Raw genomic sequence first — 52,817 nt, forward strand, 5'->3', positions numbered from 1 at the left:
CAAAAGGGAAAGAAAATGAGAAAGAAAACAAAACTTAAGCAAACAAAAACAAAAAGAAGTGAAAATGCTATATTGTGGTCCATACTCAGTTCCCACAGTCCTCTCTCTGGGATAGATGGCTCTCTTCATCAAGAGATCATTGAAACTGGCCTCAATTATCTCATTGTTGGAAAGAGTCACAACCATCAGAATTGATCATCATATAATATTGATGTTGCTGTGTACCATGAAGTGATTTTTTAAAAGAGGAAATGGACCCACATGTACACAAATATTTACAGCACTTCTTTTTGTGATGGCAAAAAATGGGAAATTGAGAGGATACCTATCAATTGGAAATATCAGTCATAGCTGATAATCCTTTAATATTGCTGTTACTATATACAATGTTCTCCTGGTTCTGCTCATTTCACTCAGCATCAGTTCATGTAAGTCTTTCAGGTCTCTCTGAAATCATTCTGCTGATCGTTTCTTATAGAACAATGGTATTCCATAACATTCATATACCAGGATTTCATAATTATTTATAATATTTTGTAGGTTCCATTTAGAAGTGTCATTTGTACTTAGATGAATCTTCAGAAGCGGCTAATTGTCATCCATTTCAGCATCTCTTCGATACGTGCCCCAGTAAGACAAGAGAATTCTTGATTTCAGAGTTGGACCTCCTTGGTAGTTTAGATTCACTATCAGCATGTAATGAGACACACATAGGTCAACAAGATAAAAATGACATAAAGAATGGAGTATTCAGTATGATTAGGCCCTTATCCCTTCTATAGGGACATATACTGAACCAATGAGCATCTTTAGATTTAGAAAATTACCAAGTTTGAAGAGCCCCAACATGGTCTTGCCTTTTTATACCCTATGTGAACAGCAAACTATAAAAATAAGATCTGATGTCACTAGGAAGCTTCATCACCAACATTGTTTTTGAGCCTGAAACACCTCCTTGCCCCCTCATCCTCACCCCAGTACTAAGTATTCCATCCTTTTTGTCATTTTTAATTGTAGATACAATTGTAAAACCTTTTTCTTCCTTTTCTCTTCTGTGTAATATTCTTGCTATTATTATAGTAAAAAAAAAAATAGGGACAAATTATGTTCAATCCTACTTAAGAAAGGTATACTACACAAAGGAGAATAGAAATTTAGAACTATTTGTGAAACTGTTATTTTCTATTATACATAACTTGATATATATATGTATATATGTATGTGTATATATACATATACACATATACACACATACGTAAAAATCAGCATGCTTCTTTTCTTTTTTTCTTTTTTTCTTTTTTTCCTGAGGCTGGGGTTAAGTGACTTGCCCAGGGTCACATAGTTAGGAACTGTTAAGTGTCGGAGTCCAAATTTGAACTCAGGTCCCCCTGAATTCAGGGACTGACTTCATGCTGTATCCACAGCATGTTATTTTCAAAGCTGTCCCGTTTGTTTGTTTCCTTCTGAATTTTTTTCTCTCTTTTAATTAAGACCAAATCATTTTGAGAATTATTGCTTTGGAAATATGAGTAGTACTGCCATATCACTTTTTTTTCATTATTTCTCTCCCTCTATATAAATTGTTATTAGGTTTCCTAACTCTCTAATGTAATCCTTTGGTAGCTTGGTCGATATACTGAAAAAGTAAATTAACTTGTGTACCTGTTGTCATTTTATTATTATTTTTTTTACTGATATTTTAATTATGTTTGCTTTGTGTAACTAAGAACAATTAATATACTTCTAATCATTTAGGTATATTTATGTTTATTTATTATTTATTTAGTTTATTATTTAGGTATGTTTATTCCCATCAAATGGTTTTATAATTGTATTTGTATAGTTCTTATGTGTGTCTTAGCTGATAGTCTCTTGAGTATTTTAACATTTTGCAGTTATTTTGAATAAAATTTTTTTCTCTGTCTCTTCCTGTTGAGATCAGCCCTGTTTCTAGCCTTCAACATCTGTTTCTCTTTGCTCCAGAGTCTTCTCCCAAGCTTGGGACAGAGGTTATTCTCTGATCAGAATCATCTCTAATTGCTAGCTCCAGTCCATCTCTCTTCCAGGTTATATATTTTCTCCTGCTCTCATCTGTTTATTTGAGGTCTTCTGAACCTCATAGGACATGATGCCATCACCTGCCACAAAGCTGCCCCTTGAGGGGGGGCCTTGAGCAACCTAAATCATTTTCTCCTTCTTTGAACTTTTCCCTAATTATTGATAATCAATAAAGACTCATGCTCCTTCCTGATGACTCGGTACTCTGGCCACCTTTTCCAGGTACTGGTTGCACATTTACTCATTTCCCAGAATTTCACTGGTCATGGGGCTCAGCATTGCCCCCTCCAGATTTCCCTCTACTATTATCAGTCCATAACTTCTCTTCCTTTAACTCATTCCACCCAAATTTATCAATCAATAATCTGTTCTCTATCCGGGATATTCTCCAACTTTATCAGTGAAAATACTCCTCCATTTCACTTCCCTAATTCTCCTTTCAATATTCATCCCAAATCTCACCTTCTATAAGAGGTTTTACCTGGCTCCTCTTAGCCTAGTGTCTTTCCTTCGAGATTACTATTCTTTTACACTATATGACATCATGTATATCACAGTTATATGCATGCCTTTTTTTTTTTTTTTTTTTTTTTTTTTTTTTTTTTGCTTTGGAATGTAAAGCTCCTTTTCTTTTCTTTTCTTTTTTTTTTTTGGTTGAGGCAATTGGGGTTAAGTGACTTGCCCAGGGTCACATAGCCAAGGAAGTGTTAAGTGTCTGAGATCAGATTTGAACTCAGATCCTACTGACTTCAAGGCTGGTGCTCTAACCACTGCACCATCTAGCTGCCCCTCCTTTTCAATAATGAGGTAATTCAAGGTAATTCCAACAGACTTGTGAAATTGTGAAGGAAAGTGCCATTCATATCCAGAGAGAGAACTAAGAAGACTGAATGTGGATCAAAGTACAGTATTTTCACCCTTTGTTGTTTGTTTGCTTGTTGTTTGTTCTTTTTGTTTTTTTTTTCCCTTTCTCATCTTTTTTTCCCCTTTTGATCTGATTAGTGTGGGTGATTAGTGTGCAGCATGATGAATATGGAAACATGTTTAGAAGAACTGCATATGTTTAACCTATATTGCTCTCTTGGGAAGGGGGGAGGATAGGGAGGAAATTTTGTAATACAAAATCTTGAAAAAAATAATTGCGTTTATATGGAAAAATAAAATGCTATTAGAATAAAATTTCAAATAAAGAAATATAAATCAATGAAAAAATAGAAACAGTAGAAGTAACAGCAATAAATTCTATAATGCAATGTTTGAAAAAACCTGAAAACATCAATTACTTGAGGTCAGAAGTCCCTATTTGATAGTAAGTAATGGGGAAAATTAAAAGCAATCTGTCAATAATATGTGGTTAGATCAGTATCTTATAAGAGCACAATAAATTATAAAGTTTAAGTTAAAATTTTTGAATAACGTCACAATATTATAAAAAGAAAAAAAAAAGAATGTGAATTCTCTGAGAGCAGGGATCATTCTTTACCTTTGTTTGATCACTTAATACAATGCCTGGAACGTAGTAAGCAGTAAAAAAAAAAAAAAATTGGTTTTGTAACTCTTAGGTTGTATGTCCAATGCACTGATCTGTCCTTTTTCTTGTTCACGGACCAAAATGTTTATGGATATAAATTTCTTCCTCAAGAATGCCTTTTCTGCACTACCCCAAATTAGAATATGTTTTTCATTATCATTTTCTTTAATGTAACTATTGTTGGTACAATTAGTTCATTAGCAGAAGAACTTAGGTGAAGGTAGAAGCCTCTCTTTAACGACATTATTTTTAAAAAGTCTTTTCTTGATATTTATTTACATCAATTCAGTTTCTTTCTTTTATTCCTTCTTTTTCTTCCCAAAGAGTCATCCCTTATATCAAAGAATTAACAAGATTAGTCTTGAGAGGTATTCTGGAGCAACTAATTGCCTATTTTTCTTATAATAAGTTCCTTTTATTCAATAATTCATAAAGTATCTCATTTGAACCACACAAGAAGTTTATGAGGTAGGCAAAGATATTATCATTCTGTTTTGTAGATGAAATAACTAAGGCCCATAAAAAGCAGTGTTTATATGCTAGAACCAACTGTACTGGCTCAAGCTGATTGTCAAATTTTCATTGTGAGCCCTTACACCTGAGAAATGTGTAAACACTAAGAACCAGGATTTGATGTATTGTTGTGATTTGCCTAGACTTAAATATTACATGTTTAACCTATATTGGATTTCTTGCTGTCTAGGGAAGGGGAGTAGGAGGGAGGGAGAAAAATTTGGAGCACAAGGTTTTGTAGGGGTGAATGATGAAAACTATCTTTGCATGTATTTTGAAAATAAAAAGGTATTATTTTAAAAAACAAGTTTAAAAATGCTAATAATTCAGATTTCTTTATAAATATGTCTTGTGGGAGGTAGCTAGGTGGCAAAGTGGATAGAGCACCAGCCCTGAAGTTAGGAGGACCTGAATTCAAATGTGATCTCAGACACTAATACTTAGCTGTGTGACCCTGGGCAAGTCACTTGACCCCAACCACCTCAGCAAAAAGCAAAAAGCAAAAAAATAAATAAATAAAAAATTAAAATTAAAATAAATAAATTAAAGCTCTTGGGTACTTTTCTTTCCAAGAGAATGTCAGTTGTCAACACATCCCAAGCACATCCTCATCAAATTTCCATTTGAAATAAAATGTTCCCCATGTATGACCTAATGTCCAGTTTTCTTGGGATGTGTTTTCCTTGGTTGGGTTTAAATATAGCGTTAGATACATATTAGTTGTGTGTTTTTGAACAATTATAATCATTCTGATCTGCAGGGTTTTTTTTTAACTTGTAAATTGGGATGAATAATCATACCTACTTCAAAGGCAACCCACCAGTTTTTGAGTGTGAAGAAAGCTCAAAAAGAAAAAGGCTTTGGGAAGTGGTTCCCCAAGACAAACTGTGTCTTCACGTTCTGCTGAGACTTGGTCCATAGGGCAATCCCAAACTTTGGAATAATGCTCTCAACTTTTCTTCTCTTGGGTCCTTTAGTGAGAGTGTTCCGTGTAGTACAGAAATCTTGAGAACATCAGCTTAGATGTTATTTTTATCTAAATCCTTTCTCTTCCCTGCCTTCTTCATCAAGTTTCCATTTGAAATAAAGTTTTCCACATATATGACCTAATATCCAATTTTCCCCAGGGCTACAAACAGGAATTTTGTACTTTAAAAAACTTCAGAAAAAGTTACTGAACACATAAAAATAGAAGAATTGAGTTCTCGTCCATAAAGAGGGCAATGTCCCAGGGAGGTGAAGGTCCTGCATTTCTCCTATCCCACACTGGATGGTAGGGAACATTTTTTTGTTACATGAAAACTGCCCAATATGGTCACGGAATGTCAGAGTTGGAGGGCATCTGGTTCAAGTCCTTGAAGTGAAGGGAACAGAAGCCCAGAGAGGTGATGACTGCCAGAGTTATAGAATGGTCCCCATCTCCCAAACGGGCATTCTTATCAAGCTGATTTTTTTTTTCATCTGATGGAAAAATTCAAGAGAACTTATATTGACAACCATGTCTATCATACAACTAGATGCAGAGAGAGAATTTTAATTGAAAAAGGAAAATAATCATTTCCTGGAGGAAGGAAACACAAACTAGTTTTGAAGGCAAAGATGGGATACTCTGAAATAGTGATAACAGTACTGGCTAGGAATTAAGACCTAGAGTGAACCAATGATAAAAAGGTTTTTCTCCTCTCAAGATGCAATTCTCACTGGGGCACATCTCCTCTTTAAGAAAAGGAAAGAAATCCTAAGAACTAACATAGGGGTAAAAAGAAAAAGTGAAATAAGAGTTGGAAGGTTTGCATATTTTTCTGCCCATACCTCTTTTACAAAACTGTCTTTAAAAATTAGTTGAAATTAGCAGGATGATTTTAGAGAGGCCTGGAGAGATTTACATGAACTGATGCTAAATGAAATGAGCAGAACCAGATCATTTTACACGGCAACAGCAAGACTACACGATGATCAATTCTGATGGACATGGCTCTCTTCAACATTGAGATGATTCAGGCCAGTTCCAATGATCTTGTGATGGAGAGAGCCATCTTTACCCAGAGAGAGGATTGTGGGAACTGAGTGTGGACCACAGCATAATATTCTCATTCTTTCTGTTGCTCTTCACTTGCATTTTGTTTTCTTATTCATTTCCTTTCCTTTTTGATCTGATTTCTTTTGCACAGCAAGAGAATTGCATAAATATGTTTACACATATTGGATTTAACATATATTTTAACATGTCTAACATATATCGGATTACTGCCATCTAGGGGAGGGGGTGGGAGGAAGGAGGGGAAAATTTGGAACACAAGGCTATGCAAGGGTCAATGTTGAAAAATTATTCATGCATGTGTTTTGAAAATAAAAAGCTCTAATATGAGAAAGAAAGAAAGAAAGAAAGAAAGAAAGGAAGGAAGGAAGGAAGGAAGGAAGGAAGGAAGGAAGGAAGGAAGGAAGGAAGGAAGGAAGGAAGGAAGGAAGGAAGGAAGGAAGGAAGGAAGGAAGGAAGGAAGGAAGTTGAAATGTCAAGGTGTAATGAAGAGACAGCTAGTTCTGCTGTCTGGCTAAGTAACTTGATATTTCTGAAATTCAGCATCATTATGTAAAAGAAGGGTTTGGAAAGGAGAATAGCCCAACCATATAGCAAGTGAAGGGTTTGCAAAGCATTTGTGTTGTGTACATATCTAAATATATGTATATATATACGTGTTTCTATATTCATAAAAATACATGCGTGTAGTATATACATACAGATATATATGTGTATGTGTGTATAATTATATGCGCACATATATTGTTGTTGTCATTTTAGATATGAACAACTCTTTGTGACCTCTTTTTGGGGGAGTTTTCTTGGCAAAGATAATGCGGTAGTTTGCCATTTCCTTCTCCAGCTCATTTCACAGATGAGAAAATTGAGGTAAACAGGGTTAAGTGATTTGCCTAGGTCATCCAGTTAGTGAGCATCTGAAGCTGGATTTGAACCTGATTCTAGGCCTGGTATTCTATCCACTGTGCCACCTAGCTGTACACACAAATATACATAGATACATATATTATAGATCAGGGTGGGGAACATCTGACCCTGCAGGCTGTATAAGGCCCCCCAAATTATTTGCTAAGGCAACTGTCAGCAATGATGAGCTGAAAGGTAATTACAACAACCCCCTACTGCTTGAGTTCTCTAAGTTGATAATTTTGTATGACCCACAAATTATGTTATAAATTTCCAAATACAGATTGATTTAGATTATTTAGATTATTGTAGAGTTGGATGATAAGGAAAGCTGAACATTGCATAATCAATGCCTTCAGATTGTGGTGTTGGATAATTTTGAGAGCCTCTTGGATAGCAAGGAGATCTAATTAGTCAATGCCTAAAGAAATTAATTCAAAATATTCTTTGAAAGGACAAATGCCAAAGCTGAAGCTTAAATACATTAACCACATAATAATGAGAAAATGAGAATTATTGGAAAAGACCTTGATGTTGGTAAAGATTGAAGGCAAAAGAAGGAAGGGACAGCAGAGAATGAGATGGATAGATGGTTTCATGGAAGCAACAAACATGAGACTAAGAAATAGTGGAAAGACTAAGAGATAGTGAAGGATAGAAGGGTCTGTCATGCTGTGGTCCATGGGATTATGATGTGACTGAATGACTGGACAACAACAATAATGTGTACATTTGCATGTTAAATGTGCCCCAAATATCACAAAATAGAACTAGAGACATGATAGGAGAGGTGTCACACCGTACTTGAATTGCCCAGAGCAACCCCACTGTAAAGATACACTAAGTTATAAAAGAGTCAACGGAAAATTCACTAGACATAGTGTCAAAAAATCCTGAGTTCAAATCCATCATCATCATCACTAGCATTTTTATCATGTCTACTGTGGGTCAGGCATTTTAAGCCCTTTACAAATATCTTGTTTGATTCTCACAGCTCAGAGAGTTAGATGCTATCATTATTTCTATTTTCCATTGAGGAAAGTAAAACAAAAAGAATTTAACTTGTCCAAGTTCACAATACTAGTGTCTAAGATGGATTTGAACTCAGTTCTTCTCCTCTGACCTTTATTACCCATATGACCTTGACCAGTCAAATAACTTTTCTGAATTTCAGTATCCTTGGGGATAAGACATACAATAACTAGTCTGCCAGCTTTGAATCACTGTGCAAATGTGAATATTTGCTATTTTAGGCATCGGGATTTGTGGGTTTAAGATGACTACCTCTGAGGGGCAGCTAAGTGATGCACTAGATAGAGCACTGGCCCTGGAATCAGGAGGACCAGATTCAAAACTGGCCAGACACTTGCTAGCTGGGTGGCCCTGGGCAAGTCACAGCCCCAATTCCCTCAAAAAAAATTATTTCTTCTGTCATTAACAAGTAGCATAACCAGGAAAAAGCCCCAAACTGGACCCCAAACTCTTCATCTAAAAAATGTAAGTAATTAGCCTCTATGATCTCTAAGTTCTCTTCCATCCACATCCTTTAGGAGACTGAATTAGTGCTCAGCACTCAGTACTCTGGCACAGAGTAGGCACTTACTAAATGCTTGTTCTCTCATGCTGGCTTCCATTCCTGGAGCTGCTCCATGTCCAAGCTAAGGCCCTCCTAGGTCCACAACAGTGTAGCCAGCTACAATTTCATCTGCAAAAGGGATTTCAAATCTCACTGGGCATAGATGCAGACTAAGATAAGCTTCTGAGTTCAGAATGTTGCCAGAATGACATTAAGCCTGAATGTCTTCAAGAACCTTCCTTGGTCCCTCCAGTCCAGCCCCTTGCTTTCTCCTCTAATTTCATTGGATGCAATCTGGGGGTGATTGCAGATCAATGGTGATCTCTATTTACCAGCAAGAAATAATCACGTTGTTCAGATCTCAAACCAACGTCCTGAAATGGTCCTTACTGAGTACCGCTGGCTACCTACCCAGGAATCTGTCTATGGAGCAGAAAACAACCTGCTTGGTCGTCGCTCCTACAAACTGAAGCTTGACTGGTATTCTTTATAGTAAGTTAATTCTTTGTTCATCACTATTTCAGAGCAGAGGTCAAACCCTCACTTTACAAAAGAGAAAACCAGGGCTCAGAGTGATTCCATTCAAGGGTCCAGAACAAAATTGAGGTAAGAGCCTGGTTACTTGGCTCCCAGGGCACTTCCATGAAATATTTTGAGTTCTGTTCTCAGTAGGGGAACAAACCTCTTGTGGGTTGGGTTCAATCAAATAACTAGATAGTCTTAGGCTTTTTTGTGTTTATTAACCATTCTTACAGCATCCAGTATTTCCCTTTTTGCTCTAGTAATTCGTCTTCTTAACTCTGAGAGTCAGATAACTCTTTGAGATCAATTTAGTAGTCTAGAGAAAGTTTGGGATCTGTTTGGAGCTCCAACAATGAAACTATAAATACTTGATGTGCCTGATTATTAATTTAATTTCTCACCTTTAATTTCCAAACAGAACTGTTGCTTTTTTTTGCTACTTTCCTTATTCAGTTCACACTCTAGATCTATTTACTTTGGGGTACATGAGTCATCTTCTTGAGAAAATATTATTTCTCATAAAAACTTAATATTTTAGAATTGTACATTTGGGGTATGGGGAAGGTTAAATCCCAAATAACTATCAGGTAAATATTAGTGTATCGATTGTAATGTCAATTACAATTTTTAAGATCATAATAAAATTTGTTTAAAAAAAAAGAAAACTTATTATTAGACTCTTATTGAATTGACAGTGCTGAGCCCATAGTAGATACTAAGTGATCTAATTGATTGATCAATGACAATGGGTATTTATACCTACCAATGGAAGGTCTGCAAGGTCCATAGCATATAAAGAATGATTAAAAATTCATTAATAATCTTTGGTGTTTACTTCTATTATCAAAATGTTTTATTTTCCAAATCCTTTTTCTGCCTTACCCTAAGGAATTATGATCTTAAAATATTTATAAGATCTTGAAGATGGTCTAAACTCCTTACACACTTAAAACTGAGAAATAATTTTATTAAAGTTTTTTTTTTAACAACAGAGCTCAATGTGTTTTGAGCTTCCTGGTATCATATGAAGTTCAAATATATGTGTATAAGATGCAAAATGTGTACATATCCATATATATTCACAGATACATGTGAAAATGTAAACAATTTCATTTACTAATGTCTTGAATTTTAAAAGTATTAGCAATTTCCTAATAACATTGGTTTTGATGGCTAATATGAAAATAGGTTTTGCATGATTTTCTATGTACAATTAATATTTTATTATTTGCTTTCTCAGTGAGTGGGGGAGAGATTAGAGGAAGGGAGAGCATGTGGAACTCAAAAAAATATATAGTGTTGGGTAAGACAATTTTTCTGGTCCTCAGTTTCTCATTTGTAAAATCAGAATCATATTAGCACCCCATGTCAGGCAGTTTGTAAGGATCAAATGAGATAATATGTGCAAATTGTAAGGTGCTCTATAAATCAGAATTATTAAAAATTTTTACAAACATGCTATCTTTGAGTTAAGGACCCAATTATTAGACAATGTTCAGAGCTGGCAAATACAGTAAGTGAACTGCTTGTATAATTAGTAGAAATTAAAAGATGTCTTTGCCCTGAAAGAAATTACGACCTAATTGGAGGTGATAACATAGGTAGAAAGTGATAGAATTAAAAGAAATAGCTAGACAAAGTGGTATTTTAAAAAAACCAGAGGATCTTCAAGGCTTCACTTGGATATTATGTCTTTCCTGAAGCCTGAAGATTTTCAGCAACCAGAGGTCTGACAGGACTTTGATTAAGGCGTGGGGAACAGTTTACATCATTGTTTAGAGGGAGAAAGTACAGGAGGAGATCCAAAATCAGTGAGTAATCCAGTTTTTCTAGAACAGTTTCCGAAAAGAATTGCTCTAAGATAAAGTCATCTGGAGACAGATGGTATAGGGCCACCCTAAGTAAGGAACTTTGCTCAGACCCCATCTGTACTAAGTTTTGTTTCCAGTTCTGTAGGCCACAGTCTTGTAAATTTATTATTTATGTTAACATCCTTTTTTACATTTTGAGTTCCAAATTCTCTCCCTCCATCCCGTCCCTTCTCCCACTTACTGCAAAGGCAAACAATATGATATCAATTATACTTGTGAAATCATGTAAAACTTATTTCTGTATTAGCCATATTTTTAAAAAAATAAAAAGAAAATGAGAAAATTATACTTCAATTTGCAGTCACAGTTCATCAGTTTTCTCTCTGGAGAGGAACAGCACTTTTTCCCCATGAGTCCTTTGGAATTCTCTTGGATTACTTTGTTGATGAGAATAGCCAAGTTTTTCACAGCTGACCATCACCACAATATTGCTGTAACTATGTACAATGATCCAGTTCAACTCACTTCACTTTGTATTAGTTCATATAGGTTTTGCCTATATTTTTCAGAAACCACACCTTCTAGTGACTATATGAGAGTACTCCAGCATAATCATAGGGCACAACTTGTTCAGCCATTCCCCAGTTGATGACCATCTCCTCGATTTCCAATGACCACATAAAGCTTTATTACCACACATAGCTCTTTTTCCTTTTTCTTTGATCTCTTTGGAATAAAGAGTATTTGGTATTGCTGGGTAAAATGATATTCATAGTTTTGTAGCCCTTTGCTATAATTGTTTCCCAGAACAGTTAGATCAGCTCACAATTCTACCAACAATTCTTTCAAGTACCAATTTTTCTATCATACTTTCTAGCATTTGTCATTTCTTATAGCTGTGAAATAGTACCTCAGAGTTGTTTTAATTTCCATTTCTCTAATCAATCATGATTTAAAGCATTTTATATGATTATCAATAGCTTTGATTTCTTCCGAAAATTGCCTATTCCTATCCTTTAACTGTTTATCAACTGGAGGATGGCTCTCATTTTTATAAATTTGACACAGTCCCCTAAAATTTGTGAAATGGTCTTTATCAGATAAAGTTGTTATTAAATATTTGATATTACTTTATTGTCTATGATATCTTTAAGCAAAATGTAGTTTCCCTGATTATCTCCTTTGATCAGGTCTCTTTTTGCTTTTATTTTGTCTGACATCATGATTGCTATCCCTACTTTACATAGTTTTAAAAGGTCATAAATAATCTGAAGCATGTTCAGAAGAACACAGAACAATGAAAGATATTGATTCCATATGACATAAAGACCAGCTAAAGAAATGGGGCACGTTTCTCTTAAAGAAGAGACGCCTCAGATGCATTTTAAGTATCTGAAGGATTGTCATGTGAAGGAAAGATTGGAATTGTTCTGTTCAGTCTCAGAACTGAACCCCCCAAAACTGAGTAGAGATTATGCAAAGGCAAATTTAGGCATAATGTCAGAAAAAAACCCTCAAAAAGCAGAGCTGTCCAAAAGTGGGACAGAATTCCTCTTCCTCAGCGGTTTTCATTCATAGTCAGATTTAGGTAGGTCCTAGTGGGGATTCCTAGGTTAGTGAGCCACTAAGGTCTCTTATAATTCTAAAAATCGGATTCAGCAGGGAATCATCATTTGTACAGCTCTTGCCCTATGCCAGGCGCTACACTGAGTGCTTTTTATAAATGTTATTCCATTTGGTCCTCACAACAAACCAGTAAGGTAGGTGCTATTAGGATCCCCATTTCTGGAGGCAAACAGGGCTAAGTGACTTGCACAGCTGCATCTGATGTCAGAGCTCCCTCCAGTGCACTACCAGCTGCCTCAATCTCTAATCAGTAAATGATCCTATAAACTAAAGGGAGACGCTGGAAGTTTTGGAGCAGGAATGATCTAAGGAGCAACACAAGCTGGATTTACAATGAGAAAAACCTGTGTTCAATTTCCGACTTTCCCAGTTACTGTGCATCCTTAAGCATCTCACTCCTGTTTCCTCACTGGTAAAAAAAAAATAATAATAATAATAATGAATCCTACGTGCAGGGGAAGCCTGTTAGGAAGAAGGAAGCAAGAGCCGTGGGAAGGACGGATTATAGGCCGGGAGATCGGGGATGGGGCCTGAACTAGGAAGGTGAAAGGGTGGAAATAAAGGAACAGATGGGAGAGATTCAATAGGCTTCGACAACTGACTGGGTGAGAGGAGGAGGAGCAAAAATAAGGAAAGGCTCAAAGGGCTTTGGTTCTTTTTAAAATAAAGATGCCCCTGAGGTCATAGCAATCATACTTCTGGATGATTTGCTACATCAGCTGCTTCCTTCTGACAGGAAAGGCTCCAGCTGCTGAGAATCAGGTAGCTGGCAGGAGAAAGAAGACAAAGGGATGAGTGAAGGGCTCCCTAGGTTCTCCCAAACTCTACTGTTCTTTGTAACAGTCTCAAATCCTCACACATAGGTAAGAGCATCCCAGGTAGGAAGGAGATCCTGAAGACACCAGATTAGAACGTTCCATTTTTATTTAACTCATTCCTTTTCATCCCATCTCTCATTTTGTTTCTACTTAGAAATAAAGTTTTCCACAAGCCTAATCTAAAATCCCTTTTCCCTAGAGCTCCATACAGGAATTTGGTTCTAAGAAAAACACAGAAATAATTATTGGCACCTAAAAGTGGAAATCATTGAAGAAAGGCATGTCTAGTTGAGGTCGAGTCCATCTGCAAATGAAGGAATGCTTCCAAATGTCCCAAATCCTCAGGGCTCTGCCTTTCTTCTAAATCCACACTCAATGTTGGAGAGAAAAAGGGTTGGTTTTTTTTTTTTTGGTCATCTGAAAACTATCCAACTTTGAGCTGTATACAATTGAAAGGAAACAGATCTTCTAGTTTAACTCTCTCATTTTCTTGCTAAAGAAACTCAGAAAGGTAAATAACAGTAACTTGGTGACTGAGACAGGACAAGTTTCTCTCCTAGTCTAGCACCCTTCAAAGAAATTTTAGTAATATGTTTGCAATCATATCTAGATGTAGCTTTAGTGTCATATCACAGTGACATGTCATCACAGCAATATGAGAAATCACAGAATTAAAACTGCAAAGGAGAATAACATTTTTATAGAGAGAAAAGATCATCAGCAATTAGATATCCAGTGATAGTGTACTGTAAAGAAGTTATTGGCTGGGTATTAAGGGCGTGATGCACAAAAGGCTCTTCTCCAGTTCAATTCCCCCTGAGGCATTTCTCTTTTTCAAGGAGGAGAGAAATCCTGGTGGTAGTGAGGATGGAAAGATGAGACGCTTTGGGAGTACAGCTGCCTTGCTAAAACAGAACAAAAGATCAATTGACATGTGCTGTAGTGAAAAGAAATGTTTTATGTGAATGAACATATGTAACCTACATCAATTTTCTTACTGTCTTTGAGCAAGAGGGAGAGAAAAAATGAAGGGAAAAATTGGAACTCAAAAAAATTTTAAACGAATGTTAAAAATTATCATTCCATATATGTTTAGAAGAATTGTACATGTCTAACCTATATCAAATTGCTTGCTGTCTTGAGGAGGAGGGAAGGGAGGAGGGAGAAAGATTTGGAACATAAGGTTTTGTAAAGGTGAATGTTGAAAACTATCTTTGCATGTATTTGGAAAAATAAAATACTATTTAAAAAAACTGTCTTTCCATGTAATTAGAAAAAATATTATTTTAAAAGAATTTCAATACAACTCTTTCTAACTAGAGGACTAATATTAATCTACATTATATAAATAATCCCTAAAGTCCCTTCAGACTCTAAATCCCATTAATCTTTTTTCTTTCTTTCAAAAATTGAATAGCTTCTATACATACCATTTTCCATCTCTGCTGGCAGGTTTAAGGAAAAGAATTGATGAATTTTAGATAATGGAGAAGCCTCCAACTATTGCCAGTTTTCCAGAGTCTACATCAGATGCCCATATCCAGGTGAATGAGTCCTTCTTGAAATCACCATCAACAGAAGATGTTTCAGTCTATGTTTCTCTGCTTATCTCCATACTGGGAACAACTGGCAATGGACTTGTCATCTGGTATCTCATCTTCTACTTCAAGAAGAACTCTTTTAGTGTCTACATCCTCCACCTCTCAATGGCTGACTTAACTTTCCTTCTCTGTACTTCTACCAATATTATAGTTCACATGATTTGTTCCAAGCATCACTCAAGCAGGCTACAATTATTTGACTTCATCTTCTGTGGGTTGATTCTGTTTGGCTACAACACTGGTCTCTATCTCCTGACAGCCATCAGCGTGGAGAGATGTCTGTCGGTTCTTTACCCCATTTGGTACCAATGCCAGCGCCCAGAGCACCAATCTGCAGTGGTCTGCACCTTGCTGTGGGCACTCTCCATTTTTGTGACCTGGTTAGAAAGCTTTTTCTGTTTTCAGGATACATTTCCCAGATTCCCTTTTAGACCCTGTGCTGTTGTGGAAGTATTTTTGCTTATCTTGAACTTCCTGGTGTTCGCCCCTCTCATGGTCTTCTCAAGCTTGACCCTCTTCATCAAGGTCTTCTGCAACCTGAAGCATCGCCAGCCGACCAAGCTTTACATCATCATCATCACCACAGTCATTCTGTTTCTTATCTTTGCCATGCCTTTGAGAGTCTTGCTGATGTTATTTGATTTCCAGGATGAAAACTATGAATTCCTATCACGATTATTTACATATTTGATTCTGTTATCTTGTATTAATAGTACCATCAACCCAATTGTCTATTTGGTGGTTGGTAGGTTTAGGGGGCAAAAATCCAAGAAGTCCTTGAGAGATACACTGCAAAGGGTGTTTGAGGATAAGCTCTGTTCCTCTGAGAGAGAGAAGGCGGCACTCCAATTTCAGTGCCATTCAATGGGGACAGCCTTAAAGGAGAAAGCAGTATTAAATGGATTAATGTCTACCTAGGTCAGAAAATACTTACATAGGTGATTTGCCTTAAGCACGTGACCACGTCACTCCAATGGTTCTGTTGCATCTATGCTCATAAAAACACAAATGCCACTGTTTTGCTTTTAAAACTCTTTCCAAATTTATTACACAGTATCTTCTTTCTATATGTGTATAGAGTGCCAGGCCAGCAGTCAGGAAGGAGTTATGAGTTCAAATGCAGCCTCAGACTCTTACAAGTTATGTGACCTTGGGCAGGTCACTTAACCCTGTTTGCCTCAGTTTCTCATCTATAAAATGAGTGGGAGAATGAAAGGCAAACCCTCTAGTATCTTTTTCAAGGAAATCTCAAATAGGATCACAGAGGCATACATGACTCAGAGGACTGAAGAATTCCCTGCATTTTGTGATCCAACTTAAATTTGTTCCTCACATTGGACCTTTTGCATCAGTCAGTCCCTATTTCTGAAATGTATTCCTTGTCACCTTTGCCTCATAGAATCCCTTTCTTCCTTCAAAACCCAGCTCGATCACATTTTCTCCATGAAGTCTTTTCTGATTCCACTCCCTATTCCTCAGCTGTTAGTACCCTTCCTCCCAATATATCTTGTAACTACTTTGCATTTTTTGTGTTCATTCTCTTTATGTTTTTTTCTGAATAGAGGATGGGGATAAGGAGGATGGGTACTGGACCTGTGATGTCTTTGATATAAGGAATTCTTAGACAGAAAATTCCTTCTATCAATGCAAGCTAGCATTTTTTTCTGAAACAATCTTAGAAAGTTCCCAGCACCTTAAGAGATAAAGCATGAGTCCTATAGCCAGGAGGTGACAGAGGCTGAGCTTGAACATGCATATTCTTGGCTTTCAAGGCTGTTGTTGCTGTCCACCATACTATATTGCCTCTCTCTTTATTCGGAAAACACTTAACATAGGTCAGGGTTGTCTACCCTGTTGGAATGCAAGGTCTCTGAAAGTCAGCATCGTTTCTCTCACTTTATCTGTCTCCACACACCTAGCACAGAGTCGGGCACATTTGTCCTAATTCATTTGTTTCAGTCACCTCCGACTCTTCATGAGACCCTTTGGGGTTTTCCTGGCAAAGATTCTTGAGTGATTTACCATTTCGTTCTTGGGGTGTGGCATATAAAAAGGCACTTAATGTTGGGAGGATAAAAAATAAGATCATATTTGAAAAGTGTTTTATAAACTTAAAAGCACAGTATGAATACTAGCTATGACCACTATTACTACTATGTAGAATACATTACATATATATATACAATTTTGGAAAGAAAAAAACTTTGAAAGACTTAAAAAAGCTGACCAAAGCAGGACCCATGATGAAGCATGTTACCCACTTCTGATGGACACAAAAATTTAGACACCAACACAATAAAGATTTGTTTTGCTTGACTGTGTATATTTGTCACAAAGGTTTTTTTTTGTTAGTTTCTTTTCTTGTACTTGGTTACCTGGGGAGAAAGAAGTATGGTAGGATAGGAAGAAATGACAATAGTGAGGCTAAAGGAAAGATAACCCTTATTATGAATTTGTTTCATGCATAGAAGAGACCAGAAGAAAGTTTAAAAGGAAATATAAACAAGCAAAGCTTGTTTTATTAATTTGAAATTAATACATAGAATTTTATTAAACTTTTTTTTAAACAGGCAGAGTGAAAAAGAAAATTTCATAAAGGATCCTTTTTCTGTGTTTGGTTTTATGTATGGAGATATTCTTTTCCCTTGATATATAGATTTAGAATTTTTAAAATAGTGTTTAAAAAAGACATCAAAGGTCCATTAAAAAAGGAGTCTGGCTCTTTCTTCTAGGTGGTTCAGGCTTCTCTAGAAATGAACTACTCTGCACTACCTATCTGGGCCCAATGAGAGTGTTACCTTAGAGAGAAATCCTGTACTTATTATATGTATATATATATGTATACCCACAAGCATGTGGGCCATCGACACATAGGCACCCATGCATGTACAGATATAAGGTACTGCTGTCTTTAATACATGAGCAGGTTGGTTGCCAAAAGGAGCAGATAAATAAGAAGGATTAAATCACTCTGTAAAGAATGTAAGGTGATATTACAAGAAAATCAGAAGAAATAAGCATAACATAGTCTTACATATATGTGTATATATATTTATGTATATGTGTGTGTTTTATATTAAAAAAAAGTAAAAAGTGCACAGCAGAGAACAAAAGAAACCCAACAAGGAAGCAAAGTAAAGCTGGGTTGTTTTGAAAACAATGTGTATTATTTATTATAGATAAAATAAATTTTTCCCTTTTACTTTTTTTTTGGCGAGGAAATTGGGGTTAAGTGACTTGCCCAGGGTCACACAGCTAGGAAATGTTAACTATCTGAGGTCACATTTGAGCTCAGGTCCTCCTGACTTCAGGGATGGTGCTCTATCCACAGCACTACCTGGGGCCCCTCTCCAGCTCATTTTTACAGATAAGAAAACTGAAGCAAACAGGGTTAAGTGAGTTGTTTTGGGTAACACAGCTAGTAAAGAGGTTGAGGCTGGATTGGAACTCAGTTCTTCCTGGCCCCTGAACCAGTGCTCTCTCTACTCCACTACCCAGCTGTATTTCTAGCTATCTGTCTTCATTTTAGTCCTATTCAAAATCAAAGGAGAACAACCAAACATAAAATGTCTTAACTGGCTTTTTAAAAATTTTCACTTAAATTTAGCCATCCAAAAATTTCAGAACTAATTTTTCCAGGCAATCATTCTGTGTCCTGCCTACATTTTTTGAAGGAGTAGCTGTGCCCCATAGGGTAAGGGTGAGGGACTCTTGGAGAGGAAGAAGCAAAATGATTCCAGCTTCAACCATATGAGAGGCTGCCTCCAATCCAAGGCCCTCCAATGTCCAGAACAACACATAGAGTTTCAGCTGAAAAGAGATTTCAAATCCCACAGGACGCAGACACTGGGATTGTTGCCAGATTTGATATTAGCCCAGAAAGGCTTCAAAAACCTTCTTGAGTCATCCCATTTAAACATCTTGCTTCCAGAGAGAACAAAAAGATCCCGTTTGTTCCATCAGGTGCTCTTTGGGGTGATAGTCTGAAGAGTGAATGAGCCCTTGTGCAGTTCCCAGTTAAAAAAACACCTGTCTAAACGGACAATTACTCAGTTACACTGGCATTGCCGCCCTCCCAAGAAGCTGTCTGCAGAGAGAAAAGCAAGTGGTTGGAGGAAGACTCAGGACTGGGCAGGATTCTTGACAGTAAGTTCACATTCAATTCATCCCTATTTCACAGCAGAAAGGGACCCAAGATTTCCCTCTAAATTTACTCAAAGAAGTGAACTGAGGCTAAGGGAAAAGAGGCAGGGGATGAGAGGTCTGTAGGAGAAGCGTTCGACCCACCCAATGTGGAGGCCAGAGTTAGACAAAAGCCTGGTGTCCAGGTTCTCATCCTAAGGTTCCCACTTCTCTCCCATGGGAAGAACTCTCTGACCTAGCTCTGACCCTAAAGGAGCCTCTAGCTCTGGCAATGATGCACCCATTGGCATCTTGGACTTATTTATGTATATCAACTTATTCTTCCTGAGATATTGGTATTGTATCAATTTATCTTCCTCTTCCCATCTATAATTTCATTTCTTCAGTGCTCTGAGTTTCAGCCAATTCTGTAAAGCTTAGGTACTAAGTTAGAAAAGTTAGAGCTTCATTTAGGATTTCATAGCATTTCCTTGATGGGTTGGCATGTTAATTTAACTTTTCATCAATTTTCATTAATTTTCATTTTCCTCACTAACTGTATTGTTGCCCTTATAGGTTCCTCTTCCTTAACAGGCAGTATCAGTCATGTACATTGGGGTACATAAGCAACTTTCCCAGTTAGTCAATAAAGCATTTATTAAGTGCCTATTAGGTATCAGCATTGTGCTAAATTCTGGGAATGCAAAGAAATACAAAAGACAGTTCCTGTCCTCAAAGAGTTCACAATTCTCAAGGAAATATTATTTCCCATAAAACTTTTGTATTTTAAAAATATCTATTTGGGATTTGTATTCCAAGTAAATACAGTAAATTGTATTCCAAGTAAATACAATAATTTGTCATAGCAGACAAATATCAACATGCTGATTTCAATGTCAAAACTTAGAAAATGTGTTACTGTTAGATTCCCACTACATTAACAACACTTGGCATGTAATAAGTACTTAATGAATTGTCTCTTGTCATTGGATAGTTACCAATAGAGATGTGTTAAGGTATCTAGAAGGAGATTTTAAAAATTATAAATTCTTTGTGCTCCACATCTCTGCTTACTGAAATCCTTCTCTGCCTTCAAGACATTGGTTTTTCCAATTTATTGTACTTTCATCTTCTCTTCTATTAAGTTTCTTTCAAAATCCTCTTATGTGCCTTGACTTAAGATATTACCTGATGATATTTATGGAATCATGGAAAGTAAACCTGGAAGGGACCTTAACTATTGTTTACTTCAATTCCCTAATTTCATAAACTTGGAAATGGAAACCTAGGAAAATAAAGAAAATTTCCCCAATTCAAAATTGTCCCAGATCCTTTCAGACTCCTTGGTTAGAACTAGAGATAATTGCCATGTTGGCAATAATACTTATTTCATTTCTTATTTTTTAGCTTCCTAACTATATTGTTGTTCTATGAGTCTCCTCTTTCTTATTCAACACATGCTCTCAGTTTATTTTATTTGGGGTAAGTCATGAGCAACCTTCTTAAGAATATTTAATTCTCACAAACCCTTCTCATTTTAAAATATTCATTGGGGGAAGGGGAATACTTATCATATTAAACATGTTGAACACAATGTCAAAATGTATACAATTATAAGAAGATGTGTTATAATTAGATTCCCCACTGCATTAACTTTTTTAAGTGTTTAAAACTAGATAGAAAGGTCTTCATAAGATTCATAGAAGAAAAAACAATGAAAAAGTATTAATTATGCTTCTGTGTTCATTTTTTTTTTTATCAAAACTTCCCCCCCTTTTCTCATTGTTTTTTTTTTTTTGTTCCGAGTTCCAAATTCTATCCCCCTCTCCCTCCTTTCACCAATCCAAGGCAGTAAATAATCTGATATAGGTTATGCATATGCAATCATGTAAAATTTTTCTATATTAGTCATTTTATTATTTTCCCCAATTACCCCAAACAGCAATTTTTAACATTCTTTTTTTTTTTTTTTTTTTTTTTAAGTTCCAAATTCTACTTTTCCTTCCTATACTTCATTTAGATACCACTTGAAAATACTTAGAGGATCATGGGAATTAGGATAGAAAAATCCATGCATAGCATCTAATTCAATTCTCTAATTTTATAAATTCAGACATTTAGATGAAGGGAGATAAAGTTACTTGCCTATAGAGCTCAGTTAAGATAGTTTAAAAATAGGAGGTCTTTTTCTTAAGAAGGCTGCTTGAGTCTTGCCCCAAATAAAATAGAACTAGCATATACTAAATAAAAGGAGACTTCACAAAGCAAAAATAGTACAAAATGAGCCTGTTGAAATTCACACATGCTAGTGGAAGTATATTTTCTTTTACAAAGGGTCTTTCTAAAGGCAGAGACCATTCTTTTACAACCTTAGTTTTAAGTGTTTCAAACTAATTGAGGGGTTGCTTTTTCTGCTTAAACGGTAATAATGACTTCTCCAGGCCTCAATTTCCTCATTAGTCAAATAAAGAGGCTGAAATGAATTGGAAGGCCTCTGAGGTCTCTAATGTACCGATCCTGTAATGATAGTTGTATGGAACTAGAAAAGCATTGTTCCAGAGGAAAAATATTTTCCTTCCTCAGGGTTTTCCTGGGCAGCCCACAAAGGCCTGTTCAATATAAAAAATATTTGAACTTGAAACCTAATGAACAAAATTCTAATAGAAAAATAAATTCTAGGGGCAGATAAGTGCTGCTCAGTGGGTAGAGCACTAGCCCTGAAGTTGGGAGGACCTGAGTTCAAATCTAGCCTCAGACATTTACCACTTCTTGGCTGTGTGACCCTGAGCAAGTCGCTTAACCCCAGCCTCAGCAAAAAATAAAAATATAATTAAAAAAAGTAAAAATTGATCCTATTAGGGGCAGCTAGGTGGTACAGTGAATAGAGCACCAGCCCTGAATTCAGGAGGACCCGGGCTCAAATCTGGTCTCAGACACTTAACACTTCCTAGCTGTGTGACCCTGGGCAAGTCACTTAATCCCAGCCTCAGAAAAATAAATAAATAAATTCTGAATGCCAGCTTTGGATCCTGGGAATAGATTTTCTTCCCCATTCCATCACCCCTCTGCTATCCTAGTAGAAGAATCAGATTATTTATTCCTCACCCCTTTCCCTTTGAAGAGAAGGAATGGAATCTCACTCACCTCCCAACTTCTTGTCCCAGAGAGATGGAAGAGGGGCAGCTAGGTGGCGCAGTGGATAGAGCACCAGCCCCTGAATTCAGGAGGACCCGAGTTCAAATCTGGTTTCAGACACTTAACACTTCCTAGCTGTGTGACCCTGAGCAAGTCACTTAACTCTAATTGCCTGACCCAAAATAAATAAATACATAAATAATCTAAAAAAAGAAAGAAAAAAGAACCAAGACAGATGGAATGGGGATAGGTGAGGAATGGAGATTACAAGTGGGAGCAGAGCTACAGGTGCTGGAAGAGCCAGCAGTAAAACAAAAAGGGGTATTTCTGACTAGTTGTTATTTTCTTGTAAGCTAAGGCTGATTTTTTTTGTATTTTAATCCTCACTTTTTTTTCTTTTGATCTCATCCATTTCCATAGGCTCCATTATCATATAGCAGCAGAAGATTCTCAAATTTATATATCTAGCCTTTATCTTTCTTCTGACTTCAATCCTAATCCTCTTCCTTTCTCACTTCTCTTAACATGGCCATCTTTTTTTTCTTTTCTTTTCTTTTCTTTCTTTTTTTTTTTTTTTTTTTACAAAGTTCCAGGAGTCCTTCAATCTCCTTTCCTTTCCATCCTTACCAGCCAGGCCTTCTATTTAGTGTCCCTCTTCTTTACTGCAGAATGGAAACATAAATCCAATTCATTTATTAGATTAAATGCAAATTTCTTCTAATACCTTAAGAAAGATGTAAAGATGAAATCAGGCACTGACCCTGCCCTCAAAGAACTTACAATCTTAGGGGACTATAGCCTATGCTTTGGTTCCTATTTCTGTCAAGACTTTTAAATAATTTTACTGATGTTATCTGAGTTTCAGAATGAAAACTGAGTTTTTTTCAATATTGTTTATATTTTAAAATTTATTATCTTGTATTAATAATACCATCACCTGATTGTCTATTTGGTGCTTGGATAGTTCAGGGAACAGAGAGTCAGGAAGGCCTTGAAAGATATGTTACAAAAGGTCTCTGAGAATATAACCATGTCCGAGTGACATAAAAATACCTGGGCACTCCAAAAACAGTGCCCTCCTAAGAGGCACTTGTAGATTCTCAGATGGAGAAAGAAAAGATTACTGGCTATCCTTACAATTTTTAAAAATTCTTTTTGTACCTCTTAAGGACAGGACAGGCTTACAAAAGTATTGTAAACATATGTCCTGGTGGGGTTATCCTTACTGCTCCTAGTCCAATCCATTTACCACCTTCTAATCTTCTTCTATAATAGATGCTGGAAAATAGTTTTATTTATTTTCAAAAAGTCTTAAATTTATTACCAATGTTACCTACTATGCAGCATTGTCTCATAAATAACTAAGTCCTTGGCTAATGCCTCCCATATAGTAAGTACTTTAAAATGACAGATGATTGGTCATCATCATCATCAGGCTGATCTTTAAAGTCCCTCATAGCACTAAAATCAATTAATGTATGATTTAATAAATAAATGGCATTAAATATCACCTACATATATACTATTTTTTTATTTCTGCTAACAGGTGTAATGAGGAGAATGGATGGTTTCTAGATAATGGTACACTCCTCAACGGCAGACTTACTATGGAGTTCATACCAGATGCCCTGAGCCCTATGAATGGGTCTTTTTCAAATTCACAATCAGCTGAAATTATCTCAACTTATGTCTCTGTGCTCATTACCCTATTGGGTACAGCTGGCAATGGATTTGTCATCTGGTTTCTCATCTTCCACTTCAACAAGAACCCTTTCATTGTTTATATCCTTCACCTCTCAATTGCTGACTTGACTTTCCTTCTTTGTACATTTATTATTGATACAGGAAAAATAATTTGCTACTATTTAAATATTCGATCATTTGAGCTGCAGTTATTTCGGACCATTTTTTATATTTTGATTTTGTTTGGCTACAACACTGGCTTTTACCTCCTGACAGCCATCAGTGTAGAAAGGTGTCTGTCAGTCCTTTACCCAATTTGGTACAAATTCCGACGTCTGAAGCACCAATCTGCAACTGTTTGTACCTTGCTGTGGATACTCTCTGTTTTTGTGAGCAACTTAGAATGTTTTGTGTGTATTTGGTCAGAAAGGTCCAGATTGCCTTTTAGAGTTTGCACTGTTGTGGAAATATATTTGCTTATCTTGAACTTCCTCATGTTTGCCCCTCTCATGGTCTTCTCAAACTTGATCCTCTTCATCAAGGTCTTCTGCAACCTGAAACGCCACCAACCAGCCAAGCTTTATATCATCATCATCACCACAGTTATTCTATTCCTTCTCTTTGCTATGCCTTTAAGAGTCTTGGTGATGATGTATAACTTTGAAGAAGAAAACTATGAAACTCTAGGATTTTTATATCCATATTTGAATATATTATCTGTTATCAGTAGTACTGTCAACCCAATTGTCTACTTGGTGGTTGGTGGACTGGGGAGACAGAAGACTAAGAAGTCTCTGAAAGACACACTGCGAAAGGTATTTGAGGATAAACCGCATCCAAGAGTGGGATCATAGATCAAAGATTCACTCCAAATTTAGTGCCCCTTGCTGGAAACAAATCCTATTCCGTATCAAATTAAGATTACCTAGAAAGTATATTCTGATCAGGGTAAGAAAATATTGCTGCCTATTTGAATAGACAACTTTTAAAATTTCCTTTGCATTATCTACACATACATATATACTCCTCTAATCTGAGTCTCCATCCTAGACAATGGAAAATAGTTTTGATTATTTTCAAAAGATTTGCCCTGGAAACCCTCTTCTATCTTTTATTTCTGATAGTTGTTATTTCCTTGTAGGCTAAGACTGACTTTTTTGTATTTTAATCCTCACTTTTTTTTCTTTTGATCTCATCCATTTCTATAGGCTCCATTATCATATAGCAGCAGAAGATTCTCAAATTTATATAACTAGCCTTTATCTTTCTTCTGACTTCAAGTCCCATGTCACCAATTGTCACCTAGACATCTCAAATTTAACACTGCCAACACAGAACTCACTGTCTTTCCTTTTAGATTCACTAGATTTTTTTTTGCCTCTCAATTTCTGTGGATATCAACCTTTAAATCACCCAGATTCAAGTCACCTATCCTTGAAGAGAGCCTTCCTTCAGCCCTCTTCCAGCTTCTTTCTCCTCCTCTCATAAAAAGCAATGTGATATACCTGATAGGCTACTGGACTTGCACTTAGGAGGCAATGGGTTCAAATTTCACCTGGACATTTAAAAAATCCTGGGCAAGTCACTTAACTTGTCTGTCTGTATATACAAAAATGCAGCATTGGACTTAATGGCCCATAAGGACCCTTAAGTCTAAACCTATGATCCTATGACTTTAACTCTTCATTCTTCTCTTGTCCTCAAGTTGAATATGATCACCCCTTTAATCATCTTCCTAGCCACTGAGATGCCAAATATTATCAATTTTATTCCTACACTGTCTCTTTTATGCATCCTGTTCTTTCTACCCATATATTCCCAACACAATTCAGATCTTCTTACCTGGACTATACAGTAGCTTCCTAACTGCTCTTCCTGCTTTTAATCTGTCCAATTTGTCCTTCACACCGGTGGCCAATTGATGGTGCTAAAGTACAGATCTGATTATGTTACTCAAGATACTATGGTGGTTTCCTGTTGTCTCTAAGAAAATAAATCCTCCTCCTTGACATTCTAAAACTCCTTAAAAGTGTTTCCAGTCTTTCCAAATTAATTTCAAAATGCACTCCCCTTCTCTACACATCTTTATTTTCCAGGCAATTTAGTCTATTTGCCATTTCCCATATAAAATATTTCATCTTCCATCTTAATGCCTTTGCATATGCTTTTCTTATAGAATCTCCCCTCTCTCTCATGAAGCCCCAAACCTCCTTCCAGGTTTAGCTTAATTGCTGCCTCTGGTATGAAACCTATTCTGAAACCCCTTCACCTAAGTTATTAGTATTTTCATTCTGTTCATAAAAGTGACTTTGTATATATTGTACATTTCATTATCTGTGTTCATGATGATTTCGTCTTTTTATCCCATATAATTTATCATAGTAGCTGGCAAGAATTGGTGTCTTTTGATAAATGTCTTATGAAAGAAAATTACTAAATTATTTTTTGCTGCAAAGATTTCCAAAACACATTTTTTCTTTTAATTTTTTTTGTTTTTACATTGCCTATACATTCTTCAAAATCTTTTCTCCAAAAATCAACTTTATGAGGATTTTTAAAAATTAAAGCTTTTTATTTTCAAAACATATTCACGGCTAATTCTTCAACATTAACTTTTGCAAAACTTTGTGCTCTAATTTTTCATGAGGGTTGTTTTTAAAAGAAAAAAGAGGAAATTAGCAAAACCAATCAATACATCAAAAAAAAAATCTAAATGACATGTGCCACATTCATGAGCCCTCACTTCTGCAAAATGTAGAGGGAGGTGTCTTCTCCCATCTCTTCTTTGGAATCAAAAGTGTTCTTTAGAATTTCACAGTGTTCACTTTGTTATGTAGTGGTAGTTTTCCAAATAATTTATTAATATTCTTCAACACAGTAAAAGTAAGCTCAAGGTTTTTAACCACAGCCTAAGGAAGAAAAAAAAAAAAAAACCCCAGCAATCCTAAAGAATCTATTAAAACTAAGGATGAGGGAAGTTGGGATGGCCTTGATTTTTTCTGGAAATCACCTCCTCCCCAGATTAGGATTTGGAAGTATGTTAAATCCTCTGAAAGCAAGTAGGTGACATAGTGGATAGAATACCCAGCCTGGAGTCTGGAGGACCTGAATTCAAATCTGACCTTAGGCATTTAGTAGCTGTGTGACCCTGAGCAAATCACTTAACCCTATTTGCCTTAATTTCTTCGTCTGTAAAATGAGCTAGAAAAGGAAACAGCCAACCATTCCAGTATCTTTGCCAAGAAAACTCCAAAAGAGGTCATGAGGAGTCAGACACTACTAAAATGACTGAACAAAAATGACAACAAAATTAATTCTTTGAGCAGTCAGAACCTCCCACAGAATTGATGTTCACTGTCAGCTCATAAATACTATGTATCTACTTTTTGTTCTTTACAAACTATACCATGTCTTCACCTTTTGCTCATTATTATTTTAAAATGTGATTTGGAAATTTGATTAGTAGAGAAAATTATTGTCCATAATCTCTATTCCTATAATTACTTATAAAAACTAATAAATTAACCTTTAAGTAATTTACCTAAAATTCAGAGTGAAGTCTCTTTCTTCCACTAAGCATAATGAACATTGACATTTCTTAGAAAATATAACTATAAAGGGCAGCTAGATGGCACAGTGGATAGAAACTATCCTTGCAGTCAGGAGGATCCGAATTCAACTCTGGTCTCAGACACTTAACTCTTCCTAGCTGTGTGACCCTGGGCAAGTCACTTAACCCCAATTGTCTCAGGAAAAAAAAAAAGAAAATATAACCACAAGAACAAAGCAATTTGTGACCCAAGAAAACTAGAATACATTAGGGAATGCAAAGTGGATAATTTTGATTATATTAAGTTTAAAAGTTTTTATATTAAAAAAAATCAATACAGACAAGATTAGAAGGGAAGCAGTAAACTGGGAAAAAATTTTACATCCAAGGGTTCTGATAAAGGCCTCATTTCTAAAATATATATAGAATTGACTCAGATTTATAGGAATTCAAGTCATTCTCCAATTGATAAATGGTCAAAGGATATGAACAATTTTCAAATGAAGAAATTTATCATTTCTAGTCATATGAAAAAATGCTATAAATCACTGCTGGTCAGAGAAGTGCAAATTAAGACAACTCTGAGATACCACTATACACCTCTTAGAAATTGTCTAAGTTGACAGGAAAAGATAATGACGAATGTTGGAGGGGATGTGGAAAGACTGGGACACTAATACATCATTGGTGAAGTTGTGAACTGATCCAACAAACAAAGAAAACATTGTACACGGCAACAAGATTAATTCTGATGGACATGGCTCTTTTCAGCAATGAGATAATTCAGACCAATTTCAATAGACTTGTGATGGAGAGAGCCATCTGCATCCAGAGAAAGAACTGAATGTGAATCACAACAAAGTATTTTCATCTTTTTTGTGTGGTGTTGTTTGTTTGCTTGTTTTTTCCTCTCTTGTCTTTTCCCCTTTTGATTTGCCTTTTTTTTTCTCAGCATGATAAATTTGGAAATATGTTTAGAAGAACTGCACACCTTTAATACTGGACTGCTTACTATCTTGGGGAGGAGGGAAGAGGAAGGAGAGGGAGAAAAATTTGAAACACAAGGTTTTGCAAAAGTGAATGTTGAAAACTATCTTTGTATTTGGAAAAATATCATTAAAAAAAAAAAGAAAGGAAGGAAATATAACCACAGGAAAACAGAGAAAAGGTCTCAGAACCTTCCAATAAGGAAGAGAAGGGACAGGAAAATTCTAGTCACTCAGCTCTTCAACGTATTTCTTCAGCAACATTGGAAAGTATTGTGTTACTAAACTGCAAAAAGAATATTATAACAAGTTAAAAGGCTCTCTGCAAAACACAAAATCAAAATATGTCTTTTATTTTTACCTCATAATAGCAACAAAAGAATTTCATGCTGAAACTATTGAAATTTTATTTTCTCATTTGTTTGTCAAGCAATCCATTTTGTCAAAGATTTAACTTTTTACTTTAGAGGTCCAATATTTTACCTTCAAAATTGATCTCAATAATCTTGTGTTAAATCAACTTGGGAAAAGCAAATTAATTGAGAAAAGACTACATATTTATTCTACATACAGTACAGTAGGTCCAGAGTCAGGAAGACCTGAATTCAAATGCAGCTTCAGATACTTTCTAGCTGTATGCTTGTCAAGTCACTTAACTTCTGTTTAACCTCAGTTTCCTCATCTGTAAAATGAAGATAATAGCAACACTTACCTCAGAGGGCTGTTATGAGGATGAAATGACATAATATTTATACAGCACTTAGCACAATGCCTGGCATGTAGTAGGTGCTATATAAATGTTTATTCCTTTTTTTTCCCTTTCCCTTTTTTCCTTCCCCTTGACAGGAAAACTGAAAATCAGTTTGTTAAAAATTGGTTTAGGGCAGCATCTTATAGCACATACTAAAAGTTCCAAATAGAAATTTTACTTAAACAAAAAAGGACATGTCATTTTTTTTTCATGGAGAAAAAGAGATAAATGTCTTTTTCATACTTCTGGCTAGAGGAAGATATCACCTTAAAAAAATGTAATCTTTATTTTTCTCAATTACATGGAAACCAAAATTGTTAAAATTCATTTTTTAAAAATTTTGAAGTCAAAATTCTTTTTCTTTCCTTCCTCAATCACCTCCTTAAAGAGGCAAGAAATTTAATATGGATGCTACATATAAAATCATGCAGAACATTTTCACATTAGCCACATTGCAAAAGAAAACAGACCAAAAAAATCTCCCCAAAATAGTGAAACTTTTTCCCCTGAGGCAATTGGGGTTACATGACTTGCCCAGGGTCACAGTGCTAGGAAGTGTTAAGTGTCTGAGGCTAGATTTCAACTCAGGTCCTCCTGACTTCAGGGCTGGTAATAGTGAAACTTAAAAAAAAAAAAAAAAAAAAAGGCTTTTAATCTTTATTCAGATGCTAACAGTTCCTTCTCTAAAAATAGATAGTATTTTTTTTTTATCACAAGTACTTTGGAATTGTTTTTTATTGATGCATTATTAAGAATAGATGAGCCTATGCTCAAAAAGTTATCAAACTGTGCATACCCTTTGACCAGCAGTATTACTACTGGGCTTATCTCCCAAAGATATCTTGAAGAAGGGAAAGGGACCTGTATGTGCAAGAATGTTTGTGGCAGCCCTCTTTGTAGTGGCCAGAAACTGGAAACTGAGTAGATGCCCATCAACTGGAGAATGGCTGAATAAATTGTGGTATATGAATGTTATGGAATATTATTGTTCTGTAAGAAATGACCAGCAGTATGATTTCAGAAAGGCCTGGAGAGACTTACATGAACTGATTCTGAGTGAAATGAGCAGAACCAGGAGATTGTTGTATATTTCAACAACAATACTAAATGATTATCAATTCTGATGGATGAGGCCCTCTTCAACAATGAGATGAAACAAATCAGTTCCAGTAGAGCAGTAATGAACTGAACCAGCTACACCCAGTGAAAGAACTCTGGGAGATAACTATGAACCACTACATAGAATTCACAATCCCTCTATTTTTGTCTGCCTGCATTTTTTATTTCCTTCACAGGCTAATTGTACACTATTTCAAAGTCCGATTCTTTTTGTACAGCAAAACAACTGTTTGGACATGTATACATATATTGTATTTAATTTATACTTTAACATATTTAACATGTATTGGTCAACCTGCCATCTGGGGGGGGGAGTTAAGGGACGAATTGGGGAGTAGGGTTTGGCAATTGTCAGTGTTGTGAAATTACCCATGCATATATCTGGTAAATAAAAATTAAAAAAAAAAAAAAGAATAGATGAGTCATTCACAATTGATATTGTTGTGACTGTATACAATGGTCTCCTGGTTCTGCTCACTTCACTTTGCATCAGTTCATGCAAGCCTTTCCAGGTTTTTCTGAAATCAGCCTAGTAGTTATTTCCTATAACACAGGAGTATTTTGTTACAAACTTGGTCACATGCCACAACTTGGTCAGATATTCCCTAACTAATAGGGATCCCCTCAATTTTCAATTCTTTGCCACCTCAAAGAGAGCTACTATAGAAACTAGGCATTGATCCACACCTAAAACCAAATACCAAGATAAGGTTGAAATGGGTTCATGACCTAGACATAAAGGATGATATTGTAAATAAATTAGAAGAACATAGGATAGTTTACCTCTCATATTTGTGGAGGAGGAAGGCATTTATGATCAAAGAAGAACTAGAGATCATTATTGATCACAAAATAGATAATGTTGGTTATATTAAGTTAAAAAGTTTTTGTACAAACAAAACTAATGCAGACAAGAATAGAAGGAAAATAAATTGGGAAAACATTTTTACATTCAAAGTTCTCATAAAGGTCTCATTTCTAAAATATATAGAGAAGTGACTCAAATTTATAAAAATTCAAGCCATTCTCCAATTGATAGATGGTCAAGGGATATGAACAATTTTCAGATGAAGAAAGTGAAATTATTTCTAGTCATATGAAAAAGTGTTCCAAATCACTATTGATCAGAGAAATTCAAATTAAGGTGGCTCTGAGATACCACTACACACCTCTCAGATTGGCTAAAATAACAGGAAAAGATAATAATAAATGTTGAAGGGGATGTGGGAAAACTGGGACACTGATACATTGTTGATGGAGTTGTGAACTGAGCCAACCATTCTGGAGAGCAATTTAGAACTATGTTCAAAAAGTTATCAAACTGTGTATACCCTTTGATTAGCAGTATATCTACTGGGATTATATCTCAAAGAGATCTTCAAGAAGGGAAAGGGACCTACATGTGCATAAATATTTGTGGCAGCCCTTTTTGTAGTGGCAAGAAATTGGAAATTGAGTGGGTGCCCATCAGCTGGAGAATGGCTGAATAAATTGTGGTATATGAATGTTATAGAAAACTCTTGTTCTGTAAGAAAAGATCAGCAGGATGATTTCAGAAAGGCCTGGAGAGACTTATATGAACTGATGCTAAATGAAATGAGCAGAACCAGGAGATCATTATACAAGGAAACAACAAGGTTATACGATGGTTATTTCTGATGGAGGTGGCTCTCTTCAACAATGAGAGGATTCAAACCAGTTCTAATTGTTCAGTGATGAAGAGAGCCATCTACACCCAGAGAGAGGACTGTGGGAACTGAGTGTGGTTCACAACTTAGCATTCTCACTCTCTCTGTTGTTATTTGCTTGCATTTTATTTTGTTTCACTTTTTTCTTGTGCAGAACAATAATTGTATGAATATATATGCATATATTGGATTTAACATATATTTCTACCATGTTTAACATATATTGGACTACTTGCCATCTAGGGAAGGGTGTGGGGGAAAAGTGGTAGGGAATTGGGATACAGGGTTTTGCAAGGGTTAATGCTGAAGAATTGTCCACACATATGCTTTGAAAAATAAAAAGCTTTAATAAAAAAGAAAATATCTACCTTCATTAAAAAGAGAGAGACAACTGCTATAAATGTTTTTGTACAAATAGATTTCTTTTTTCTTTGATCTCTTTAGAATACCAACTTAATAATGATAGTGCTAGTTCAAAAGGTATGGCACAGTTTCAAAATTTTTTCATAATTACAAATTGCTGTCCAAAATAGCTGAATCAGTTCACAACTCCAACAAGTGTATCAGTGTCTCTATTTTCCTACAAACTCCCTTAACATTTGTCATTTTCCTTTTCTGGGATACTACCAATTTGATAGGTGTAAGGTAGTATAGAGGTAAATTTCTTAAATAAGAGATAGAAGACATTACAAAAGATTAAAAAATAATTTCAATTACATGATACAAAAAGATTTTATTTAAACAAAAATAATGCCTCTAGGGTAATAGAAACTGATCATTAGGAGGGAGAAAAAAACAAAACTTTGCAACAAATAACTTTATTAAATTGCATATAGACACAAAAAAGAGGGAATTAATGTAAATATGTAAGATTAAGAGCCATTCCTCAATAAATAAGAAGTATGGGAAAACAAGGAAAACAAGTTGAACCATACTGGTAAACCTCTTGTGTTTATCTGCCTGTTGGTGATTAAGTTGCCTTCCATAATGTTGGTACCATTTCAGAAAGTAACTTGCATGATACCAAAAAAGTTACTAAATACAAACCTTTTGACCCAGCTATACATAAACTCATAGTCCTGTACTTCAAAGAGATCAAAGTATGAAGAAAAAATTTTATATATGTACAAAAAGTCTTTATAACAGCTCTTTTTTTTGGGTGACAAAACCAGGAAACTAAGGGATACCCATCCATTTAGGAAAGACTGAACTAATTGTGGCATATGAATATAATGTATTACACTGTAACAAATGAGGGAAAAGGTGATTTCAGAGAGACATGGAAAAATCTCCATGAACTGAAGCAGAATGCAGTGAACAGAACCAGAATAAAGTTTATAATAATATTTTTAAATTAACAATTTTTTTTTTTTTTTTGGCTGAGGCAATTGGGGTTAAGTGACTGAAGTGTTAAGTATCTGAGATCCAGATTTGAACTCAGGTCTTCCTGACTTCAGGGTTGATGCTTTATCAATGGACAGTGCCACCTAGCTGCCCCCACAATTAACAATTTTTAAGGCCATTAGATAGATCTCTGATCAATAAATTGACTATCCATTATTCCGGAAAACTAATGATGAACCTATTTACCTCCTATCAGTGAGGTGATAGCCTCAGAAAGCAAAATGAAATATGTTCTTTGGACACAGCCAATGAAAGAAAGTATTTTGCTTGACTAAGAATTTGTTGCAAGAATCTTGTTTTCCTTTTATTCTTTTTTAATGTTTTGTAAAATATTCTGTCAGAGATTTCTCTCTTAGATATGTTTTTTTCTCAAATAATTATGTTGTTTCTAACAGTATTATTATATGTGATTTACTATTTCATTCTTTCGAGTTCCAATTAGGTACCTCTGGAGCAAACACGGACCATTATTTGTCATTTTAGTACTCATTTGAGAGGGACATCACTGCCTTCACTTAGAGTAGAAAAGAACAAAGGAAAACGCTGGGAACAAAGAGCCATATGGCCCTAAAAGGAAGATGGCCCTTTCCCCTTCTCCTCAATTACTAAGATATTCCAAGAGCAAATGAAAGAGAAGAAGAAATAGCTTCAGCTGTCAAAGGCACCCCCCCTCACATGTTGCCCTAACTCTTGCTTCTCCATGTGGGGAGACACCAGATATGCCAGAACCTCACTGAATGGACCCAGCTTCACAATCAAACTGAGGAATACTAGTGTTTTCCAAAGTTCTTCTATAGCAAGGCCAAGAGATAAGGCAGAAAGAGTCCTGGAGTGTGAATCTGGGGTCTACTTATCACTCGCTGTGTGACTCCAGACAAATTGTTTAAATTCTCTGGGTCTAAATTCACTATGTATCAAATGAAGGTATGGAACTAGATGTCCTCTGAGATTTCAGCTCTAATATGCTATGATCCAATGAAGTCAGTTGTTTGTAACTCAAAAAACATTGTCGCACAGAAAAAATGTTATACAAGGTTGCTAGTGTCCCAGGCTAGTTTATTTAATCCATAATATAGTTGAACATGGAAATTAACCATCATTTTTACCAGTATTTCAGTGGGAAAATACATTCAGAATGACAATACAGGTGCTAGAAACACATCTCTCTGTCCCAAGAATAGAATCTGATATACATTCCCCATTTGCTGTTAGATTATGTGAATGGCAAGCCATTCTCTAACTGATAAATGGCCAAAGGATATGAACAGATAATTTTCAGATGAAGAAATTGAAATTATTTCTAGTCATATGAAAAGGTGCTCTAAATTACTACTGATGAAAGAAATGCTAATTAAGGCGGCTCTGAAGTACTAGTATACATCTCTCAGATTAGCTAAGATGACAAGAAAAGATAATGACGAATGTTGGAGGGGATGTGGGAAAACTGGGACACTAATACATTGTTGGTGGAGTTGTGAATGGATCCAGACATTCTGGAGAGCAGTTTGGAACTCTGCTCAAAAAGTTATCAAACTGTGCATACCCTTTGAACCAGCAGTGTCTCTTCTGGGTCTATATCCCAGAGATCTTAAAGGAGGGGAAGGGATCCACATGTGCAAAAATGTGGTAGCCCTCTTTGTAGTGGCAAGAAACTGGAAACTGAGTGGTTGCCCATCAGTTAGAGAATGGCTGAATACGTTGTGGTATATGAATATTATGGAATATTATTGTTCTGTAAGAAATGACCAGCAGGACAATTTCAGAGAGGCCTGAAGGGACTTAACGTGAACTGATGCTGAATGAAGTGAGCAGAACCAGATCATTATACACAGCAACAACAAAATTATACGATGACCAATTCTGATGCACATGGCTCTTTCCAACAATGAGATGATCAGGCCAGTTCCAGTGATCTTGTGATGAAGAGAGTCATCTATATCCCGAGAGAGGATTGTAGGAACTGAGTGTGCATCACATAATAGCATTCTCACTCTTTTTGTTGTTGCTCATTTGCATTTTGTTTTCTTTCTTATTTACTTTATTTTTTTATCTGATTTTTCTTGTGCAGCAAAAGAATTGTATAAATATGTTTATACATATTGGATTTAACATATATTTTAACATGTCTAACACATATTGGATTACTTGCCATTTAGAGAAGGGGTGGAGGAAGGAGGAGAAAACCTGAAACACAAGGCTATGCAAGGATCAATGTTGACAAATTATCTGTGCATATGTTTTGAAAATAAAAAACTTTAAAAATAAAAAAATATTATGGGAATGGAGTCACTTAGTTCTAGACCCCATGAGGACTGGGAACTGAAGACAAGAAGCTGAAAGGGGCTTAAGAATCAGGGATGAGGTTTCCAAAAAAATCTCAGGATTAGGAATTGAAGTGAGTTCTCTGAAATGAGGAGCAGAGTGGGGAGATGGTGGGCATGGAATTGGGAAGTCACTGGCAGTAAAGAACCAAGAGTTGTAGGTGGGCAGAAAAGTATTGGACACTCTTCTGCCTCCCAAACTTTGTAATTTTCTTTCTATTGTTTCTCCTGCTGCCCATCAAAGAGGCCCTACCTAATGATAACATCAGAAAGCTGGAGGAATGGTTAATATTACAGAGATCAAACCAGCCTCTCCCCAATCCTTTTTAATTATCCAGATTTTTAAACACTTATCCACTCCACTTTTACTTCCTTCTAACCCATCTCTTCTTTCTTCTCTTTACCACCCTTGCCTCTTCTGTGGCAGATTCTATCCCCAGACACTTAAGAATACAAAAGCAAAGTGAGATGTTGAGGAGGGGGTAAGGAGATAGAGGCCTTTTAAGGAAGGGTAAGGAATAGTAGAAATGAAAAGGGAAATTTTTCTTTGTTTGCTGCTGTTTTAGTCTTACTAGCTGAATCGGACTATGTAAGCAGGTAACTCAGGGTATGTATGTGTAGATATGTTGATACATATATTCATTTAGAACTAAAGATCCAAGCAGAAGGTTGTCAAAATAGAAAAATGAATAAACTTTGTTTCTACTGACTTGCCAAAGCCCTCTTGCCATACCTACTAAGGGTTGGCACCAAGAATAAAAAAACTAGTCTCTACCCTCGAAGGTGGGCAGCTGGGTGATATAGTGAATAGAACTGGGCCTGAATTCAAATGCAACCTCAGACACCTCCTAGCTGTGTGACTCTTCACAGGTCACTTAATCCTATTTGCCTCAGTTTCCTTATCTGTAAAATGAGCTGAAAAAGGGAATGGCTAACCATTCTAGCATCTTTGTCAAGAAAATCCCAAATGGGGCCAAAAGAATCAGACAAGATTGAAATGACTATGTAATAATAATAATAATAATAATAATAATAATAATAATAAAGCCATCAAGGAATTCACAGTCTAGTAAGAGAAATGCACAAAGTACTATCTACCAACACTGTCCCCCTCAAAAAAAGAAAATAATAAGGAAGGAAAAGGTAATTTTGGAGAAGGAAAAGTCACTGAGGAAGTTATTGCCCTTAATCTGGGCCTTGGAGACAGAGAAGACTTTCAAAAGACAAAAGATGTGGAAAGAATATGTTTTTTTGTTTTGTTTTGTTTTGTTTTTTCTGAGGCTGGGGTTAAGTGACTTGCCCAGGGTCACACAGCTAGGAAGTGTTGTGTCTGAGGGCAGATTTCAACTCAGGTCCTCCTGACTTCAGGGCTATCCACTGCACCACCTAGCTGCCCCCTGTGGAAAGAATATGATCTAATCATGGAGGAATAAGTTATATCAGCTCATGGATTAGGAAGGGGAGGAATACCCTTGACCAATTATTATTATCTTATTTTAAAGATGAGGAAACTGAGGTCATACCCTGAGGCAAGGGATGAGCTTGGATTTTCCTAACTACTAGTCTAATGCTCTCCATATTGGACCATTTGGTTGACCTGGAGAAGAAAAAGCCAGGAAGGAGAAAGGCAAATGACTGGTGGGTGACAAAAACAACTTTTTCCTACAAGGGAAAGATTCACTCTAAGCCTACATCTTACTTTGGAACAATCCTGAATCTTCGTTTCATGTACTTTTGTGGGAATGTTCCAGGTAGGAGAGACTTCCTGAGTCTAGGAGATGCTATTTTTACCTAAATGCTTACCCTTTCTTTTTTTCCCATACTTCAAGTTTCCATTTTGAAATAAAGATCTTCACATGCCAGAGCTAAGGTCAATTTTCCCCAGGTCCACACACAGATATTTTGGACTAATGGAAGCCCAGGAATAGTAATTGGGTACATAAAAAAGACAGTTTCTGGAAAAGGGCATGTATAATAGAGTCTGAATGTATGTCCCACCGTGGAATGCCCCCAAGTGTCCTAGGGGTCTTGAGGTTCTGCCTTTCCCATAGGTTTGCAGGAGATAATGAAGAACACTTTTGTCACATGAAAACTGCAATTGTTGCATGTAGTCCTGGACTGTCAGAATTGGAAGGAACCAGATAGAGCCTTTAGTTCAAATACCTCATTTTATCACTAACAAAATTGAAGATTAGAGAAGTGATTCTCAAGTTACACACTGATTTTAGGATAAAAGGATCACACATTTAGAGCCAGAAAATACCTCAAAGGTCATTTCCTTTCTCATTTCACAAATGAGGACACAGAGGCCTTTTAGGAAAGCTAAGTGATTTATTTACTCAAGGCCAGATAGATAATTAGTCTCAGAGGCAGGATATGAACCCAAACTTTCTGATTCCAGAGCCAATGTTGTTTCTACTTAACTCAGAACAAAAATTTAAAATCAATGCTATATCCATGTTTTAGGTACATGTTCCCCAGAAACAAAAATTTTTTATTAATTTTACATTGTTCTAAATTTAAATAATTTCTACTTAGAAAAATGTCCAAAATGACAGAGGCAAAGTCACTTAGCTGCTCTAGGTCTAGGTTTCTTCATCTATAATGTGAGGGAAGGGTTAGCCTAAGTGATAATAGAAATAACACAAAAATTTTAAAGTATTGCAAAGTGCTGAGTGTCCCAAAAGTCTTAGTGTAGCGTTAAGCTTTAATAGACACTTTAGGGATACCCTGTATATATTATCTCATTTGATCCTCACAACTACATGTAAGAGTAAGCTACAAGTATAATTATCCCCATTTTACAAAAGACAATGAAAGTGAAGCTGAAAGAATGATTTATACAAGATCAAATTGCTACAAGTGGTCAAGGTGAGATTGGGATACAGGGTTTCCTGGCTTCAGGTGTATCTCTCTCTCTACTCTGCTTTATGCCCTTCTCACACAGGATTTCTAAGGTTTATTCCATTTCCAAATGGTATGTTTATGATTTAATAAATACCAATCATACATAGTATGTACCATTTCTGCCAACAGGTGTGAAGAAAAAAATTGATGATTCTGAAATAATGGAGCAGTCCCCAACCATCCTGCCTACTCTGGAGTTCATGGCCACTAAGAGGAGTCAGGTCAATGGATCTTTTATGAATCTGCAATCATCAGAAGAAATATTAAATTGTGTTTCTCTTTTCATTTCCCTACTAGGGATAGTTGGCAATGGACTTGTCATTTATTTCCTTCTCTTTCACTTCAAGAAGACATCTTTCATTGTCTACATCCTGAATCTCTCAATTGCTGACCTGACTTTCCTTGTTTGTACAACTACCTTTCTTATAAGAGACATGGTTTACTTTTATTCTCACAGGGACTTAATTAGATCAGAATTGTTTCTGATGATCTTTTACATGCTGATTCTGTTTGGCTACAACACTGGCCTCTACCTCCTGACAGCCATCAGTGTAGAAAGGTGTCTGTCAGTTCTTTACCCCATTTGGTACCAATGCCAGCGCCCAAAGCACCAATCTGCTGGGGTATGTATTTTCCTTTGGGCATTGTCCATTTTTGTGACCTGGTTAGAAAGCTCTGTGTGTGTGGGAGAAGCAGAGCCCAAATTCCCTTTTAGACCCTGTGTTATTGTGGAAATAGTTTTGCTTATCTTAAACTTCCTCGTGTTTGCCCCTCTCATGGTCTTCTCAAACCTGACCCTCTTCACCAAGGTCATCTGTAATCTGAAGCACCGCCAGCCAGCCAAGCTTTACATCATCATCATCACCACAGTCATTCTGTTTCTTGTCTTTGCCATGCCTTTGAGAGTCTTGCTGATGTTGAATAACTTCCAATATGAAAATGATTCATTTTTATTGATGTTATATTCATATTTGCATTTATTATCCTGTATCAATAGTACTCTTAACCCAGTTGTCTATTTGGTAGTTGGTCAGATTAGCAGAAAGAGGACCAGAAAGTCCTTAAAAGATACATTGCAAAAGGTATTTGAGGATAAGCCATGTCCAAGAGTGAAAGAGAAATCTGGGCACTATAAAATCAGCACCCTTAACCTGCAACAACACTAAAAAGAAAAAAAAATGGGACCCTGTATAAAAAACATTAGGAATCCAGGAAAATCAATCTTTAGCCAAGGGAAGAAAAGATTTCTACCTATTCCTTTATTTCTTTTTTTTGTGAGGCAATTGTTGTTAAGTGACTTGCCCAGGATCACACAGCTAAGAAGTGTTAAGTGTCTGATGCCAGATTTGAATTTAGGCCCTCCTGACTTCAGGACTGGTGCTCTATCCATGGCACCACCTAGATGCCCCTAGATTGCTACCTATTTAAGTGGACAATTTTTAAACTCTATTTATATTTCTTGGGGAAGAAGAAAGCCTGAGAAGAAAATGTGGTCAGCATATTTACTTTTAAAGTTAATCCCTTCCATTCAGTAGCTTCTTTTCGTCCTGCCCTCCAGACTAGATTTAGAGAACCGGTTATTTTAGAAAGACTTTGACTTATCCCTCTCCCTTCCTTCCTTCTTCCTTCTCTCATTCAGTGATCATCTCAGTGCAGGGATTCCAATCTACATATCTGGCCTTTCTCTCTTTATCTCCATTCGGATATCATCAGCTGCCTACTCGGTATTATCAAAGGTATCCCATTGACATCTCCCTGCAATGCATCCACAACACAGCTCACTCTCTTTCCCTCTACACACACACATACCTCTTCTGCATTTTCCAATTCTTTATCAATTCTACCTCAACAACCCCCCTGGAGCCAGGCCCTTGCCCTCTGGACTATTGCAATAGCTTTGAAGTTGATGTCCCAATTTAAATCTCTTTAATCTACTGGCTACACATTTGCCAAAATGAAATTTCTAAAGCACAGATATATTACTCCTTGTCCCAAGAAGCTCCAATGGCTTACTATAGCTTCTGAGATAAAATTCAGACTCTAAATCCCTTCCTAAGCCAGCTCCAGGCCACCTTTCTACTGATCTCCCATTATACTCCCTCATGTATTCTATGTCAATCAGACTCTTGCGTTCCTGTACACAATATTTCACTCCCATCTCCTGCTTTTCTGGAGGTTTCACTCATATCTGGGATGTTTACTTTTCTTACCTGCCAAACTTGGAATCTAACAAAGATCATATCAAGTCTCAGATCAAGTATCACCTCTTATGAAGGACTTTCCTAAAATTATTAGTATTCTATTGCCCAAAAATTCTTCATAAGTTTTTGCACCTTTGTGTATGGTGGTGTTATTATTCTTTACTCCCTAAAGAAGGAAAGTTCCTTAAGGGCAGAGAGTGAGTTTTTTGTTTTGTTTTGTTTTGGTTTGTTTGTTTTTTATTTTGAACAACTTAGCTCAGCATATCACTAGTATTTAGTACATAGTAGGCACTTAATAGATCTTGCTTAAGTGAATTATTTAGTTGATTAGGAGTTATTAGTTTCCAAATAACTAAAGTTAAAAGTTAAAAAGTAAAGGAATTGTTGTTAATATTGTTAAAAGTAAAGGAACAGGAAGTCACAACAACAGAAAAGCTCCAAAATTTGCTCTACAAAAATTTAGAAAACCTATTAGACCAAGGTCTGATGGGGAAATCCAAGAAAAAAAGTCAACATGAGGCATCTTCCTAGCTAAGGTCAGCAAAGAGAGTCAGAGATGGGCACTGGAGAGAAGCTGTTGCCAAGGACTGAAGGAGGATGGAGACTACACCAGCAGGAAGCACCAGGGCACAGAGATTTCGGGACAACTCTGAGTGGTTCTAGTGATAGGAGTTGGTGCTGTATCTCCGCTCTGTCACTCACTCCCCAGCTGCAGGGTGGCCCGGGGGGAGGGAGAGAATCTTGGTCCAAGGTATGGCAGAATGGAGGAGCCACAGACCATCCTAGTCTGTGTACCAAGCAAAGAACAGGGTCAGATACAAGCAGTAGTTCTGTGGTTTTGAATCCAGAATCAGAACAAGGACTCAGTTTTGTTCTCCAGACTAAGCTGAAACTCACAGTGTAATAACCAGGGCAGGAATTCCAGAAGAAAGAGGAGCATCAGGTTTTGTCACAGTGAACTTGCATGACTCCTGAGCATTGGTCTCCTGGAACTTCCCACCAGTAACAAGTCAGCAAATGTCTTGCTGGTGTCAGGAACTTGGGAGCTCAGAACCAAACACTGTACACAATAAAAGCAATACAGTATGATGATTAATTGTGAATGAATTAGCTCTTCTCAGAAATACAATGACCCAAGACAATTCCAAAAGACTCATGATAAAATGTTCTTCTAAAGAAAGAAATGATAAAGTCCGAATATAGATCCAAGCATAGTATTTTTTCACTTTATTTTTTGGTGGGGTTTTTTGTTTTTTTTTTTGGTTTGTGTTTTCTTTCACAACTTAACTAATATGGAAATGTTTTATATAACTGCACATGTATAACCTATATCAAATTGCTTATTGTCTCAAAGAGGGGAAGGAAGAAGTGAGAAAATATGGAACTCAAAATTGTTAAAAAGAAATGCTAACAATTGTTTTACATGCAATTAGGAAAAATAGAATATTATTTTAAAAAGAAATAAAATGGAATTTTAAAAGATAATTTTGTTTTTTAAAGAGCTAAAAGTAATTTTTGAAACCAAAATGTTAGTAGTAGATGAAAAATAGAAAAAGAAATGAGAATTATGGAAGAGTTGGAAAGAAATTTAACAGGTAAAACCAGAGGTATAAAATCTTATTCAGGAAAACTGGATTTAGCATCCACCACAATGAAGGAATGGAATGTTTAGAACATATTTCAGAAGGCAAAAAATCCAGGCTTACAGTCAAGAAAAACTTACCCAGGAAAACTGTATAATTCTACAGGAGGAAAAAAATAGGCAATTAATGAAATAGAAGACTTCAATGGACCAGAAAACCAGTGCCAGGAACAGAATTAGATATCAATGGGCAGTTCTATCACCCAGTATCCAGTTGTAGATCCAGTTGTTTCAAGGTGGAAACAAATGGTTTGCAAGCAAGTGAGGCTACATGCAGAGCAAGTTAAAAAGTTCTAAAAACTTAACTGTATGCTCTGTATCCAAGAGTCGAAGGGGCACTCAGTTTTCACTTTTAGCACTGCACACTGGCACAGGTTATTTCTACAATGGAATAACCATGGCAGGAGACAGAAAACCAAAGAAGAGTCAAGCAAATTAATTACTCTGAACTTTTAGAATAATGCAAGACACTAACGGTATCTAAATCTAGCAGTATTCTATTGACACTCATCCATATACAATCCAACAGACTCAAACTCCAGTCAGGGACTTGCAGAGCTCAGATCAAGAGAGTTGTAAACAAATTTCTTCCCAGATCACACAACCTTGGAAGCATCAAAAATTTACATCCCTCCAGATTGAATTGTGAAAACATCAAAAGGACATAAAAAGACAGGAGCTCAGGCCAGACATCTGCCCATAGGTGATAAAAGTCCAAGACTAACATTAAAATTCAAGCTGGCAGAATAAGCAAACAAAAAAAAACAAAAAAAAAAAAAAAAAACTTATCCAAAAAGAGCTTCCATGGTGACAAAAATAGCTAAAGACACAACACAGAAGATAATGACTTGAAAATATCCATAAGCAAGCCTCAATGGAAAATATAGATTGATTCAAGACTTTTTAAACTAGTTAAAGCTAATTTTTAAGAGGAAAAAAAAATTTTAATTAAATAAAAGCCATAGAGGAACAATGAGGAAATAAATAAGACCTATGCAAGAAAGTTGTAAACAGATAATTAACATTTTTGTAAAAGAGGTACAAAATGTTAATAAAGACAATAACTTCTTAAAACCAGAAGTGCCAAATGGCAAAAAAGTCACAAAACCTTACTAAAGAAATAATTTCTTAAAAATAAAAAATGGACAAACAGAAGCTAATGACTCCATGAGTCAACAAGAAATAATAAAATAAAGTCAAAAGAGTGGGGGGGAAAATATATATAAAACAAAATGTGGAATATCTTAGATCTGGATCTGAAAAATAAATCAAGGAAAAATAAGAATCAGTGAACTATCTGAAAGCCATGAAAAAAAAAAAGAGTTGGGACATAATTTTTCAAGAAGTCATTAAGGAAAACTATCAAGATATTTTAGAACCAGAGGACAAAATAAAAATGAAAAAATCTACTTTCTGAAAGAAACTCCAAAATAAAAATTTCCAGGAATATTATAACCAAAACCAGAGCTTTCAAGTCAAAGAAAATATACTGAAATCATCCAGTAAGAAAGAATTCAAGTGCAAGTTAACTATAGTCAGTATCACACATGATTTAGCAGCTACCACTATTAAAGAAAGGAATGGCTTTGGAATATGACATTCTAGAGAGTAAAGCAAAAGAATAATTTATTCAGCAAAACTGAGTAAAACTCTTCAGGGGAAAATGAATATTTAATGGCACAGAGGATTGTCAAGCATTTCTGGAGAAGAGACTAGAATTGAATTGAAAATGTAACATTCAAACATAGCACTCCCAATAAATATGATGGAGAAATCATAAGGGACCAAACAAGATAAACCTTAACATAAATTAACTATTAACATTCTTATACAGAGAGAGGATATAAGCGCTCTCTCTGAACTTGATCATCACTAGGGGTCGTAAAGACAGTCTCATTTCACAAGGGGCCTAGATACAGTTCTATTGTGTTGGGATGATTTCCAAAGAAGAATGAAGAGTGAGAAAGAGGAATGCACTGGAAGAAGGGAAAGAAAGAGGAAGAATGGGGGAAATTATCTCACATGAATAGGCAAGCAAAGAAGAGTTTATATAATGAATAGGTAGTTGGGCAAGGAAGGAATAATACTTGAACCTTGAACATAGCATTTTACTAAAAGATATCATAAACAATGAATTAATATTAATACTGAGCATATATGTACCAAATGGTATAACATCCAGATTCTTTTTGTTTGTTTGTTTGTATTGCTGAGGCAATTGGGGTTAAGTGACTTGCCCAGATCAATTTGAACTCAGGTTCTCCTGACTTGAGGGCTGGTGCTCTATCCACTGAGCCACCTAGCTGCCCCAACATCCAAATTCTTAAAGGAAAAAATTAAATGGCTTACAGGAGGAAATAGACAATAAAGTCATATTAATGGGGACCTCAGTTTATCCCTTTTAGAACTAGATAAATCTAATCATAAAATATGTAACAAAGAAGTTAAAGAGCTAAAGAGAATTTTAGAAAAGTTAGATATGACACACCTCTGGAGAATACTGACTGGGAATATAAAGAAGTAGATTTATTTCTCAGCTATACATGGCACTTCAATGAAAATTGCGTATTAGAGCATAAAGACTTCACAAAGTCAGAAAAGCAAAAATATTAAATTCACTCTTTTCTGACCATAATGTAATAAAAACTTAACTTAATAAAGGACTTTTTAAGCATAGTTTAAAAATTAATTGGAAACTAAATAACCTAATTCTAAAAAATGTCAAAGAACAAATGATAGAAACAATCAATAATTTCATTAAATATAATAACAACGAGACAACACATCAAAATTTGTGGGATGCAACCAAAACATTACTTATGGGAAAATTTGTATCTTTAAACACTTAACATCAATAAAAGAAGGAGCAAATCAATAAATTGGACATGCAAATAAAAAAAACCTAGAAAAATAATAAATCAAAATCTTCCCAATTAAACACCAAAAAAAATCCTGAACATTAAAAGAGAGATTAATAAAATTTAAAGTAAATATATTTGCCACTGACAAATATGATTTTAAAAAAGAATTATAACTTGAAAAAGGTAAATTCATGACTAATGAACAGGAAACAAAATCAAGTATTAGAAGGTTGGCTGGATTTTTTTGTCCAACTATATGCCAATAAAATTGATAATCTAAATTAAATAGATAGATGCCCATATTTTTTTTAAAAAGAGAGAGAGAACCCTATTTTGAAAAAAAAAAAAAAAGTTGACTACACTAGAAATGAGTGCCCTAAGGGGAAAAAACCAGCTCAAGAGAGAACCCTATTTCAAAAAAAAAAAAAATTGACTACACTAGAAATTAGTGCCCTAAGGGGAAAAAAAAAGCTCAGGACCACATGGATTTACAAATAAATCCTACCAAATATTTTAAAAATTATTAATCCCAGGGCTACATAAACTGTTTGAAAAAAAATTAGGTAAAAAAAGGAATCCTACCAATTTTTGCTATGTTACAAATATGGTTCTGATATATAAAACAAGAATCAAAACAGAGAAAGAAAACACTAATGAATTTTGATTTCCAAAAAAAAAAAATTAACCCTAATGAATATTGATGCTAAAATCTTAAATAAATTATTAGCAAAAAGATTACAGAAAATCATCCCCAGGATAATACACTATGACCAAGTGGGATTTATACCAGGAATGCAGAGCTGGTTCAATATTAGGAAAACTATTAGCATAATCAACTATATCAATAACCAAATTAACAAAAATCATATGATCATCTCAATAGATGCAGAAAAAGCATTTGACAAGATCCAACATCCATTCCTACTAAAAATACTTGAGAATATGGGCAGCTAGGTCGCGCAGTGGATAGAGCACCAGCCTTGAATTCAGGAGGACCCGAGTTCAAATCTGGTCTCAGACACTTAACACTACCTAGCTGTGTGACCCTGGGCAAGAAAAAAAAAATACTTGAGAATATAGGAATAAATAGACTATTCCTTAAAATAATCACGAACATATATTTAAAACCATCAGTAAGCATCATATGTAATGGGGATAAACTGGAACCTTTCCCCAGTAAGATCAGGAGTGAAACAAGGTTGCCCACTATCACCATTACTATTCAATATTGTATTAGAAACGCTAAGCCTCGTCAATAAGAGTCAAGAAAGGTATTAAAGAAATTAGAGTAAGTAATGAGGAAACCAAACTATCACTTTTTGCAGATGATATGATGGTATACTTAGAGAACCCCAGAGATTCTACTAAAAAGCTATTAGAAATAATTCACAACTTTAGCAAAATTGCAGGATACAAAATAAATCCACATAAATCCTCAGCATTTTTATACATCATCAACAAAATCCAACAGCAAGAGATACAAAGAGAAATTCCATTCAAAATAACTGTCGATAGTAAAATATTTGGGAATCTATCTACCAAAGGAAGTCAGGAATTATATGAGTAAAATTATAAAACACTTACCACAAAAATAAAGTCAGATTTAAATAATTGGAAAGACATTAAGTGCTCTTGGATAGGCCAAGCGAATATAATAAAGATGACAATATTCCCTAAACTAATCTATTTATTTAGTATTATACCAATCAGACTCCCAAGAAGCTATTTAAATGACCTAGAAAAAAATTACAAAATTCATATGGAAGAACAAAAGGTCGAGAATTTCAAGGGAATTAATGGGAAAAAAAATCAAATGAAGGTGGCCTAGCAGTACCTGATCTAAAACTATATTATAAAGCAGCAGTCACCAAAACCATTTGGCATTAGCTAAGAAATAGATTAGTTGATCAGTGGAACAGATTAGGTACACAGGACAAAATAATGAACTATAACAATCTAGTGTTTGACAAACCCAAAAATCCCAGCTTTGGGGATAAGAATTCATTATCTGACAAAAACTGCTGGGAAAACTGGAAATTAGTATGGCAGAAATTAGATATGGACCCACACTTAACACCATATACCAAGATAAGATTAAAATGGATCCATGATTTAGGCATAAAGAACGAGATCATAAGTAAATTAGAGGAACATAGGATAGTTAACCTCTCAGACTTGTGGAGGAGGAAAGAATTTGTGACCAAAGGAGAACTAGAGATCATTATTGATCACAAAATAGAAAATTTTGTTTACATCAAATTAAAAAGCTTTTGTACAAACAAAAGTAATGCAAACAAGATTAGAAGGGAAGTAACAAACTGGGAAAACATTTTTACAGTTAAAGATTCTGATAAAGGCCTCATTTCCAAAATATATAGAAAACTGACTCTAATTTATAAGAAATCAAGCCATTCTCCAATTGATAAATGATAAAGGATATGAACAGACAATTTTCAGATGATGAAATTGAAACTATTTCCACTCATATGAAAGAGTGTTCCAAATCACTGTTGATCAGAGAAATGCAAATCAAGACAACTCTGAGATACCACTACACACCTGTCAGATTGGCTAAGATGACAGGAAAAAATAATGATGAATGTTGGAGGGGCTCTGGGAAAACTGGGACACTGATACATTATTGGTGGAGTTGTGAAAGAATCCAACCATTCTGGAGAGCAATCTGGAATTATGCCCAAAAAGTTATCAAATTGTGCATACCCTTTGATCCAGCAGTGTTACTACTGGGCTTATATCCCAAAGAAATACTAAAGAAGGGAAAGGGACCTGTATGTGCCAAAATGTTTGTGGCAGCCCTTTTTGTAGTGGCTAGAAACTGGAAAATGAACGGATGCCCATCAATTGGAGAATGGTTGGATAAATTATGGTATATGAATGTTATGGAATATTATTGTTCTGTAAAAAATGACCAGCAAGATGAATACAGAGAGGCTTGGAGAGATTGACATGAACTGATGCTGAATGAAATGAGCAGAACTAGGTGATCATTATACACTTCAACAATGATATTGTATAAGGACGTATTCTGATGGAAGTGGATATCTTCAACAAAGAGAAGATCTAATTCAGTTCCAATTGATCAATGATGGACAGAATCAGCTACACCCAGAGAAGGAACACTGGGAAATGAGTGTAAACTACTTGCATTTTTGTTTTTCTTCCCAGGTTATTTTTACCTTCTGAATCCAATTCTTTCTGTGCAACAAGAAATTCGGTTCTGATGGCAGAAATTAGATATGGATCCACACTTAACACCATATACCAAGATAAGATCAAAATGGGTCCATGATTTAGGCATAAAGAGGGAGATAATAAATAGATTAGAGGAACAGAGGATAATCTACCTCTCAGACTTGTGGAGGAGGAAGGAATTTATGACCAGAGGAGAACTAGAGATCATTATTGATCACAAAATAGAAGATTTTGATTACATCAAACTAAAAAGTTTCTGTACAAATAATACTAATGCAAACAAGATTAGAAGGGAAGTAACAAATTGGGAAAATATTTTTAAAAACAAAGGTTCTGACAAAGGTCTCATTTCCAAAATATATAGAGAACTGACCCTAATTTATAAGAAACCGAACCATTCTCCAATTGATAAATGGTCAAAGGATATGAACAGACAATTCTCAGAGGAAGAAATTGAAACTATATCCACTCACATGAAAGAGTGTTCCAAATCACTACTGATCAGAGAAATGCAAATTAAGACCACTCTGAGATACCACTACACACCTGTCAGATTGGCTAAGATGACAGGAACAAATAATGACAAATGTTGGAGGGGATGTGGGGAAATTGGGACACTAATACATTGCTGGTGGAGTTGTGAAAGAATCCAGCCATTCTGGAGAGCAATCTGGAATTATGCCCAAAAAGTTATCAAACTGTGCATACCCTTTGACCCAGCAGCGCTACTACTGGGATTATATCCCAAAGAAATACTAAAGAGCGGAAAGAGACATATATGTGCCAAAATGTTTGTGGCAGCTCTTTTTGTTGTAGCTAGAAACTGGAAGATGAATGGATGTCCATCAGTTGGAGAATGGTTGGGTAAATTGTGGTATATGAAGGTTATGGAATATTATTGCTCGGTAAGAAATGACCAGCAGGAGGAATATAGAGAGGCCTGGAGAGACTTAAATCAACTGATGCTGAGTGAAATGAGCAGAACCAGAAGATCACTGTACACTTCAACAACAATACTGTATGGGGATGTATTCTGATGGAAGTGGAAATCTTCAACATAAAGAAGATCCAACTCACTTCCAGTTGATCAGTGATGGACAGGGGTAGCTGCACCCAGAGAAGAAACACTGGGAGGGGAATGAAAATTGTTAGCACTAATATCTGTCTGCCCAGGTTGCATGTACCTTCGGATTCTAATGTTTATTGTGCAACAAGAAAATGATATTCGCACACATGTATTGTACCTAGACTATATTGTAACACATGTAAAATGTATGGTATTGCCTGTCGTCGGGGGGAGGGAATAGAGGGAGGGGGGGTAAATTGGAAAAATGAATACAAGGGATAATATTATAAAATATATATATATATATAATAAAAAATAAATTAATTAATTAAAAAAAAAAAAAAAAGAAATTCGGTTCTGCACACATATATTGTATCTAGGATATATTATAGCATATTTAACATGTATGGGACTGTCTGCCATCTAGGAGAGGGGGTGAAGGGAAGAAGAGGAAAATTCCAAACAGAAATGAGTGCAAGGAATAATGTAAAAAAATTACCCATGCATATGTACTGTCAAAAAAAAAGTTATAATTATAAAATTAATTTTAAAAATTTAATACCAGCAAGGAGATTACAGAAATATATCACATAGCAGGAAAACTATAAGTATAATTGGGCACATCAATAAAATATACAACCAAAATCATGAGTATTTCAGTACATTCAGAAAAAGTTTTGACTTTTACAATATCCATTCCTCTCAAAAACACTTTTAGCAAGCATAGGAATAAAAGGAACTTAGTTTTAAGTGATACACAGTATGTATCCAAAACCAAAAGCAAGAATTATCTGTAATGAGGATGAGTCAGAATGCTTTCCAGTTAGATTAGGATGTCCACTATTAACATTATTTACTCAATATTAAAATTGAAATGCTAGCCATATGAATAAGACAAGGAAAGCCTAATGGAAATAATAAGTGTCAGCACAGAGGAGATAAGAGTATTACTTTTTGAAAATAATATAATGGTTTACTTAGGAAAACCTAAAAAGTCCACTAAAAAAACCTAATCAAATGCTGAGTGAAGCAAAAAAAAAAAAAAAAACATTGCACACAACAATAACAAGATTGTGTGATGATCAACTGTAAGAGACTTAGCTCTTCTCAGCAATTCAGTGATATAAGGCAATTCCAATAAACTTTGAATGGAAAATGCTATCTGCATTCAGAAAGAGAATGATCAGGGCTGAATGCAAAGTACACTATTTTCTTTTTATTTCTTTCTTGTGGTTATTCCCTTTTGTTCTGATTTTTCTTTCCCAACATGACTCATATGGAAATATGTAAAAAAATGAATGTACATGTATAACTTATATCAGAATGCTTGCTCAATATGGAAAAGGGGAAAATGAGAGAGGAAGGAAAAAATTTTTTTGGAACTCGAAAGCTGAAAACCATCTTTACATGTAATTGGAAAAATAATATATTATTAAAATAAAATTTAAAAACTACTCAAAACAAGTAACCTCAAGGAAGTTGTACTATATAAAATAAACAAATCATTACAATTTTTGTATATTATCAATATAGTTGAGCAGAATGAGAGAGAAAGAAACATTCTATTTAAAATAACTATCATCAGTATAAAATACAGGAATCTACCTGCCAAGACATACATAGGAATTATATGAACAAAATTACAAAATACTGTTCCCACAGATAAAGACATATCAAAATAATTGAAAAAATATCAATTTGTCATGGGCAAGACCAGCCAATATAATAAAAATTACTACCTAAATTAACTTACTTATTCAGTGTCATAACAGTCAAACTATCAAAGAATTATTTTATAGAGCTATAAAATATTTTTAACAAAATTTATGTGGAGGAACAACATATCAAGAATAACAAGGGAGTCAATGACAAAAAAATAAGAAAAAGAATTGGTCTAGAAGCATCAAACTATACTACAAAATTTTAATCAGCACAATAATTTGGGACTGGTTAAGAAATAGAGCAATTGATCAATGGAATGAATTATGTACACAATATACCAAAGCAAATAAGCATAGTAATCTAGTGTTTGACAAACTCCAATATTCCAGCTATTAAGTGAAAAACTCACTATTTGATTAAAACTATTGGGAAAACTCGAATGCAGTATGACAGAAATGAGATTTAGACCAATATTTCAAACCACATGCTCAAAATGAAAACACAAGGTAGACATAAAGATTATATAAGCATGTGAGTGGAACAGGGAATAAATTACTTATTAAATATATAAATAAAGGAATAAATAAGAGAAAATTTAATAAAAGACAAGAAAAACATTTTTAGTACATAAAATTTTAATTGAATAAGGCCAATGCAAGTAAAAATTTAAAAGTAGAAAACTGAAAATTTTAACAACAAAAGGTCTCATTTTAAGATATATAGAGAACTGAGTCAAATTTATAAGAATAAGAAAATTCCCCAATTGATAAATGATCAAAGGATATGAATAGTTTTCATAGGAAGATGTCAAAGTATGAGAAAATACTCTAAATCACAAATAATTAGAGAAATGCAGATTAAAACAAATGTGAAGTCCCATCCTAAACCCATTAGATTGGCTAAGATGGCAAAAAAGAAAAATGGCCAATGCTGAAAGGGATATGGGAAGTAGAATACAAATAAACACAATCCTTCTGAAGAAAAAATAGGTCAAAAATATCAAGGAAATTAATAGAAACATTGGCAAGGAAGGGAATCTAGCAGGAACAGATTTCAAACTATATCATGAAACATAATCAAAACAATTTGGTTTGATCAATGGATAAGATAAGGTATACAATTTATATATAAGGAACACTATCCTGGAGTTTGATAAATAAAAAGATCCCAACTATTGAGTTAAAAAATTCATTATCTGACAAAATAGGAAATTGTTGGGAAAATTTAACAGCAGTATGGCAGAAACTATGTATAGGACATCTCACACTGTACACCAAGACAATCAAATATATCTGATTTAGACATAAAAGGGATCAGCATAAAAAAATTAATGGACCTGGGGGAAAATAACATGGATAGGGAAAGAATTCATGACCAAGAAAGGCTCACAGAAAGCAAAATGAACAATATTGATTATATAACATTAAAAATTTTGTATATAAACAAAATGCAATTAAAATGAGATGAGAAACAGGTAAATGGAGGTGCAATAAGTTTTTATGATAA

The 52,817-nt window shown here is 35.3% G+C and overlaps 2 protein-coding genes across 4 annotated transcripts; both read left to right on the forward strand.

The window, feature by feature from the left end:
• Window positions 1-8,798: 8,798 nt before the first annotated feature.
• On the forward strand, window positions 8,799-17,564 carry LOC141541106 (mas-related G-protein coupled receptor member H-like). Of its 2 annotated transcripts, none has more exons than XM_074265176.1 (2): window positions 8,799-9,114; window positions 14,817-17,564. In XM_074265176.1, the coding sequence occupies exon 2, from the start codon at window positions 14,884-14,886 to the stop codon at window positions 15,916-15,918; it is 1,035 nt and encodes a 344-aa protein (XP_074121277.1). In that variant the 5' UTR covers window positions 8,799-9,114; window positions 14,817-14,883; the 3' UTR covers window positions 15,919-17,564. The 2 variants fall into 2 exon arrangements, with proteins under 2 accessions (XP_074121277.1, XP_074121278.1); XM_074265177.1 differs by having other exon boundaries at window positions 14,852-17,564.
• Window positions 17,565-18,757: 1,193 nt separating this feature from the next.
• On the forward strand, window positions 18,758-42,279 carry LOC141565804 (mas-related G-protein coupled receptor member H-like). Of its 2 annotated transcripts, none has more exons than XM_074309393.1 (2): window positions 18,758-19,146; window positions 38,796-42,279. In XM_074309393.1, the coding sequence occupies exon 2, from the start codon at window positions 38,828-38,830 to the stop codon at window positions 39,830-39,832; it is 1,005 nt and encodes a 334-aa protein (XP_074165494.1). In that variant the 5' UTR covers window positions 18,758-19,146; window positions 38,796-38,827; the 3' UTR covers window positions 39,833-42,279. The 2 variants fall into 2 exon arrangements, with proteins under 2 accessions (XP_074165494.1, XP_074165495.1); XM_074309394.1 differs by lacking the exon at window positions 38,796-42,279 and adding an exon at window positions 23,804-26,867.
• Window positions 42,280-52,817: the final 10,538 nt, after the last annotated feature.

The sequence above is a fragment of the Sminthopsis crassicaudata genome, chromosome 4 (genome assembly GCF_048593235.1).
Source record: "Sminthopsis crassicaudata isolate SCR6 chromosome 4, ASM4859323v1, whole genome shotgun sequence".
NCBI classification, from domain to species: domain Eukaryota; kingdom Metazoa; phylum Chordata; class Mammalia; order Dasyuromorphia; family Dasyuridae; genus Sminthopsis; species Sminthopsis crassicaudata.

Excerpts from the sequence above, each read along its gene's own strand:
- LOC141541106 (XM_074265176.1), top strand. The coding sequence starts at position 14,884 with ATGGAGAAGCCTCCAACTATTGCCAGTTTTCCAGAGTCTACATCAGAT.
- LOC141565804 (XM_074309393.1), top strand. The coding sequence starts at position 38,828 with ATGGAGCAGTCCCCAACCATCCTGCCTACTCTGGAGTTCATGGCCACT.